The sequence below is a fragment of the Neopsephotus bourkii genome, unplaced genomic scaffold (genome assembly GCF_033783945.1).
Source record: "Neopsephotus bourkii isolate Nb327-2 ecotype Australia unplaced genomic scaffold, CSIRO-AGI_Nbou_v1 NB_1574, whole genome shotgun sequence".
In the NCBI taxonomy this organism is placed as follows: domain Eukaryota; kingdom Metazoa; phylum Chordata; class Aves; order Psittaciformes; family Psittacidae; genus Neopsephotus; species Neopsephotus bourkii.
In genome coordinates this window covers 1,020,820-1,092,908 of record NW_026902050.1, presented here as the reverse complement: position 1 = coordinate 1,092,908, position 72,089 = coordinate 1,020,820, and the positions used below count along the sequence as shown (strand labels likewise).

General features: G+C 38.5%; 1 long non-coding RNA gene across 1 annotated transcript; it reads right to left on the bottom strand.

The window, feature by feature from the left end:
* Nucleotides 1–38,210: 38,210 nt before the first annotated feature.
* Nucleotides 38,211–51,197, bottom strand: LOC133222099 (uncharacterized). The gene is made up of 3 exons (XR_009728194.1): nucleotides 51,104–51,197; nucleotides 39,182–39,255; nucleotides 38,211–39,062 (listed from the first exon to the last, which is right to left on the bottom strand). It is a non-coding gene; the product is annotated as an uncharacterized LOC133222099 (long non-coding RNA).
* Between the last annotated feature and the right edge of the window lie 20,892 nt (nucleotides 51,198–72,089).

Sequence of the window (72,089 nt, the reverse complement as noted above, 5' to 3'; positions counted from 1 at the left end):
ATCCTGATCTCCACACTTTTGGCTCAACCAAGGTGTCCATAGAGTGATCTGTCCATCCCTCAGATACAATACCAGATGCTGTTACCAGGCTAGAGGGACACAAATTGCCTCCAGCCTAAAATGTCATAAGTAGCAAGCCACCAAAAGTGCATGGTTGTGATTAAGGAGCAGCTACAGCCAGGCAAGCGTGGCATCAGTGCAAGCTCGCATCTCTTGGTGCTGGTGGAAATTTTACGTCATTGCTGACACATCGGCTCTCACTGATTAACCTAAGCAAGTTCCATGGCCTATTTTACACAAGAGATGCCCTGAATAGTCTCTTCCGGCTTCATAACCTATGACTCCACAAAACCTGCGCTTTAGGGAGCTACAGTTTGTATCTCTGTATCTGAAAGCAGTACAACATAAAGCTTGCTCTCTGTATTGCAACACTGCACGTGAGTTAAGGGACTGCTTATGAAAAGCACAGCCTCTGCTGTCATTGAGTCCCTTCCATTTCTCACCATGCCATGCAAAGCCCCTCACCAGCACACTCCACCTGGAGGGAGTTACCTCCTCTAGAACAAGGCTTCAAACATGCACTCAGACACAATTCAAATTCACTCCCTCATCTTCTGCTGTCACCTCATCCTCTAGTGCTGTGCACTCAGCCAGTACTGCAATATAGTCTAGTGTGAAACTGGAACAGTCAACTAGAAAACAATTCTTATTTGTAATCACAGCACCATATTTAGATTTGGTACAATGCAAAAATAAAATAAAATTGAATAAATCTAGGCCTGAGTTTGGCTTTCTGTCTGGAACATCTTACAAAAGGATGGTAACAGCTGAATGAAATCAATATATCCCTTAGGCAAATGACTTTCCCTTCCAAGAATAAATCTTAACAAAATAAGATCACGCACAATTATTTAAGGCCCCCCAAAACATCGTGGTCCACAAATACAATAATTATTTGATTGTATATTTAATAAACTCTCTCCCAGCTGATAATGTGCCATTTTAAATCCCTCCCACCTTAAAGTTTGTTACTCATGATACACCCCTATGTTTCCGTGGAATATTTCCTAAGTAGCACATCCATGAAGCTATTACACACACACAGAATTACTGGAACTGGCAGTATAAAGCTGATCTTTGAAGCAGATGAACCTTGCCAATGGAAAGACATCTATAATGCATGACAGTGCATCCATAGAGCACATCTGCATGGAGCATCTTCTGGATGCCTCACCTGTCAGCTCAGTACCTCAGACTGCCACCCTGGGTGTCCCAGGAGAAGAACCTTGAGCCACTGCTCAGGGCCTACATGCAAGATCTGGGCTGTGGTCTCTGCCTAGGAAGCCAGTGTGTTGGTTTGTTTCATCATGGGCTACAAAGTGTAATGTTGGGTATAACTGCAATGCAAGTCTCAGAGTATCTGACAACACATAAATGCCCTGATAGACATAAATATATGATATGCTCTATAGATGAGATATAAATGTCTACATTTGTTCCTGTGTGTAGAAAGGTGTGAGAAGATTTTCAGTATGAATTTACCAATGTGGTTTGGAAATTCTCAGCTAAAAATCTTAGGCTCCATTTTTTAGCATCAATTCATTCCTGCATTTAAATTCATGGAGCATTTTGCACTGTTTCCTGCTGTGGTCATCATCAGGTCTGGCTGCTGGATCATGAGGAAGCAAGTCATGAATGGCAGAAAACCCTGTGGCTGTCTTATCTACAGAATGGCAAACACAGGCTGAGTTCTGTGCAAGTCTGCCAGGCTGTCAAAAGAAAAATTACAAAGGACTCCCCTCTTTCAGTGAAGTAATATATTTCTGACTTTGCAAAAGTCTTTTACTTAGCCACAATTGCATCATATCTGAAATTATTTTATGACCTGGGGCATGCGTAGCAGGCCCATCTGTTCTCTCATATTGGCTCTGAGATGATTGCCACCATTTCATTCAGTGCTTGAAACTGCCAAGAATGAAACAGCTTCCATATTTGTTAATGAGCTTTACCAGAAAAAGAACGCCACCAACAAAAGAGAGCAAAGATAATCTCAATTCGGGTCTTTCCAAGACAACATTTTAAGTTTTCAAATATAATGACACAAACTCATTACAATTGTCACTAGAAAATCAACTGAAATCCAGCAAACAATGGAAGGAAAAGTGGCTGAAGGTTAGGACATATTTGGTAAACTACAACTAGCTTTTACACTTGTGATTTTTAAGAATAAACCTTTAATTTTGAAATTCAGAGTCTCTCCACCATTACAAGTCCCTTCAGGGCAATGATCTATCAAGTTCTGACTGTTTCAAACTGTTTGTGCTAGATTCAGCATCTATCACTCCTCAGACTTGCTGCACATTTAGCCACAGAGCCAAGAAACAATAATTTTCAATTAAGAAACCTGGAGAAGACTTGGGGACTTGATTTATGGTGCATGACTAATTATCAAATAGCTAGCCTAATGAAAATTAAGCTGCTGGTTACTACAAAGATTTAACTTCATTTTCTTTAAAAGATGCTGATATGACCTAGAATATAATTTATTGAAGTTTTATTATATATTTTAAAACAGGCAAAACAGCAGAAATTATCTAATTAAGTTTTTAATTTATTTTTTTTTTATTTTACACTGTAATGGAGATAGCTCATGTAAACTTAGATCTGAATTAAAAGCTTCTTATTGCCTGAAGTTAAAGTGTTTCCTGTTGGATTGTGCTGAAAGAAATAGGAATATGAAGGATGACATGACAGAAATTGCTTTTAAGGGTCAGTGCATTTACAAGCAAGACATTCAACTCACCACAAAGTTGACGCATAAAAACAAGGTTCAACCCCTACAGTATTTTATATAAAAAAATCTGGTAAGAAATTCTATTTTAGAATAAATTTTGGCAATGTCTGGAAAATAATCAGGATACCGCTCTAAGATACTTGTTTATTTTTAACTTTTTGTGCATTTAATTCACAGCTTAAAGAAATCAGTGGACTTTCTACTCCTAGGTATTTGCTGCCTACTTATAGCAGTCTGTTGCAGGGCTATAAGGGTCTGGTTCTGTGGCTATGGGGAACATACACTCATACAAGCAATCTCATTAGAAACCTTAATAAGGGAAGGTGGGGTTTACAATTAGGCAGTAAGAGTGAAGGTAGAGGCCTCTTAATTACTATTTGTGCAGTGACTTGTTGGCTAGAAATTCATAATACTATACATTTAGGGTCTCCAATCATGCAAACATTACATTATTAAGCAGGAAGAATTAGCAGCTCTATAGAGAGCAAACGCAAACAGCTCTGTGTAAGTCAACAGTCACTACCATTTTCACCCTACACATTCACATCAACTTTCACTGGTCTCCACGCATCTATATAGGCAAAGGAAAATGAAACACTAAATTCTCCAGGTCACACTGTTTTGCAGAAGTTAAAAACTCAAAACTGTTTCTCCAAGAAACAAATTTATCTATTCCAATGGAAGAAGCCAATCATAGTTTCATGTCTGACACTGTAAACTCTGCTGTGAGTCCTGCACACAGCACTCATAGGCATTGTTTTGCGCACTTAGGCAAAACAATGAGGAAGGAAATATCAAGGTGAAATGACAAAAGCCCTAGATTAGAGCAGATGGTAACAAGACTGCTCAGGATTGTCACTAAAGATACCAGTCACTGAAAGGGAGAAAAAAAGGCAAGAAAGAAAGGATAACTTGATTTATTCAGGAAATTGCTTATTTCTTCAGAAGGCCTTTATGGGGACCATCACTTTATGTTAAGAGGACAGCTGGTAACCAGAAAGGTTGTGGGGAATAAATTAATTTCCTATCTAACTCTTTAAAGATCTGAGTCCTGTTCAAGTAGATGTACAGATATGGTCTGTGAGTGCAACTGATGTTTTTTCTTCAGTTTCCCAATTGCAAAAACAACCTAAACCACGACTCCACATTTTTAATATTTTCCATACTGAGGCAGCACTAAATCCTCATAAGCTCCAGTTAGAGTAGGAAAACTCTACTTACCCACCCAAATTTCCTTGATGGTTTCAAAACCTTATATGCTTACATGCATGTTTACAGAAATGTCACTTTTTAGTTAGGATGGAGGACTTTCTGGCAAAAGGTGTGCTACAAAATGTGTCTGGGCAAAGGGGCAGAGCCAACCCCAGATACTAAAGCCAAGTAACAATTACTTGCATTTGCCCATGAGGGAAAAATACCTCCTTTTCTCCCCGAAGGTGTTCTCCAGTGCCCCTCTGAATTACTTGGACTGGCGCTGGGAGAGCATGTTGTCTTTGCTCTCCTAAACCCATTGTGTCTTACTGCTATGTGCTGTTAAACAGCTGCCACAATTCATCCCTGGGCTGGCCATACTTCAATAGTGGGTGAAGTGATTCATGTATGTATGGACTGTAAAGTCTGTAAAGCACTTCAGGATTCTTTCACATAAAAGCTGCTACATCGCCGTAATTTATTGGTAGAGCGGGTTAAGTCTTAGTGACAATACCCTTGGAGGTAATGCGGCTCAGACTATTAGTCTGAAACGGTCTTGAAAACTTTACACACAAAACTAAATGTATACTGTAAAAGTGTTCCTCAGCTTACAGTGCCTGTCCACAAAAAAGAATGAAGAATTCCTTGTCATGGTTGTTTCTTTAGATTGTACGTCATTTAGAAGCTGGAAATAAACATACATACGGAGCCCTTCTTACGTTGTACTGCAGTTCAATAGAAGTGGTTGTTGCACTTATTATGAGAATATCGTCTAATTGAAAAAGTGGGGCAGGGAAAATCTCTGCAGTCACACATAGCTCAAACTCTGAACAAAATTACTGAGCACCTCTGTTCAAAACTTTCTTTTGTCTCCTGATTTATCACTGCAGCCAGTTTTTCAAATCAGGCTATGTAATAAATGCCTACTTCAAGTGAACCCACTTCCTGTCAGGAAGAAAAAATATAGGAAAACAGTGACCAAGAAAAAAAGACTGAACTCTGTTTCAGGTCCAGGATGTGGCATTCATATTTCCGTTCTACCTTTGTGGAGCTTTGCATAATTTCAACAGTTTGATCAATGGTAGATAAAATAAAGCACTGTATCCAGGAAGCAAATCCTTACATATATACAGCATGGGTTTTCAGTATCTGTAAGATGTTGGAAATTTATTGCAGGAAGAGAAGGAGGATGATCTGTACAGCAAAGGATATACGGTCCTTCATCATAGAGGCCTCCCAGCTAAAACTGACATATTTCCTTTTTGCTTTCCTACATAAATTTTGCAGCTCTGGCCCCTCTCTATATTCCTTGGGGCTAATGTTTAATGTCTTCTTATTTCAATAACAGATTAATATGCCAAGTAGCAGGTTAACAGACCCTAAGACAAAAGGGAGAATTGCAATAATTTAGTCCGCCTGTATACCTCAAGCCACTGCTGTGGTCCATGGCATTGAATGTCATGGGGAGATGGTTATTTGGGCATCAGGTCTCTCATTGTCACTGCCTTCCAAGGCAGTGTGCCATCCTGGAAATCTTTGGTCCTAGATACGAGACCTGGCATCCAGTCATGTTAAAATCTATACTGTTGAATTGTCATTTGATCCAGAACAGGTCAATGACTGATGCATATATATAATCCCAGGGTCATTACTTCTCTGCTCATAGACTGAGTTTGAATCAAGAGCAGGTTCACTGCTTCACCAAGTTTACACAGTGGTATGGGTTTCTGTGTAAAATCAGCAGGGTACTAAGTGAAATGCAGCAGAGTATTATCAGTAGACTTTTAAACTCCACAAAAACAAAATATGAAATTTGACTCCTTTTTTTTTTTTTTTTTTTTTTTTATCCCATTGCCCTTTTCCTATTGGCATTGAGTTCTGGTATAGGAATCTAATCCAAACTCTGTACGTTTTGGAGCTACTACACCCTAAGAGGCAGAGATGCTGGAGGATTACAAGATGTCTGATGTTAACTGGGACAAGCCCTATGTGGTTTTTCTTTAAAACAGTGGGACAAAACCTCTGGTTCTCCCTGGGTGCTGAAAGAGCAACGTCTTCCCATTTTCTCAACCACTAGAGCTATGCTTAGTAATAATTATTGTACAATGAGAAGAGTTTCCCTGCAGAAACAGAAACAATGAACTACAAGCAAAACAAAGCTTACTTGAGATTTTAATAAATTAGCTGCCATTGGAAGGAAATGGGGCAGATGGTCGGCCAGAGCATCCTAAGACCAGGCAGTCCTACGTGAAGCAGCAGAAAATCAATGAGGCAGCTTGCAGAAGAGGGCCAGCTCAGGCATCCAGGGCTGGAGAGCCCAGCGCTGTCCAACGCTGCGGCAGGCAGGCAGCCCAGAGCCCACCAAAATGAAAACACACAGCCTACAGTAAACTTTCAGGCAGACTGCTAAGAAAAATAACCAGTAAGCCAACTAAGTATCAAGCAGCTGTTCAGGTAAAACAAACTCTTAACTAAGCACCCACAAGATTCACCTCAAAAAGCCAAGAAAGAGAGCATCTTATTTGTCCTTTAATCTCTGTTGGACCAAGAGGCCAGACAAGTTAAGAATCTAGGGCTTGGTATGGTCGTATAGGGTGGAACAGCTGAAAGAAAACAAGTTCAGCAGTATCAGATCATTTCCCAAAGGGCCTCTCATACCACTGCTGGCAAGAGCTGCCTTTCTTCTTGGCAGGCAGAGCTGAGCCAAGGACAGAGTGGGTCTGAAGGTTGCCCACATTTTCCTGGATAATATTTTGTTAGCCCAGAGGACACTGCGGGGATAATGAGGTGGAATTTGTATTTACTGTTACCCAGCCTCAGTTAAGGCAGGACTTCAGCATCCAGGCAGTTGCTTTAACTGCCCCTTTTACAAGCACAAATACAAACAGATTTATTTTTTTTTAACAGGACATGGCTGCATGAAGTATTAAATATGTTTTGAAGTGAGTCTTTATGCCTTACATAGAAAATTCAATGAATGTCATCTTTACCCCTTGCAAGCACAGAGATCATGTTCAAAGAAACTTCATGAGAAGTGTGAAGGCAGATGCTCTTTGTTCAATGACACTTAATATGTTTTAGATCAAAATCCACCAGATAATGCATGTCTCCAGCTAAATAAAACAGGTCATGGACCCAAGAAAACAATTTTAAGTGTGGTTGTAAAAATATAGTGTTTTCACTTTATTTGGCTTTACTTTCTAAAATGCTTAAATTTCAAAAAGAACGTGATAACTCTCTGTTTTTTCTTGACAGTACATTATTATTATATAGGCTTAGACCTGAGCGTATCACTAATTCCAGGTATATTTAAACTTACCAGGTACCGATTCATGTTATAAACAGCATGTTTTCCCACTCTTTAGACTACTGTACAAAGTGTGATTTAGGTAGAAAGTCTGTAAAAAGCTGACATAAGACCAAGTTCAAATGTGACACCTAATATGGACACTGGTGGACTTTCAGCAGATTCTGCCAGAGAAGGTGTCATCAGGGTGTTCCTATAGGGAAGTATGAAACAAAGGAAACCAATAATTATTTTTTTTCTCAGGGAGTTTTTCTCCCTGCTTGTTACTGTTTTCTGTTAGGAGATGTATTAGGTCTCAGATAAAAGTGTTCGTAAGCCTGCATAATCTTTACAGGAAATGTAAAGTCAGCCGGATCTGAAGATCTGGACCGCATAAGGCAAAAGGGATTTATCTGCTTAATGGCCATATATACCTACATCCTTGTATATATGGCTTTTATTCTGTATTTGATTCAAAGAATGAGTTAATTCTGGAAAGCCTGTATTTTCTTTGCAGTAAAAAACAAAAAAAACAAACCAAACTTGCTGAAAACAAAACAATGCAAACAAGTAGAAAAATATCATAATAGTATAACTATAGAAAGCTGAATCATCAACAGTCTTCTATTTGACTGTGATTTTTCAAAGTGCTAAGTTTCTCTATTAAAAAGACATGGAGACCTAGTTTTACAGCATATTTGAAACACACAGAAAAATGTTACATGCTGGGCAATGAAATTGAATATTTTTTTATTCTTGAAAGGGACCTATCCATTTCATTCAGATCTGCCATATTTCAAGTAAAAAAACAATAGGAATCTACAAAAATATTTTGATAAAATTCGTAAATATCTGCAGGGGTTCTGGAACTAAAAGTTATATTTCTTCCAACCTTCATATGAGTAACTCATCTGCTAGCCCTATTTTTATTTAGCTCAAATAAAATAATAAGAAAGAAACACAGCAAACAGTTTCCCTGCTCATACAGTACTTCATGCTTGTTATAGATCCATTACTACAAGCCAGGAAATTTTTATGTTAAAGATTGAAGTAATAGGGCAGCTATGTGTGCTTGTGGCTAAATATTTACAAAGGGCAGTCTTTGTGTTGGAAAAGTTACTGTGTCATTACAAGTAGCTGCGTCCTGAAGAGTACACTTCAGCAAAGTAGGTGAGCCATAGGAAGGCAAAGGGAGGGATAAACAAACCAAAGCAGTACAGTGATTTTAACCCTGGGGCAGCCCCCGGGGAATACAGCCAGGTATCATTAGAATATAACTGGTAAGGTAACTCTCCCACACCTACAAAGATCAACAAACAACATGTTGTACGTACTACAGCTGGGTATTTTTTTAATGAAAAAAATGAAGGACAGTGCTACTTTTTTACAAGGCAGATATTAAACAGTCTGTGCAGAAGTTCCACTGCTAATTAAAACAGAAATGTGGCAGTACAACACAGACTTTAGGTCACTTTTTGCAACTGTGTGTTTCAGGTGTTAAGAAGATGGAAATCGTGGGGTTTAGTGTTGCATCTTGGTTATTTAAAATAAAAGGTGGCTTTACCAACATTTCAGTTTAAAACTTATGTCACCCCCTCATAAACAAAAAATATTTCCAGCTACACTTGCAAAAGCAACCTTGAATATTTTATCTATTATTTTTAGTATTAGTTTTCTCTTTTCACCCAATTTCTTTGAATTAGTCTTCTGTCTTGTTCTGTCTACTTCATACAATTCAGCTGAGACATTTCATGAAGAACTTGCTGATTAGCATAACTTACAATGGATAGGATCAGGCTTTGTAGCTATTAAGAAGAAAAATTTGAAGTGAAGATATCACTACACCTAGGGTAGGCTGTGAAATAGAAAGCCAAAGGTTAAGTGTCCTTCGGTATGGTTACAGTAATGATAATATGCTTTTGCCAAGATGTTTTAGATTGGTTTATTGAACTAAAAAATTAAGAGTGGTTAACCCTCACCACCTCTGCTCCACCCACAATGTAGTGCTAATTAAACAATGTAGTGCAAATTAAATACATAAGCAAATAAATAAATATTTTCTTTGGTTTCCCAAGGTTCCAGTCTCTAGAAAAACTAATACTAGCATACCATCATATGTAAAGACTGCACTATGCTGTGCTAGGTTTTTGTCACATCCCACCTTAGACTGTAAAATGCCTTGCTAATTAATTTTCAACAGGTCAGCTATGGCCAGATCAGGATTTGGCTTTTGCTTCTGAAAATTATATTTGAAGAAAATGCAATACAAATAATGAAAATTTAAAATGTTTAGCATTTGCCAGAATATCCCCAGGTCAATAAAAATCTTGCTACTTTGTGATTAAGGGTCTATTAATGTGCACTGTGGCTATATCATCTTGCTTTCCCGTGGTGACATTATAAGCCTATTAAATTACTAAGGATATACATAAATGTTGGGGGTGGAGGAGAAATGCATTAAAACATAAAGAGGAATCAACTTATTTTCTTTTTTGTTTTTTTGCTGCTGTTTTTAATGACAGTGCCTTTTTAGTTCTCACTGTACCCCATGACCCTCATCCTCCAGCAACTTCTATAGGCAGCCAGAAAAAAAATCCATTGCAATAAGCCTCTTGAAGACTCACCTGTTGGTCTGGCTACACTTTCTGGCCAGAGGACCACTTTCTATCAGGAGCTGGTGGCAGAGGGGAAAGAAGGTCTTCTCTGTGCCTTAGAGTGCCTGAAACTTCTTCCCTTTCTATGTAGCACCACATAGATCTCTTGGATATGTAGATGTTGGATTCTGACCTGCACTTAGATACCCTTGTGCCAGGCATTCCTATTTGCATGTTCTCATACTTATTGTGCATCTTCCAAACTTGGCAGCAAGGCCTCATAAAACTTTCTTCCTGGCTATCTTGGGCAGACTGTCCATACAGCAGGACAGCTGCCAAGAGTGGTAGTACTCTGAGCTCATGGTCTGCCATAATCTTGTCTCAGCCTTGTTGAAATACCCAGTCCACTGTGCACAGACAGGGCCCACCACCTTCTCTAATGCAATAAAAAAATAGAACCAATGGATAGTTCAAACTGGAAGCAACATCAGGAGGTTTCTAGTCTGCCTGCCAGCCCAAAGCAGGGTCAGCTACCAGGCTGCTCAGTGAATTTTCCAGTCACATTTGGAAACCTCCAGGGACCACACCCATAAAGGAAGTTCCATCCATCCTTTCACTGGTTGGTCTGCAATGCAGTACCACCATAATGACACCCTCACCAACCTCTTTTCTCATCCTGACCCTCAGACTCTCACCCAAACTATTGCCCATCCCATAGAGGTTATCAATTCATCTGAAATATTACTTCACTTTAAGGCAAACCCCTGCCCTAATATGAAGCTCCTCTGCCTGCCTCTCCTGAAGAACTTGTGTCCATCCAGCAGCACTCCATGCATGCAACTCCCCCATCTTGCCTCAGCTATTCCAAGAATGTTAGAAGTTCTGTCACTGCACACACCAAACTGCTTCCTCCAGACCTTGAGCTTCAGTAATACACTCTCCATCCATCGAATTTCCACTTCAAAGCACTCCAGTTTGCTACTCATGATTTTCTATAAGGTTTCAGTATATATTCCTTATATATATCAGTTCTACTTATTAAAGAATTGGGATTTCTTGCTATAAGATAGACAATGCAGCAGAGGAGGTATCAGTCAGACTCTTCTTCCTGGTGTCTCTCCAGGAAAGTGACTTTTGTGCCACTACCAAAGCTCAAAGCTCCTGTTCCAAGAAAGAAGCCTGGCAGGGTGGTGCTTGCAAAACAGCCATGCACCTCTTGACCATTTTTGGCCAGTATCTGAGCAGTAGTTTTCTCTGTGTCTCTGGGACAAAGGCAAACTAAGTATGCAAATGGAAACCAGAATAGGAACACTGCTAATTTATGAAATCTGAGTTATTATAAACAATGCACATTTACTATAGAAAGTCTGGTTTGTGTTAGGAAAGCAGAGTAATTCAACAGATTTGACATATAATTTGAACTCCTGTAGGGTTTATCAAATATAATTTTCACAAGTTATTTGGCTGAAGTCATATTTTCTTGTTTTTACTCTCTTACTGGATGACTAAATTATGATATATAGTAAATTAACCCTTAATCACTAAAAGCTGTGTTCAGACACTATGCTACTCCGTCTGGCAAATCCTAGCCAGTAGGGAAGAGCTTTATCCTTATTAGCTGAAACCTTCCAGTGGAAAGCTGCCACTTCCACAAAAATTGCGGAAGAGGCAGCTTTCCTCTAATACCATTCATTTTAGGCAACAAGGGTTTGCCCTCATAGAGCTTTGGGAACACCTAAATACAGCATTGTGCTATGAATCTGCTTGGAACGGAAACCTCAAACTCCCTACTTGGAAATCCTGGCTTCCATCTGTCATATATTGGTAAAGGCAGGCATTTTTCAGGCTCTCCCTTCCGTAACATGGAAAGTATTTATTAGATTTTATATTTATTTAATCCAGCCCAGAGCTGGTTTAATAGTATCATATTCTGCTAATTACACAGTCTTAACATTCGATGTTCCTGGCTGTGAAATCTACCCAGCCTCAACATCTCCATTTGATGGACTTGATGTTTTGGTTGCTGATACTCAGACCCATCTGTTGGAATGGCATTATGCCCACTCATCAATTGGTTGGACCTTTTCATTACAATATAGATGTCTATCACTCATGAGTTTATGATGGTTCTCCAGCTAACATTAGACTCGACAGCCATGTATTGCTTTATGGAAAGCAAACGGTGCATATATTGACAAAAAAAGAAGAGATCTGGTGTCTTTAACAATGAAGATAATACAGTGGAGGGAGATGTGTATTTATAGTATTCATTGTGAACAATTTATCAACTATATTTATCCCTTTTTAATTTTGTTTTGAAAAGAAAACCCTCATGCAGAGGCAATTTTTAATCCAGCCTGTTCTTCACTGAGTCAGCAGTAAATATATAAACTGCATAGCTTTCAAAGTTCAACCTCTAGATATTTGTATATTTTTCATCCTGATTTTTTTAAGTTCGCATTCTGCTGTTTGTGTAGACAAATATCAAGAAAGGAAATTAAAGGTGAATAAATACTGAATGTCTAATAATGAGTAATTGGCTATAAGGCATGATCTTCAGACAAATATGTGAGCATTTGGGCCCTCAGCTAAAGAGTACTTGTTCCTGAATGTTACCTCCTGGAAAATCCCTCCTGAATAAGTGTTCAGAGACAAAAAGAGGAATTAATGTAGTCAAACAACACAGCCACTTGAGACTTTAATTCAAGTTTATGAAATTCATTAAAAATAATTTATGTCATCTGTGGATCTCCTCTGTATTTGTAGAATTCATTTTACTTTATTTAACACTAGTCTTCATTTTTTAAATGGAGGATCAAATTTTTCTATCAGCATCACATACTATGTTAAGTGCTAGCCAAATATAATGGTGATAGCGAATAAACTAATAAAAGTAACCAGACAGAAGATATTATTACTAAGATTATTTTAGATGCTTCCACACTATTTTCAGTGATGACATAATTCAAAAGCCTTTAAATAGCTATTTCTCTCCCTTTTTTTTACCTGTCAAAATAACAGCACCAGGAAAGGCATTTCAGACAAACGGTGTCTGTGCCATATCACAAATTTAACAAAATCATTTCAAGCACTTTTTAAGATAATCGGTCCCACTTAATAATTATTTTTTTTTTGAGGAAACAATAATGCATAGATAAGGAAAGACTATATATAAAATCACAAAATGCAGTAAGAAAAAGACTTCTTAATAGTGATCCAGTTCCTTCCAGGTTTGTCAACCGCAGTGTGTTGTCATTTTGCTAGCTTAGATTTTAGAACCTAGTGCTACTTTTGATGTTCACGAAGAAATCCCGCTTAATGTCCCCCATGACACCAGATAGGTCTGTTTAGTAACCAAGCCTCTAGTCTTATCCTCTCTTCTTTTTTTTTTTTTTCACATAAAACACATGTAACGTATTTTAACCATTCAGCACTTCATTGGGAAGATTTTTATTAAATGCCCCATATACCACATGCTAAGGTGATGGGGTAAAGCTCAGGCATAAACACCCAGTGCTGGGGTAGGCACTGCCACACTCAATGCAAGGTACACCCAGCTCTCCAGCAAGAGAGCGTTGATGTCCGTCCTTACATGGCAAAGTCACACAGGACCCAATCAATGTGCTGTGGGGTACTTGTGATTGCAGCTTGTCAGATACTGTCAGCTGCTATCTCATGCGTGCATGTGTCATGAGCAATGAACACGCTCATTTTGCTCTTTCTCCCCCAGTGCAGACACAAGGAGGATGCAGGCTATTGTTTGCTGTTCCTCCCTAGGATCTATGTCAACATGCTCTGAAACTATTTCATGAATGGTTATAGAGTGATTTTCAGGCTGTGGAAGTGGGGAATTCTTTGGCCAGGGGCATACTTTGTGTACTACAGCCAGAGAATTATTACTCCCCAGATCAGAAGGTTGGTCTTGAGCTGCCACAGAATTCCAGAAATGATGGGTTTGAGAAACAGTCTGAACAGTAACAGTGATGACACCATCTTCTCTGGAAAGTCCCCTCTGCACTGAAATATTATTGAAGAAGGAACACTAATTCCTTACTTACATTTAATCAGACTTGTTGACATTTAGATGGAGAAAAAATAAAAGGCCACACTGAGTACATTAATGGTGTAGAAAAGAAAGATACAGATTACATGGACCCTCTGTAGAAGCAAACCTTGCATGAAATTCCTGTCATTTGATTAATATCTCAAATCAAAAGTCTTACCACATTGCAATCTGGGATTCAAGCCAGCTTAGAAACTAAAACATATATTTTCAGTATAACTGTGTCCATAATGACAGGACCACATGGTCACAGCTTCAAATTAAATAAAATCTTTCTATTACTGTCCTATTTCTAGGACACCAGGCAGTACCTTTAAAAATGAAACAAAGCACATCAGCTTGTGGAAAGAAAAATACTGTCTGAGAGAGCTGATGATGGAGATGCATACAGAGCTATAAGCTGGAATACAGTGAGGACCCTTTGGGATTTTCCACCTGGGGGGGCAGGGAGTGACTTCCATTAATTTTTCACTTTTGTAAACTTTGAATCACCTTTGCTTCACCCTTTTTTTAATGGATATGTGCTAGACTGTCCTACTGGCAAAATATAGTCTCATCCAGTTAACACACACCTGTACAACACTGCACTAATTAATACCCCACCTCTAAGTGCTCACCTGGCTACTTGTTGCTAGGCCTGCAGTTACTACAGAGCTCCTTTCTTGTTGCCTGAAACAAAATCTGACATTACAAGCACTCCTATTTTAGAAAATATTTCTTTACATATCAATCCTTACGCACTTTGGCACAGATAGTAATGATGATCTTATTTAAGCATTACCCTAGGAAAAGAGAAGCGAAGCAGTTGCAAATCTCTACCCCTCTGTCTGTACACCTGCTCCAGCAACAGACACCTCTCCAGCAGCATCATTTCTGGGCAGCCCAGGATCCCCTGTCATATGCTGAAGTTTGTGCTAGGAGCTGTTCAAACACAAAGAGATGATCTTTCTTGCAAAACACTTATCCTGCTCATAATCACAGTATACTCAAAATTTCATTTGTGTTTCCATAATGGTGTTTTATTCTACCAGAAATACAGCAAGGTGCATTTGAAATGCCAAAATCTTGCTCAGAGTTTAAACTACTGTGCAAACATAGGCCTGTGCAGGGAAAAAAACTTTGCTTTAAAATAAACACTGCAAAATGAGAAAAACCTGGACATTATAGGGGTTTGGGGTTTTTTTGCTTATTTAACATTATATAAAGTATGAAAATTAATGTGACATGTGGATAACTTGTTCTCTCCAGAATGTGCTTTACAAGTCATAGATTCTATATGATGTTGCTGTTGCTATAGTAACTCTTTTTTATGGCAGAGCAAAGAGTCATACAAAACCTTTTGAGTTTCAGTAAGAAAATCTGCATTTTCAAAATGTTTACGAGTAAAGTTTATGACCTAAAAATAATAGAGTCATTGTCTTTCCCCTCCCCCATCTCTCTCAGCTAGATATATGCAATTAAAAGTATGCTTCCTTGATCAAAGACTTATTCTGTGATCTAAAAAAGTGAATTCATCTCACAGCTACATTCAGTAACTTGGAGGAAAATCAAATGAGGCTTCCTATGTTAAGTACTGTAGTAGATTATTTTTCTTTCCCCCTTTTTTTTTTTGGAGGGGGGATGGGTTGTTTAAACGTGATTAATTACTCAAATGCAGTGTGAATCATTCACTTAATACATGGTGTGTAAGCTCAGCCCTTTTAATCTTCTCTGTTTTGAGCACCCAACCGGCCAGTTTTACTCCACTGAACTAATGCATGACAAAAAAAAAAAAAAAAAAAAAAAAATCAATGGCACACACTTTGGATAAATACCTCTACACTGTACATTTGCCAAGAGAGCGTCTAAGATCAGCTCTGTAAATGTCATGATCCTTAATGCTATTGTGGTATAACTGAAGAGCGTTCCTTGAGCCCATTTGGCTAGGCTGACTAGCGCACTTTGTTTTCCCAGGAGAAGAAAGCAGAGTAGTAAACCATTTTTGCAGAATGTCATTCTCCCACAACAGTTTATGAAAGAAACATCTGTGACAAGAATCTTTAATGCTTTTCTCAAAGCCAAGCTGACAGTAAAAGAGCATTGCTAAAAGTGGCAAATCAATCCCATTCCACTCCTTCTAGAGCAGGACACCTAATTTGCTATGTATCACATGTATTTTCTTCACATGTGCTGAGAGGCTGTGACATTGATGTGGTGGCTGTCGTCCAAGCTTCTGTTGAATAAACACTTTGGCCATATAGCAGGCAAGCTGGCATGTTTAGCAATGTCTGCTCTCCGGTATGAGTTTACTTCACCTCGGGGAAAGGTTTGTTTAAATTACAGATTGCAGTTTGGGGATATAAACAGTATCTTTGAAGGCTGATTTGAAAACCCCAAATCATGATGTTGAGTGCACTCTCTACTTCTAGGGGGATTTTTTAACTTGGCTTACTTAATATAGTGTGAGGGGTTTTGTACTACCTGGAAAAACAAGACAGATGAGACAGAAGAAAATAACAACAAATGTAGTTCAGCAGCTAAAAACTATTTCATTACTGGGCTTATGCTGATTATGGTGTAAAAATAAGATGATTTAGCTGAAGCCAGCTTCACAAAGTGTAACTGGATCAGAGAGAACAGTTTTTAGTTAGTTAAAACATCTGAAAGCTTTTACTGGCATTGGACAATGAATCAAAGCTCTGGTGAATGGTGTGCTGAGGAAACTGAGAACTCAGCTGTGAATCAGAAGGATTTTTAAGTTGCTGTTATTTTTTAAAAGATGTAACACAACTGAAAGTCGCTTTTATTATCCCCAAATTAAAGTAAATCCTTAAATAAACTTCTGATGCCTGCAACATTGAAATTGATCTATTTTGAAGCTTTTTGCAAAAGAAAATAAGATAGAAAGAGGACCACAACATTTGGCATGGTTCATATACACTATAGCATTCCTTTCATGTAAGGATGTTAAATGTAATGTCTCTCTTGTCTCCCTTCCCAGCATGAGCACATGGGCCAAGCCATGTAGTTTTTCAGCACTATCAGATCTCCCACTGAATCCCATAGGAGTTTTGGCTGAGGATGGAGTACACAGTGTAATGAGATGGATCTAGATAGTGAATTGATAGCTCCAAGGGCCTTTCCTGTCAGAGAGTTAGATATCCACAGCTCTGAAAGCTGAGCAAGATTAAAGGCTGAAACGACATGCACTGCAGTGAAAACAGACATGTACATCGATGGTAGATGGCTTGTACCTCATTCATTGAAAGAACAACAGTAAAAGTCCTGAGACAGAAACTTAGAATTCAAATTTTGCACTTAAAATATGGGAGCCGTATGAAGGGTAGCTGTAAGAATTTCTTCTTAAAAGGGGGTTTCTGAATTCAGGCTGTGGCATTGGGCTGTTTTATATGTTATAGTTGAGAAAGGTCTGAGTTCCAGGGAAAATCTATTTATTCCATTAGTTGCCATGGATAACACTTGTTTTTATACATCTTTAGAACCAAAGGAGTGGAATGCATAAATAGAGGGTCTGGAATTAAGAATACTTTCCAAACATATGTAACTGACATCCACATCGTTTCTCCACAATCTCCAATTAGTGGCACTTGATTGAATAACCAAGCTCATCTCAAGTCCTCCTGAATCCTTCCATGGCTTGTAAATCAGCTCATTGACTTGTGGGTAGAGAAGGCGTGGAGCTAACAACATTTAGAATCATAATCCACAGCTCCCAGTTAACACTACAGAGAGAAGGACAGACTCATTCTGAGGTTGCATGAAGGGAAAGGAAGAGTTGTTTTCAGACCAAAAGGTGGACCTGAAAGATTAACCCCAATGAGAAAAAGCCATCTGTCCCATCACAGGCATTTCCTCCCAGTTTCTCTTTCCACCTGCCTTAGGGAGGGGCAAAGGATTTTATATCTTCAGAAGTCAGGAGATTCAGTGTTCAGGTTTGGTGTTTTTTTTTTTGGAAGAAAGTCCCTCCACACAGTGAGAAATGTCCCTTGCAATTTTTAAGCTCATTTGAACTTGAGAATCTCATCATTTGACTTCAGTGGGACAGCTCTTCAGTAGGACACGCTTGCCTGGGCTGGATACTTAGTGAGAAAATCACTGTTCACAGCCACCTGTCAGCTGCCAGTTCTTTTTGTGAACCTTCAGCTCTTTGAGGAAAGGACCTTATTTTTTGCGTCTGTACAGCTCTGAGCACATTCTGTCCTAGCTAAATTGTGAAGCTCAGGTTACCCAATACAAGCAAAATTTTGGAAACATTGCAATAGCTGCAACAATAAACAGGCAAGCTAACAAATGCCTGCCAGGTTAGCCCTGAGCCCTGAATTTGCCCAGAGTATAACATAAGCAGGTAGTTTGCACACTGATGGGATTTGTAAAGGAAATAAATATGGTGCAATAAATAACAAACTGCTGGCTATATTTTTAGCTTGCTCTTTGATTCCTGTTGTGTGTCCCCTTCCATATAGTAGATATCAAACATCAAAACACAATTTTGTTTTATTTTTCAGAGTTCATTTACTTACACTTGAAGGCTTTTGTCGCAAAGAACAAAGCACATGTGTCTAACAGTTTGACCCTTCCTCCATCCTTCCTTAGGGGCTGCAATTAAACTTTCATTTAAGTAGTCATTTGGTGTGTGGGATACTATGCTAAAATAGTTTGAATTGCTGTTTTTTGTAAGGCCTCCAGCTGCTGTATCTGAAGTGTCCAGTAACACTTCTGATAACACTGGAAAGACATTGCTAACATTGGTTGTCCTTGGGAGTACTGGTTATTTAGATAGAAGAAATGAAAATAAAGGATTCTTTTTAGGGAAAGGCAGTGACTGCAAAGGACAACTGCAGTGTGTACTATGTGCCTATCCATTCCTTGCCCATCATTCTGTTTCTGCCATGTGAATACATCAAAATATTGGCTTCCCATGAAAAAGGCATTTATTCATGACTTAGGACCTTGTAAATTCCACATGTGATTGTGTTAAACTCTCATGCTCATACTAGACTTTTATGACTGCCGGCACGTTCCCCCTGCCCCTCCTCTTATACACGCACAGAAATGGAAAATTGGCTTCCTGACTGGATTTGCACAACACAGTCTGAAAAAGCCTGACTGATAGGGAAAAAGGAAGGGGTCAGAAAGTCCTTTGTTCCCACCTATGCCACCTCTTGCCTCCTTTTCTTTGTCATTCTTTTCCACATTTGGAGAAAAAAAAAAAAACAGTCATATTTATTCCTGAGTGATTTTGGAGTTGTTCCCCTCCCTAACCCTCCTTCCTAACCTTCCCCAGTTTCACTGTTTTTATGCCTCTTCTCATTCATTTCCTTGAAAGCATTCACACCAGAGGAGTTTCATCCACTAGTCTGTGGTTGCCAACCAGATTCCTTTGGAGAAAAGCCTAAAGTCATGCTTCAACACCAAAGTGGCACTTGAGTCATAACTAGGAGAGCTGCACTATCAGCCAGTTTTCCAGTGCACAGCTAACACATTCCTTTCAGAAAGTTATGCATCACATGTGCAGTGGAGACAGTCAACCCAGAGGTCCAAACTCTACTTAATTGAATATAAATCCTGTGAACCACATGAAATGGAGTTGAGAGGAGCCTAAGCACGTATTTGTCCGGTTTACAAGATCTGTTTCTATTGTGCTGAATTGCAGGCTAATGTAGTGTATATAGTATATGTAATGCTTGCCAAGTCTGCAGCCTCCCTTTCAACTGGATCACTAAAAATCTCTGTTCTTTATAAGGCTATTTTCACCAAGTACATAGAAAGTTTGAGACTTTTGTCTTTACAGTTTTGAGACTTCTGTCTCTACAGGTTCACAGTTTCTGGAAGGACAAAAGACCAATATTTTCATACAAGCTGCATTTCCTCAGAAACCTAGCTAAAACTTGTGGCACTCATTGAGATATAAATCCATGCCTGCACAGTGATAACAATAACAGTTCTCCATAATTATGCCAAAATGTTTTTGCATCAAGAAGTTATAGCTGTCAGCTCATATGTTTCCAGTAAATGTGTTTCCTAAGTCTAAACTGAAACTCTGAATTTGGAATTTCTCAAACTTCTGGGGGCAGGGGTAGTCATTTGAATCTTGCATGTGCATATCATGAAGGGCTTAATCAAAACTCAATCAATTCCCACCTCACCAAGTTTAGAAAGGGATTTAAATCCCGTACCAGATTTGGATGTTGGGCCTGGGGGCTCATTTCTGTTATCAATTAGTAGTTACTCTTGCAATGTATCAAAAGGCAATAGCATATAGGCTGTTGTTTAGAGATGTACATAATGTGCTTTAAATTTCATTGGGAAACAAAACAAAACCCCTGGCCTTAGGGCTGCATGTTCAAATACTACAGTCCCATAGTGCATTACACCAGTCAACACTTCTTTTCAAATACCACCCGCATAACAATTAACCTCACTTCAACCTTGAGGTCTCTGATTAGTGATGGCCTATTGTTTAAGTTCCATTAACATAGCCTCTGTGTTGCCCTATTCTCACTCAAATGGACTAATCAAATCAGTCACCAAGGACTTAAGCTCAGAGTTCAACTTCTTCAGTAAGCAGTGATTTTCAATTTAAGTAGAATGGTGGATGTCATCAACACAGTCACAATTAGTACAGCTCTGACATGGAAAACATTCTTAATGATCCCCAATTTGTGAAATATCAAGAGCCTCAGCAACTTGCAATATGAGAATTTCTGCGTATACCAGAAAAATTACAATATCAATAGAGTAGTCAATGCATTATTTTGTACCAGACTCACCTCTGAAAAGATAGAACCTCAATTTGATTCCATTTAATTTCAAGAAACAAATGATATTTTGAACAAGTAGATATAAAAATCATGTTACAGCATTTTTTAAATGTTATTTTTTTTCCCCACACCACATTTATTATGTAAAAAGGAAAGTGTTGTTACAAGGTTGTTATTCTTGACATTCTTTGTACATGGATTGCACAGCCTATGTTTTCATTCACATTAGTTGATACTTTCCGTTTCAATCATTTGCAATTAAAAATGGTCTAGTATTATTTCTTTGGATTATTTTTAACATTGTCTTCTGTTTCTGTCAAGGTAATGGATGATTTGAGCACAAACTTCTGAGAAGATACAGTAGAAGAGTAATGGAAAATACGAGTTGAACTTAACCAGTAGAATTCAGGGCCAAATCTTCAAAGGGGCAATATGCATGTAATGAGAGTTTCTGCCCATTTACCAGCATAGATACCCACTGTGCACAGTCAAGAAATTCTTTTATTTTTGTGCACATGCAGTTATTGCATGAGCAGCATGTACATTTTCCAACCATTCAGTTCTTACTTTCCTTTGAATACACAGCAAAAAGTCAAAGTGGGAAGCCACTGGCCATTGAGCAGGACATTGAGGACACCAAGGATTTTCAAAATGGAGTCTTTGTTGCAGATAAGAATTTGCTGTGATTGTAACTGGTAATTCCTACTTAATGGAAAAGAACCGTTTGGATTTTTTCTTTTTCTCTTGTCATCTTGTTTTCTTGCCAAACTGCATCTGCTTTCTCAATCAAACGCTTTTTCAGACTGCAGCAGAATCATGCCCTCTCATCTCCACAGAATATGATGAAGCTTCTAGATAATGTTCACAAGTAGCTTTTCTTTTATGATCAGCTAGAACATTGTGCACAGAATAAACATTGCCAGATGCATTAAATGCTTTATTTCTCTGCTTCAGAGAATGAAGTTTGGCAGAAATATTCCCTAATTTAAATCCAGCTTTTGTCTGCCTCATTGCTTTACACACCATGTAGTGAAAGAACTGGCTTCACACTGCTCCCACACCACCAGTCCATCTGACTGACAATAGATCCAATCTGCATTACATGGGAGGCCATGCGAGTGGCCCATTCTGCTCCTCCATCTCCACCGACAGCTGGAACTGGACTTGGAGTAAATGCCACGCGAATTTGCATGATAGTCCATTTGGAGCGCATATGCTATAAATTCACCATGGCTGCAAAATGGCAAGCCATAGGCCTCAACTACACAGAAGTTACAAGAATTTAAATTAAAACCAATTTAGTCTAAACCAGAATGAACTTCTGTGTGAACACTTGTAATAGTTTAAAATCATACCACTTCAGTTTATCCACCACGGGTGGTGTTTCCCAACAGACAGTTTACCAAACGTCAGAGAAAGTGGAGACATTACTACCCATTAAAGTCACCTTAAACCCCACCTTTAGCCCTTTTACTGACAGGGGGTCTGCTGAACCAGCTGGGTCTATTTATTCGTACCTGCCATTTAGAATAAGGGCAAATCCTCCTGCAGTCAGTCCTCCTCTTGCTTGCATCACCCACAGCCAGTCATTGCCTGCTCTTTGGAGGACTCCAGAACTGGCATCACACATCACTCACAGTTGGGCCAGGTTTGACCCTTCCAGCCCCTCAGTGAAGGCACTGGGGCAGTAGCTTCTGGAGTGGCAAAAGCTGTTGCACACATTCTCCAGCCATTGTTTTGGTGATGTTATCCCTGGGCACAGACCCCCTGCCTGCACTGCCTCCTGTTGCTCTGTTGTGTAAGAGGAAACTTGTCATTTAAAAGCTGATTATTAGTTTTCTTTTCCCCCCAAGCCCCCCTTTAACTGGATCATCATCAGTTTTAGAAGAGTTGCCCCTTTCTAAGGAAAACAAAACAGAATAAACAACCTCTTCCCAGTCCCTGTCAGAGCTCTCTTCTTTTCACCAACATCCATTTTCTCTCCAGCAAAATGAAAGGCCAGGGAGAAAAAGACAGCTTCTTCCCTCCCTCAACAATGAAACAACAAAGAGCACAAACAAAATTAAAATCAGGCATTTAAGCTGATTTTCACCACTTAACTTTTGACATGTTTTTGCAAATTTCCTTCAAGTCCCCTCTGAAGATTCAGCCAATGAAACCCACTGTATCAAGTGGTGTTTCTAAACCTTTTTGCATAACTTCTGTGAAACAGCCCATGTGTTGTTTGGAGTTGCAAAGGCACTGTTTTGCTAATGTGAAATTTGGAGGCTATGACAGAAAAAAGTACCTGCCCCTTTGGGAGAAATCAAAGATGAAATGAATAATTTTTCAACTTTATGTAACTCTGAAAATATTTTAGGTCTGATACATTCAAATTCACTCTGCAGAAAGATCTCCAGGTGAGTGATTTATTAGAAGTTAAAGACGTTGTCCAAAAGTTCTGGTCTATTTTATGCCCATGTAGCATCAGTTCAGCTTCATTGTCTTGCTTTGAGAAGTAATTGTTTTTCTCCTCAGAAATATATTTTTCTTCCAGTAAGTCTGCATCATATTCATCATCTGGAACGTATTGGGAGTGCTGCACTATGCTCAGCTTGCAGCTGCTCCCAATCATAACCAATGTGCTCAGAGCAGACCTGTAAAATAGTCGGCAGGCAAGGATGGGACTGGCTGCCTCAGCACCGCTCCTTCTTCCCATGGCTGCACCCACACTCCAGAGACTTCACCACTCTCCACTTCATTTCCAGGTGTAATTCAAAATGGCATTTTTGATCCGCAAAGTCATTCATGGTTTAAGAGCTTGTATTTCTTCAATACTGCTTCTCTGTTTCAACATAATGTTTCACCTGGCAGCCAAGGTTGGCTGCAGTTGCATGAGATGAATAGCAATGTTGACTGTGTAAAGCACGAGCTTGCAGAAAGATAGGCCATTCTCAGTGGATATGCTGCAAAGGAGCAATAGAAAGATGGGGAGTATCTCATTTCACAGTGGAGAAAAGAAAGAAGGGCTTCTTTGCGTTTTAAAAAGAAAAACAATATTCTCTATTTTTTGTTAAAATGTCAAGAAATTGAACCACTCCCCTGCAAATGTTCTGGAGTGGAATTGCTAAGAATTATATATATGATTTGTGCCCATATTTGTATTGTGGGTTACATCAGCAGTTACACCCTTAGGTACTTGAATGGTCTCATCTAGATTTGGAAAATCTAGAAGAAAAAAAAATCATATATACATGAAAATCATGAGATGTTACCATGCGAGGAAATCATGTAAATAGAACATTGACTGCTGGAACCACAAAATGTAGAATCTCATTTAATAAGGGAATGAGTTTAATACAACAAACAGAAAGCATACAGTATGTGCTGTAGGCAGGTAACTGCACATTTCTTCACTAAGAACTGCTCCTTATGTCCACAAGAAACCTTCTTTTCTGGTCTATGCAGGTGTCATCAGATGGCAGTATGCTTTCACGGCTTTGCAATCATCCAGCTTCTCTGCTAGGTACAATCAATTACCCCTTTGCCTTTCAAAGGCACCCAGGCCTCTCCATATTCCCTCTTCCCCCTTCCCACACACTCATCTTGAAGTCTCTCACGTTTCTCTGCTGATATAGCAGCCAGCCAAGGATCCTATTTAAACTAGGAGAAAACTATTTTCTCCAATTTAACCAAGTTAACCATGTTGAACTTAAAATAACAGGCTGAGATATAAAACACATAATATTGTCTATGGTTGTGATTTTAATGTAAGTCTAGAAATATTTTGTGGTTTCCTTATAGGTAGAAGATCTTAATCATTCCCTCTTAACATAAAAGGAAACATTTCACAATTATGCCTGTAGTTAGAAGGTTGAGTAGAGAACTTAAGTGCATTTCACAAGCAGAAGGCAAGTGCAAAATTAGTAGCTTTCTCTTATTTAATTTGTTTGGGGATTTTTTTAACAAAAACCCTTTAAAATAAAATTTTATGCTTGATATGATTGCAACAAGCTGTCATAGGACTTCTGTAGGGGCCAAACTGCCCCTAGCCCTGTATAGGCTATGGTCCAACTTCCTGTGTTGCACAATAAGCTGTGCCCATTGCAACACTTTCAGCTGCATTAAACTACCTCAGTAAAGATAACTGAATTGAAAAAACCCACCATTTTAACTCGCTTAGACGAGACTTGAGTGGAAAGGGATAGCAACCCCTCAGCACTACATAGAGCAAGAGGATAGGAAACCATCTGCTCCACCACTGCCAGCTTTTCTGAGCCTAGGGACCTGAGAGATGCCCCAGGCTCCTCAGCAGCAGTTGCTAAGGAAACATTTTAGGGAACCTTTTTCATAAATTCATAGTAATCTCCATTTCTCAAATGTCAAGGCTAATGACTCACCCTTTGATTGCAAATGGGATTTACTACCACAGAATTGCTGGCAGCCTTCAAAGCGAAATTGTATTTGTCAGCATTTGAAGACTTTTAGTACGTTGGTTACCACTGCACCCCTTGAGTGAGCAGAAAATGTAGCTACATGAATATCTGGCAGAATTCCCTCAGAAATATTTCAACCATTTCCTAAATTTCTACATACGAAAGAAGATGGGGACTGGTGTCTGCAGGGATCCTGCAGTAGGGAATCCCCACAGCAGAACCTGCGCCTTCAGGGGTTTCTGGCCCAAGGTATCACCAGGTGCCAACAGTGGGGAGCTGGGATCAGCCTAAAGCTATCTCTGGAGAAGAACAGTGGAGATATACATTCTGCCTTTCCTCCTGGATGTTAGATCTGCTTGAAGGCAGCTGGATATGCCCATGGATTTTGTACAAGTCACACATGAATCAGTGTCCTCAGTTGTCCTCTGATTAATTACTGTGCAAGTCTAATAAAGCAGTTTTACCCCTCACATTTGCGATATCACCTGAAACCAGATCAAGAACCTGATACTACATTGCTTTGTGCCTTCACAAACCTTTTCCTGCCAAGTGCCAAGTTTGCAAATGCACCCTGAGACTTCTTTCTTCAAAGTATTTGACAACGTAACAACAAACCCAGACTTCAAGGATGATATCTATTGCTTTGAAGGCAATACATATTTAGTACAAGGTTTTCTTTCAAAATGGCAGACCTCACTGCAGATGGATCTATTTCCAAGTTAAAAGCTTATAGGCCAGAATACAATTTAAAGAGTGGACACTTGAACTAGTGCATTAAAAATACATAAAAGGGCCTCAAAGAAATAAAACCTAACAGCAAAATGTCTATACTTTTTTTTGTGAACACTTCATATTTATATAAATTCATGTTATATATCCATTTGAACATTGGTTCACACCGCATTTAATAAACTTCTATTTAATACCAAAGTTACAAATATAATGTACTTTAAGTAGATTTATATTATAAATCACTGTAACTCATGGAAAACCTTTCTCCCTGGTATTGCCAGTCACAGCTACATGGAAGATACCACTAATGAGACCAAAAACTTCGCTGTCCATTGCATTACATTGTTAGGTGATGCATTCAACGAGACAAAAGCAGTATACACACATTTAGGAATACGTACTTAAAATATGTAAAAATGCCTGCAGAGGAACACTTGTATGCTATTGTGAAGTATTTCCCAGTCATGTTGAACACTATTGTCAAAAACAGGCAGATGGAGAAAACACTCATCCAACTTCTGCTTGCTCTGCCTAGGGAAAATGTGTCCCTCAACTATATTTTGTACCAGTCTGCCTAGAGACAGGCAATTTTGCTTTCCTGTTGTGTCTGGCTACAGGATTTCACAGTGTAGATTTGCTCATTTTTCAGCTGGTGTATTCAGCCAAATTGCCAGAATATACATGTCCTATCCCAGGCCCAGGTGCTGGGAAAAGAATTGCCTAGACTACAAAAAGAGGAATCACTGCCCCTGAGATGTTAACACTGGTATTTCTAATGCCATTTTTATTTCTCCTCTGACTGGCTTCTAATTCTATAATCTTTCATAGAATTTTGCTTTTACTTATACTGCAAAATGAAGTACCGCAAATGTAGAGGCGGTTTTAAGCAGTTCCCCCCTTCCTCAGTTTCCATCTGGCCCTACCTAAAATAATAGTTAAAAAATACACTTAATTCAGAAAATAAGTCTCCAAAACTTGACTGAAAACATGTGGCCCCAAAATGTAGATGAAAAATGAACAAACATCTGTATTATCGTACTGTTTACCAAATGCTGAAATCCAAGCCCAGGCTATGCAGTATTTCCTCTTTCCGTAACCAAAACATTTACTTAGTTATAACACAATTCAGCAAAAACTTGATAGCACGTTTAGACCAAAAAAAAACCAAAAAACAAAAAACTCCTAATCTGACTATGAGAATATGACTTCTCTTAGTTCTTATTTCCTGTGAAGTAAACAGCCACGTGTCCTGTACCATGTACCACCTCATACCATAGTAGCTCTGAAACACTCAGGCTGATCCTTAATTTGTAAATACCAAGTTGATACCTGCACACTTAGAAACAATTGCATAGTTGCATGGGGCTACAGGGCAAGTGACTGTGGTTTAACCTTTAAAAAGAATTAGGGTTTTGGTTCTATTAGAAAATGAAGATATTGTCTCTGGGAGGTTATGACCAATTTTATTCCCATAAGGTAGATGTGAAATCCACAGGACTTTGAAGCATTCTGTAATTCAAACAAAGTTGTATTGTTTCCTGAAACAACCATTAGGAAATAATCTAGGTAAATTAACACCTTGTTGTCTTGCTTCTTAGACCATATCTACCAGCACAGTAGATGTTCCTAATGCTCTCTGTTCAGCTCAAGTACGGAATTTCCTCTAATTTTGGCAAATGATATGCTCAGAGAAATGTTACTAAACTCACTACATAGCCATAAATCTGCTCTGTAAATCTTGCACTTTTTTGGAGGCTTACTGCTAAAAGTTTTGCTTCAGAAGCATATTTAAGGGGTTTAAATTTAATAAGGTTAAAAACCATCTGAGCTTTTTGAGACTACAAAGAAATAATATATCTGTAGTGTCCCTTGCGATAGATTAGAGGCAGGACTTGGTTGCGGTAATGAATATAAATGGGATTCTTTATTAAAGCCACTGGACACAGGCAGGACTGCAGCTCTGTTCTCCAGCTCCCAGGCTAAGTGCACACAACCTATGCTTTCTAATAGCACAGCGCAGGTCTGTTCTAAATCCTGGCCTAGATTCAGCAGTTTTGGAAGGGATTACCAACCTCCATAAAACCTATCTGGTTAAATTGTTCAGCAGAGGGAACAACTTCCAGAGCATTGCCTGCCAAGGCTTGCACAATCCCTACATTTGCATGCACGTGAATTAAACAATGAAAAGACTGGAGATCCTACAACTGGGAACAGAAATATTCTCCATGCAAAAATCATAATTTCTGTTGCAAGTTTGAGGATAAAAAGAGATCAGGGACTTGGAAGCCTAGCTATTTAGGTTTTTTTTAATATTATTTTAATTATAAAGCTAACTTGAACAATAAATGTAAATATACAGAACAGAGAGACAGTCACCTCTCCATATGCTTTAACCAGCATTACAGTGTTCCTCCAGGTGCTTTTGTTTCTTCATGAATGCTGGTCAAGGGAGTTAATGAACATTTATGGTCTTTGTATTGAGTCCAGAACAGGCTCAAGGCATAGACAAAGTAGATAGTGTCTGATCATCTCCTCTACTTAGGACAGGAGAGAAAGGAACTGGCTCCTGAACCTGAAAAGCTCATGCTTATGGATGCAAGCCTTTGCTCTTTCTCTTGCTGCCAGGCCAAGGTGAGTTAAGGACTTGCAGCCCACCGCCCAGCAGGCAGGAGGAACAGAAATGCCTCTGTCCTCCTCCACAGTCTGGTTGCCCTCATCCATCCAGCCCAAGGTGCACAGAGGTACATGCAGGGGCTGCAGCATAGAGCAGAGACAGCCCCACAATAGAAGGGAGATAGTGGAAGAGGATGGACGATGTTGGTCCAGTTGGGAAAGGGATGGGTTGAGGGTAAATGACCCAGGCTTGTGGGGGAGAACCTCTCTCTCCCCTATCGCCTCTTCCTCAAGCTTCATTTACTCCTCCTGACCTTCCTGCTCCCTCTCTGCAGCCCCCAATCTGCTGCAAAGACACGTCCTGCCTTCACTGCCTGCCTGCCTTACAGCAAGCCCGTCCTGGCCCAAAGCATCTGGCCTCGAGCAGAGATTGCCCATACTCCTGTTTTGGTTTCATAAATGCAGCCTTACACTCCTCACACCTTCAGGAGCTTGGCCGCTCTTGAGACGTTACTTAAAGATGTGTTCCTGATGCTGTTATCAGACCTTACCATTAAGGGCACTTTTAACCAAGGAGCAGCAAACATGGTGCCTTTTCCTCATTTTCCAAGCAGCGAGAGAGAACACTCCTGGCTCTCACTTGCAAATTCAGACCAGCCACCTAGGTCCTGGCCTGAGGAGTATCTGCCAGAAACACCACAGAAAATAGACTGCTAAAGTCAAACACGTTCAGCTCAGCTTTAGAAACTTCTCCCAAAAGAGTTGTGGCAGATTTTTAGACTGTGGCACAATTTCTCTCAAAGGGATTATATCCTCCCTTTTGCCTGCACACATACAAACAGCCACACACCTTCCTGGGACAGACCTCCAGACCCCTCCTCAGCAAGGGACTCACCTGAATGAACAGGAGAGTGCCCTGTAGGTGTGGAATCTCAGAATATTAAGAGGTGAAAGGGTGATACTGTTTTCTAATTTGAAGAGCTAACTTAAGGAAAGCCTATGATCACATCAGTGGGCCACATGTACCAAGTGGTGTTGCACATGTCAGTATATTAAACATATGTGGTTCTTATTTCCTATGTTAAAGGAATACAGTTTGCAAGCATCAGGGTGCGTCATTGTTTCAAATGCATGGTAAACGCACATTAAGGACGCTTCAAAATTCCCATGGTCTGATGACTACAAATACCTGCAACATCCAACTTTGTTATTAAAGTTTCTCCCACCTTTAAAATGTCTGCCTTGCAACATTGGTGCAGGACCTGGGTTCATTTTAAAGGCTCATGGAAATGGCGAAGGCAACAGGAACAATAACAGCACCCTTTTAGGAAAATACAGGAAATCTTTTCAGCCAGATGTACTGCAGCACTGGGGCCACCATGAAAGTCTTACAGTTAAAGAAACCTCACAACAGCTTCTAGGCAAAAGCCAAAGGGAATCATCACGTCTTCTAACACTTCGTCTTGCATTAGAAATAATTCTTGCTCAAGAAAGAAAAAAGAACCAATAAAATGTTCAAACTTCATTCCTTTTTTAGCTTTTTGTTGCCTTATGTTATCAATAAGAATTTACAACCTTATTTACAATGTAAAGTTTTAGCACAGAGTATGCTTGTGTATAATTTGAATTTTTTAAATCCTTGGGGCATCACAAATTTAACAAAGCCCTTTAAGAATATTATTCATAGAATCATAGAATAGTTATTAATAGAGTTTTATCTGGGGTCAGATTTTTAAATAACTCTCTAAATTGGACCTTCATATTTTTGTGTGAGAGGAAGTAGAATCTCCTGGACACCTTATGACGGGGGAATTGTATATGAAAATGTGGGATTTGCACGTTGCAAACACTGCTTATGACAGGGTGCAGGTGCAGAACGAAGGGCCAGCTTCAGCCTGCAGCCACATTGAAGCAGACTTCCTGATTTGCAGGCTCTTTGAATGCACTTTTAAATTCCAATTCAATGGGTGAGGGGACTGTAGGAACACTTTGGGGGGTTAATATAACAAAATAATGACATAATCACGTTCTTACTTATCTGACAGAGAGACAAAGACTACAGCATTTAGAAACCTTCTCTTGAACAGTATAGACTACTGGTACAGTTATGCTATAAAACTAAAACAAACCAAAACAAACAAACAAACAAACAAATACACAAGCAGCCAAAATCTGAGGCTCCTGAATTAGAGAATACACATTTAAATGTTGGCCAGAAGCTTCTGATTTGTATATTCCCATCTCCCCCTTCCTCCCTCTCTCTCTTTCTTCTCTAATACTAGTGCTGTATTGAGTTGGAAATGTATAAATGTAACGTGTAAGATGCAGCCTTACTGTTGCATCTTTATTCAACATCAACTTCCAGATGGGAACTATTTTTCATGGTTCATAAAGCCAAATCCAGCTGCTACATTTGGACCTACATAAGGAATCCAGATTTTATTGCCTTAGCAGTGCATATAAAACAATTGCTGTTGTTTCTTTAGTACTAGTGCACCTCACATTTCTCAATACATTTTAGATATTTAATTTTTTAAAACTATATTTTATAGTCACTCATTTAGCTGTGCACCATAACGAGATCCTGCTTTTACAACATTTTCCAGATATCTAATATAACCAAAAGAAAAATTATCTTGGACAAATGGTACTCAATATAACAGCCATATATTCAGTTACTTACTAAGAGTGTTCAGACAATTTCCTATGTAAACCACAATAATATTAAATACTTCTGGAATCTCAGCTTTATTAAGACACAGGAAGTGCAAACTCAGGAGCCTTTCCCCTCCCCCTCAGCTAATCTGACTCTTTGATAGTCATGTGTTAGGAATAACCATGGAGTTTCTCCTAATGCAAAATATTCCCACAGCTAAGAGAAAATTAACCCTTGTGAAACCTCAAAAGACAGAGTGGAGACCATGTGTTCTCAGAGAGAGAAAAATAACAACCATTAGGAGGAAGGTGATACCAGTCCCAGGTCCACACAAGACTGCCAGCTATTATATGCAAGCATAATTCATTTGCATTTTAGATGGTATTGTCAAAGAAAGCACAGCACATCCGTTGCAGAGGAGAATTATCCAGCCTGGCAAAATTAGCCATCTTTGTGCCTCTCACTCGTCATAGAGCAAAACGCTCTGCCATTGCTCAGTCATGTTGCGTGCTGGGGATTTTTCTCCTCCACTCCTGACTAGCAGATGTCAGGCTGATTGCTAGAAAGCAAACAAATCCCCACAAAAAGCACCGAGGTGGGACAGAGAGAGTTAACGCACGAGTATGACAGGGAAGCAAGTTTGCTGTGAATTGGGAAGCACAAACTATAGTAATCCCCACCCTGCTGAGTGGCTTCCCCAGAGGTCTGATACAGTGCCAAAGCCTCTTACGCATACTGAGACAAAGCTTATTTCAAGCCGAATTCAGCTCCTGAAGCCACCATACTGCTTCCTGACAGCCTCCAATTGCACTGCCTCTGTATTTGTGTTTCCTGCTGTTTATATTTACTTGTTCCCAGAGCCACAACAGCTACAAAAACAAATAGTCCCTGTTTGCAGGGCTCTGTATCAACACAGGTAAAGTGCTTTGCTTCTCTTTTAGTTTTACAAAGATTGTGCAAATAGGCTTTTAATACCTCAGAGAGATTAATTTGGTAATTATAAACCAGTTTAGGAACACATGTTAAACAATTGGTCATATAATCAGTATCCTTGTTTCAGAGTATTAGTGTGGCTGAGACTAAAGGTTTTAAACTATAGGGGCTACACAAACACTCCTTGGATTATTTTGCTATTATTTTCACATTCCACTGAGGCACAAGCTTGAAATATTACTTTTTTGTCTGTCAAGTCCCTGTGGATACTCTCCGATCTGTGCTCCTGTCTCTTTGGCATCTGTACAGCTATTGTGATAGTGTCTGATTTGGGTAATGGAGATCTTGTTTGATATACTTAAAGGATCGGCTTAAGGAAGCCTAAGAGCCATCAATTCTCTTAATTAACTGCAGAGAAATGATTAATGCTATAAATATGGAATTGATGAGGAAAAAATTATAGTACATAGGATTTAATGAGTTGTTCAACCAATATTTAAGATATTAAATACAATAAATCTGGCCCTGAGTAAAATGTTCATAACTATCCAAGTGATTTATGAACCTCAGAAAATTCCCGCCACAAGACACCAGGGCTGTTAGGTTTCTAACTGGAGCTGGGCAGTGCTTTTCAGGTAGAAAAAGTTGCTTTTTCAAAATAAAAAAACCTCCTCAAGGAATAAGTCTATTTCAGCAGCACTGTGCTTTCTAAACCAAACACAGCAGAAAAGTTTCAAAGCATTTTGTTCCAGGCTTATCTGAAAACAACATTTTCATTTCAAAACAGTTCCATTTAAAATTCATTTTGTTTCACATGCATTGATGTTGCCTTAAATAATGCAGAAGTTTCATTTATCAGTTTTTTAAAAATACAGATTATTTTGGTACAGGCCAGAAGATGGGCCTCCAAGCCTTTCATCTCAGAAACACCCATGCCAAATATTTCCCCCTGCTAAAGAAATAGCAAAGAAAATTAAAATATCAGGCAAATGGCAATTAAGCCTGTTGCCATGCCCCACACACACACACACACTTCTCTCTTGAAAACTACACTTCACAGAGGATGTGTGTGGTCAAGAACACACCCACACACCTTCTGAATCTCAGACATGCTGCTGCTATTGCCGTTGCACCTCCTAAAATGTCTGCTTTTTACTTCTTGACTGTCAATCAAAATGCAGTATGGGTGTAAGTGGGGAGCAGCTAACCTGTGTGCCCGGCTTTTGCGATTTCCATTTGTCACCCCAAACCACATCTAAAGAGCTTCATGGTATGGCAGCCCTCCCTGATGAGCTACAGTCACGCTGACATTGTGCAAAAATACTTAGTTTGCATTTTTCATGACGGCTGGCACTACCCACAGGGGCTGTGAGAGACAGGGAAGAAGGCAGGTGGAGATTATGGACTGGTGGTAGAAGTTGCTGGAGTTGTCCCCCAGTACTTCTATGTTTTTCACAGCACTATTGAATTAAAAACTGAGGCAACAAATCCAGTAACACAGTAATGCCACTGACTTTTGTAGAAGTCTAGAAACCAGTACTTTTAGAGCTCAAGCATGCAGCATCCAAGAAAGCAGGTGTTTTTTACTTTTTATGATAGTTAGCCTCACAATTCTTCCCGTCCCTTCTTCCCCCAATCCCTAAGCATGAGTGTTATGGAAATAACACCTCCTAAGACCTTTTCCCAAGTACTCTGTGCCTTGGACCACAAGAAAATGCAATACCAGATCCACCCACATCCAGTGAGCAAGACATCCTGGAGCACAGTTTTTAGAGAAGATGTCAGAGAAACAGAAATGTCACTACATTCATGTACAGAGCATGTATCCACATGCAGAGGGCTAACCTCCATTCCCCAGGGAACCTGCCTGACTGCCCAGCCTCAGCTTCCCATCTGCTTTTCCCTCAGGATTAGTCACCAGCCTACATGAGGTGGGAAGACCTGTCAGCGGTCAGCCTCCCTCTTGACAGCTACATGTATTTTGGTGGCTCTTAGGGCCTGTCCATGACCGGCTCATCCACTGCTGCAGACTCAGCACAGGCAGGACAGGCACCAGGAAATATCACTGCTTGGCTGCCTCTGGGATTGAGGCACAACAGGCTGAGCCTCTGACTCTGCTTGAGGCTGCTACTTGTGTACAGCACACAAGAGGTAGAAGGGACCAACAACAGTTGTGTCCAACAGCTTCAGACAATGGCATCCCCTCACTAACTGGCAGGAAGCAAAAGTAACGAAATCTGAGAAATGTTCCCATCTCAGCCTGTAATGGGGCAGATCTCCCCAGAGCTTGGGGAAGGCATGCATGCTGGGTGGTGGCGTGAGCCACAGATGAATTTGAAGAGAGGACTTGAAAGTGGGAAGTAGCTGAGCACACAAGGGAAACTACAAACCCTCAGCTCACCTGAGCTCCTAGAAGGGGCATACGATGATTATAAGTGGATGGTGTGTTAGAATGTACCATGAGCTAGACGTTGCTGTATCATTAAACACTCAAAATCCATCTAAACTTCACGCTTAAATAATCTGAATACAAGCTCTCAAGAGAGGAAGCCTTTGGAAAACTGCAGAACTTAAGGCTCCCAGTGCTCACCAGCAACTCAGCAGCCAACACACTCTGAGCAGAAAGCCATCCATTTGGGACTGCTCCCTATCAGTGTGTCCCTGTCCCTGTGACCCCCATACTGTGGGAGAAGGGACATCCAGAGGGGATGAGCAATGGCAGCAGAGTGCCACAGGGGTAGTGGTATGATGCATTTTAGTGCCCCCAGAAATCGAGGTGCTCAAGATTTGATTTTTCCATTGGATCCTCAGGCTTGTTGTAATTTCAGGGATGAGACCAATTCAATTTTTATAGAGATGTGTAATCCGCCATTTCAACACACTAATTGAAATAGGCTGACATGCAGCTATATGCCCTACGAGTCTTCCAAAGCACATATCTTGGCACTTTCCACTAGAGGCTAAATGACATGACTAGAAACTGTACCAGATCCTCTGTTTTTACAGGGCTCTGCTTCTGCATTATTATTTTGATTGCTGGCTTTAACAACAAACATCCAAGTGGCAGAATCCACTTGGAGAACATAAAGCAAAGCTGAAAAAATAAAGAGGTCAAAAATCAACTGTACCTATGCTATTTTTGACAGATGCTTATTTAACTGGGTTTTAAAGTCCTTCAGCAGTGGAAATGCACACATTTTCCCAATACAATCTGATCTGTTCTTTAATTATGACTTTTATAATGGCTAAACTAAATTTTTTTGGAGTAATTTAAGTCTGTATTTTCTTACCAATTCAGAGAAAAAGTGTTAAAGAACTAGTTACTTTCCTCTCTGCAACAACTTTCTACATGTTTGAAAATGGCTCTGGTCCCTTTTGTACACTGAACAGAGCCCCCATCCTTCCAGTTTCCCTGTCAGCTGTTCTGACCACTTGGTTCAGGATCTGCTCCACATTGTTTTTGGAAAGTAAGCCCAAAACTTGTCAGTACTGAGCAAGTTAGAAGGACACATACACCTGCCTTCCAGATAAAGCTCATATAAAAACATCATCCTTTTGTTGAAGGTTTAAGTACAGGTTGAACCCATCATAACTTCTCTATTATTTTCTTCAGAATCAAGTATTTTGTTCTTCATTCTGCATTTCTACACCTGAATATTCCTCTGTATATATAGCAAGTACCTTTTACTTTCTCCTCCCAAAGAATAATATTTTTTTCCAGTAATTCCTCCACTAATCAGTGAGACCAAACTGCAGCACAGGATCTTGCTTGGTGAAGACTTCCATTTGTTCTGTGTTTCACTGATAATTGATCTCCAGATATGGTTTCCAACTGGGAAAATAAATACCTATCTCAGGCAAGTTTCATCAAGACTGTGCTTCTTCAGCTTTGCTTACAAGTTTATCAAGAGAGTTATCCAGAGAGAGAAGTTAAACAGAATTTGAGGTATTCACCATTTTTACTAGAAGACATTTAATGTCATGATAAAGCATATTTGAATAATGAATCAGTTTCAGAAGTCTTACTTAAAGCTAAATTATTTGACCACTGGACCAGTACAGCTGCTAAGAATATCAAAGTGACTGCAAGTGACATATAAGTACAGTCTGTACAGATCCTACAGAGCCTGTTGCAGACACACACACAAGAAAAAAAGCAATGAAGCGGGACAGAGTTGTCACCCATTTAAAAGATGGAGGGATAGAAAAATAGAGCCCATGCAGCAGAACTTACACTTGCAACTTGCTTTGTTCCGTTCCACCTTTTCTCTTATTATTAATCTTGCAAACTCAAACTTCACTCCTCAGGATGTGAACTTTGTCACTAATACTGTGACATGAATCTTCAGGTGGATTCCAACACCACATTCCTCCTGTTTTTATTCCACCTTTCAGGAAAACCCAGCAGACTAAAATATGACCCAAACAATAATCTTCAAGATATTTTTACAGAGACTTTGCATCTGATTGGAGATTCATAACACTACTAAAAGCATGAATAGATTCATAATCTTTGATTAACATTGAGATATATCTTTTTTAAAAGGGAACTACCTGTCCATGTATGGGGTTGACAATAATTATAAATCATGCTTCTCAGAAAGCCAGCATTTGACAAACCATTGAGCTTATGTTTATAAAGATATAAGCTAAAATGCATACATTGGGAAATGGATTAGAATTCAGTAATTAATGTGAATTGTACAATCTTGTTTCACTCAATGGGAGAAATTACCATCAAAAATTTTGATTCACATTTAAAATACTATCAATTTAACAGGCCTTTAAAACATCTATTTTGGTTGCTAGTTAAATTATCTTTTCAGCTGACGGAGTCATTCATTTCACAAATTAAAAAAGAAGAGTTTATGTAAGGAAAGCACAGGAGCATATTAGCTGAATTTTTTGGGTTGAGCCTCAGTCAACAAATTTCAATTCATTGCTCAAGATGCCAACTTCACAAATTTCAGATATGGTATCCTAGTTTTAGTTATTGTCTTTCTGAGGAGCCAGTCATGAACTTCAGATCCACATGTTAATTTGATTTCTGTAAGACCAGACTACATAGTACTCCCATTCAGGCTGAAAGCCATGCAAAGAGAATTGCTTTTATATCACAGACAGGAAAAAAAAGAATCTTCCTCAGCTCCTTGTTCAGGACATCAGCTATATCCTTCCAGCTCCCAGTTCATTCTTTTGGAGTTTTAAGAGAAGAAAACAGTCTTTTCAGAAAGAATCAATATCACACTTGCTCCTGTTTTGCAGCCTTTTATCATACAACTTTTTTTATCTTCTGTTTTAATCCACCCTTCCATTAAGTCCTCATTTACCTTGCCTGCTTAGAGACACCACCACAACTTGTCTCAAGTTCCTCCATATTTTCAGGGTGGCACACGTTTTTTCAAAAATCAATCTGATGGTAAGTGCAAGATATTATTGGTTATATCTTGTCAATTTGATATGTGCTAGTACCTGGGAAAGGGTCTCTATGAATTCACAGAAAATGAGAGCAAGTAAAACACCATCTGCATAATAGCTCCATGAATGGAAATAAAGGCCTTATTTTACCATAATGGTCCTTTAACCCTGCTTTCATCCGTGATTTTAATTTCATTCGAGTTCTTCAATATATCTCGCATTCCTACACGTCTCTCACACTGTCAAGAAAGCTGCCTTTGCAAAGAGAAGTGTATGCCTGAAATGTTCTTTCCCCCCACTGGGGATCCACCAAAGTACATTCATTACCTTAAATTAAAAGGAAACACTCAAAAATAATGTATTCAGGGATGTGTCTGCAGCAATTCAGGGTGGCAGATCGATTTTAACCCGAGTGTGCAATATTTCTATATGTGAAAGATGTTATGGTCCAGTGGAGCAAGCAGCCTGCTGAAAGCATGAGGCACATTATGTGTCAGCTATGCACAGAGCTCACGTTTGTGTCAATGAGAGCCACTTGCATGCCGGGGTGCGTGTAACTTGAACCAGGACTTGCCAGCTCTTTCCTTTGCCTCCCATTGCAGAAGGCACAGCATGCACACCAGAGCATGCAGGAAGAGGAGGGAGGGAAAGGAGAGATATTCAGACCATCTAAAACAGGAGGAATTACTTAGTACTTATCTACTAGCCATAGCCACTGTGATGTACTGAAATAAACATTGCTAGACTTCCTGAAAAAGTGCAGAGCCAGATGAATGCAAAATGCCATAGAATAAAAGCTAGAAGCAGAAGTGAAAGGCATGATACGGTCAAAATCAAAGTGAGTGACACAAAAAATATTTTTTAATTACATCAGTTTGTAGTTTCGGACTTCGCACTTCATTTCTCTGAGCATTTCAGCTAAGAGGGACTGCAGTGAGCCATAAAGTGAGGATCAAACACCTGGCTGTATGGGAAAGTGTGCATCGGTGCAAAGAATGCCCAAAATGAAAACAGGTTTCTCTGCTTAAATAAAAGTCCAATTGTCATGCCATTCGTTGAATTAACAGCATAAACAAATTGCCTACAAGAGCCCTCCCTCTTCTGCTTTGAAAGAAATAAGGAACCATCTTTAGGAAGCTTCTGCGGAAAGAGACAGGGAGGGCAGAACAGCTTCCCTCTGGCTCCTCTGACTGATGTCACCATTCCTGTGGCCAAAACATGTTTGTTGCTAAGCAACTATGTATATATTACACTCTTCTGCTTCCATTTGGGATTTAACATATGCATTTTCACTTTCATCTCTGATGCATAGTTACATTTGTTTGCAGTGGGTGCCAGAGTGAATGGAAGCTGTCCAGTATGGGATATGCATAAGAACTGAAAGGCGCACACGGTGATTTACCAATGTGCATCATTGTTTCGCAGCATAGTTCAATGGGAAACCTACTGAGTGCCATTCACCAGTGGTTGGGCCAATTTTTTCATTCAGGATTGATGCTGGTTGCTATATAGCGGCTATTGGTTCAAGAAGTGCAGCAGTTCTCCTATGTCACGAAGTAACAGTGTGTGGATCGTCTGACTGGTAATTATTGCAGATGGATTCTTTCTACTATGATAAAAGAGGTCCATTCTTTCATCTGGAGTTTTGCGTTTTATGCATAAATCCACTTTTTCCTACACCTCTCCTACTTACTTGGCAGGCAATAAAAAAAAAATAAAAATCACCTTTTCTTTTTGAATTGCATGCAGATGACCCAAATCAGTGGCACACATCACACGCATTTTCCTATGAATCAAATCTAAAAAGAAATGAAAAAAGGGTAAGGAGGAAAAGAAAGCAGGATGTGAGAGTTCATTTATATTATAAACACTCTGTAACAGAAAATAAAAAAAAAAAATCAGTTTTAAAAACCACATGTCCATTACCCTGTAATGAAATTATAAGAGAACGCTATTAGTCATGTCTGTACGTTTATTCACATTGTGAGATCAACAATTAAATTAGAAGATCTGACATGGAGTTTACTAAACAAATATTCAAGCTATAACAAAAAAGAAAAAGAACAGGATATTGCTAGCTTCCTTTTGGGTTTAGTATTGTCTCTATTAATAAGCGTTAAAGAATAAAAAATGAGGAATTCTTGCAGTCTAGATGATTTGGGTTTTGTTATGCTTTTCAGTTTCGCTTAATTTCCCACTGGAAGCTTCTCTCTAAGTGCAGGCCCAGGATTATCATCACATAAGGGAAAAAAAAAAAAAAGGAATATTAAGCTATTAAGCTCAGTTTCAGTTTGCTGGTTTTTTTTATTCTCTCTTCCCTGGAAGCTGGGACAGGAGAGGGAGCACAGAAAAGAGGCAAGGCAGCCCTTACACAGACCATAGTTGTTATACAACTTTGAGGAAGAGTGAAATTCTTTTCTTTTTCCTGAAGCTCAAGAAAAATACACTTATGAAAAGGTATATTGTATGAAAGTAACTTGTTTGCGCATTCTCATATGCATTGATTCAGGGTTATCGCAGCTGGAAGAAAAACTTTGCTCTGGGTGTGTACTGGTACAAGGAGTTATGGTCTAGGAGCTCTCTGCTGCAGCCTCCTCTTCCACAGAAGACAGATAATAAGTCAGTCAATGTTATTTTATGTGCTGGCCCCTTTTGGTCTATGAATTTTCTGCACCCTGTGTCTGCACAAGCCTCCAACCGGAGCACTGATGGCAAATCCACACCAGGGGGGAGTGCCCATTATGCTGCTGGAGCGGAGAAAACAGGCTGTACTGCAAGCAAGAACCAGGCCTATCAGTTAAAAAAACAAAATTTGCTTTATAACACTGGTTATTTAAAAACACCCCACTACCCTACACCTTTAAACTGTCCCCAGTTCGGAACCAGCTGCTGTTCAAAAGCTGCCTTGATGCAGAACTGTATGCATTTAGCACTTTACCACTAGTCTCAGTGCCACAAACACAGCTTTTCAGGTAACAGAGTTTGTGACACAAATGGTTCACCTTGAGCTAAGACTTGCACAATTTAAACTGTTATCAACAGCCGCTATAGACACACTCTCCAAAATTTGAAATTCACTGCACAGCTGAAGGACTGACAGCAGCTTCTACATTTAACTTTTGATCTCTGGATACTTTTCCATGCTTCAAAAAAACACTGCTTTCCTAATTCACATCCCTGTTGCATTTGCATCTACCCAATACTAAAAGAGAGTGTGGCTTAGAGAATGGTATGATAATATATATGTACATCTATTTTTCTGCCACAGTCTCCAAGAGAATAATTAGAAGTCCATCTTTATTTCTGATCTCACAAAATATTTTCTTTAAAATGTAATAAACTAGGAGCAACTTCAATCCATGTTGATATTTTTTAATCAACTGAGCAGCATCTTAGAAAGCCATGTAAGCTGGTATCCACAGTGGCACGACCACGTCACAGGAACGGTATCTTTGGTCAGCAGCTAAAGCAGAGCTACACTGGAGTTATTCTGGAGACACATCTAAAACTACCATCCATGCCTAGCAAGCATATCCCTCTCTTCTCCAAAATAGCATCTCACATACTAATAATACATAACGGTAATATTTAGAGCACTGCTAGAGAGTACTATTTCTTCCATTTCAGAAGTCATCTTGAAATGTCCAGCTGAATAAATTATTTTTCATTGTTTTCCCCCAGAGCCTACATTTGGAGAATATTACTAAAAGCTGAAGCTAACACAGATGCACACATTCCAGGGATTCATGTAAAGTCCTGCCACTGCAAGTCCAACTGAGATGATGAACCTTTGTGGACCTTCCAGGAAGCTTGTGAATTTTGTTACCAAGCTCCAACAGCTCTAAAATACATAAGGAAATGAGATCCCATGGTATTTATACAAATTCCCATGCCAGACATAAATGACTACCTTTGTCTACTGTTCAACAAAAAAAACAAACTTGCATGAATCTTTCCCAAATGTAGAAGCGGCTATACCATTACAGTGCTAAATCTGGCAAAAGGTACATGAAGTATACATATTGAGACCAGGCTGGGGGTTTTGAGAGTGTAGAGGATGTTACTGTTACACTGCATTTTTTTAAATCTGTTCTATCTGCTGTTACCTTCTTTTTAATATATATCTAGATATATATCTCTAAGATATAGTCACATAAAAATCAATCACATACTACTCTAATATTAGTTGTAACTCAGCAGATATGCAGAAGAGAATGTTTTTTGTTGCTTCTTGTGCTTAACTTAAAAAAAAAAATCCAACTATTCATCCTGCCTTTAGGAAAATATTCATGAAGCAAAACTGGCAATAGAAAAATAATTATTTGAAAAACATTATATGAGGTGAGTTGTTGCTTCCCTACTGGATGCCAGTTTAAATTGAGCTAATTTGTTTTACCAGTAGCTTAAGAAAACCCCAGCACAGCAGCATGACAATTATATCCAGGTGCAAGGACTTAATTCAACAAATTCTAGGTGGATCCTTCCAGTCGGCTCAGTGGGCCCCATCCTCAGCTGTGTCTAAGAACAGATGCCCTTGAAAAAAAACCTGTGTAATCATGATGCATTCAGTCCTTGAATAGTGAAGCTGAAATGTGTCCAGGAAAAAAAAATAATAATGTAAATGATATTTCTGTGTCCAGAGCATCAATTGACCCATGATTGAGAAACAAAAACATTTCAGGTAAGACATAAATCTGAAACACTTAGATACTTTCTTATGCTATTGTTACATTACACACATAAAAACAATAGCTCATCTGCAAAATATAAGTGTATGGTTCACAGTTCTCAATGTTTTAGAAGTGACACCTGAAAACTCAAAATCATAAATCCAGCTTTCTTAATTTGAGGAATATTTTAATTATATTAAATTTAATATAATATTTAATTATATTATTTTTTATCAAATTGCAGAGCTTTCTGGTTTAATTGGTCTATGTCTTGACATAATAAAAGTTAAAACATTTTTAAAGACAAGAATGTAGGGAAGAATTCAAGATAAACAAGCATTACATAGATATAGTTCATAATACCCAAAAAAATTAGATTTGTAGAGTGGCCTGATCTTTTCAAAGCAATAATGGCACAAGTATAATAATTTTCAAGCTTCATTTTTTGACAATCTGCAGTAACATGCTAATGGTCTGGTTCTGACTCAGGAAAAACTTGCATATCATTTATTTCAATGGGTTAGGACTAAGAAATAATTTATATCTAAAACAAGTGTCACATGTTTATTTGACAATTTCTGAAATACTCCTAGACATGTACATGTTTTACTGATTTGTACACAATGTAGAGTTAGAGTCAATTATTAGATTAGCAGGGACAAGAATTAAAGTTCATAAACGCATTTGGATCTACACACATTGAATACATGAATGCATGCCTAAATGCATAAAGACTAGTTTTCTTGGCTTCTTTCAAGAACTTAGCTTTATTTTGATACATAGTGGTGCTGTCATCATAATTCATGTATTCTAATTTTTAATAACATTTCAAAATATCTTTTCCCTTTTACAATTTTGCATTCAGGAGTTTACTAAATATATCCCCAAAATGCAGCATTTTGTGTTATTATGAATTTCAACTTTAACTAACACTAATTAGAGGTGTACCAGATGACTCTGATTAAACTAGTGGGTAGTGCTTATTCAGATTTAATGTGAGCAATCTGGACATTTTGAAAAACAGCCAAGCTGGCCTCAAATAAAAACCTGCCAAAAATCCAAACTCCAAATTCAGCCAGGCATGGTTCTCATGAACATTACAAATAAAATTAAAATCAGTCTTGGAAGTCTTCGTTCCCTTCAAACAAGAGAACATCCTTCCCATGCCCTCAAGAAATATTTCTGCTTACTACATACTGCCCTATCATAGCCACCTCACAGCACCCAGAACAAAACAGGGAAGACAAACCAAAGAGGTTTTTGCATTTCTTGAAAATGTCAGCTCCGACATCACTGCATACTTGTTTGGTGAGGGTGGAGCAAAATAGGAGGAGGGCAGCTTCCAGTTGAAACACATTTTCCAAGACTGGCATCCAGAAATCGAGAGACATGTTTTTCACTAGCTCTTAATTTAAAACACACTTTATAGAGACATATCTTATTCATCTGAACCTTTGAACATCTGATGTAAGGTGAGATTAAGGAGTCAAATATAAAGGGCTGAGTTTTCTGCTGGTGTAAGATGACATAACCACTTCACATAATAGACTTGTGGCTGCTTATAGCCACATTTGGGTTTTATAGATTACACCCCATCGTCACCACCCCCCATATTGTTCACTTACAGTGCATGTTTTCTATTTACACTGGTGTTAACTTGGAAAGAAAAATCAGAGTAGAACCCACTGTGAGATAGTGTACCTTAACAAGAGCTCAAGTAGAGCTAAATCCATCAATTTGGGTAAATTTAAGCAACATGAAGGTCTCAGGTCAAAATTCAATGGTAGTCATCTCTTTCTTTACACATACCTCCAAAATTCATGGTTTCAAAGACAGAAACATCTAAGATTTAAAGAAAGAGCTACTTTTAGACTGTCACTCTCTGTACAGTACAAAGTACCGAACTCCTCCAAATGAATTTATTTTCAAATGCTGTATTTCCTTAAACCAAGATGTCTAGAGACGGTTAAGTATAGTACAGATGATAACCCAAACTACCCTGTGCATATTAAGGTTTGTTAGAGTGAAAACGTGCTTTGTAAGGCCATAGGGTCAAATATTTAAGATGTTAAAGATGTCTATCGCCTATTAGAGAGCCAATTTATTGGGTTTCAACAAGACCTTCCCTGAATTACACTGTTTAAAAAAAAAAAAAAATGCTGTCAATGAATTTTGGTTTTTTAAATTATTATTGGACTTTATTCTCTATTTTCAATAATAAATTGCTTTCCTAAATAAAATTTAAGGCCTTGCTTTATTAAATGTGAATTAAAGAAAAACACCTTTCCATGTATGTTTTATGCTTATCTAGAATAGCAGAACATATTACTTTATTGGAAACTCACCCCCATTAAACTTTTGGTTCTGTCTGCAAATATCTGTACAAAGTTATACAGATGTGGGAAAAGCTTTTTTTCATCTGCGATGTTTTGTTTCACAAAACGAAATTGCCCAAAAAGTAGTCTGTGGTAGAGAGTCTCAAAATTCATGCTTGCATGAAATTAAATACAAATTTTAATCCTGGTTTAAGAATTCATCTGTAAAATGAAAACATTTAACAATAAACTAATATTCCTAAAGTAGGTTTCATCAAAAATAAACTTAGCTTGTGTAGAGCTAGGATTTTTACTCAGAGTATCAGACTGTTGAAATGTTTTGGAAACAAAAAAATAATCAAAAATTACTAACATTAGCAGTTGATTAGGAAAAAAACTTTCTATATGTTTTTCTGATCAACTGTTAAAAGAATTTTAGCATTGTTTCACCATACACTTTCAGTGCAGTTTATTTTTGCTGCCAACACTGTTTCTGATATCTATTTTAGCCTATATTTCACAATGGATGATTACATCCTTAATCATTACTGGTCATTGGTCATTAATTTATTTCAGAGTACATACCTCTGTGGGCAGTAATTACTGCACAGCCTTCAAAAAGATACCATTAACAAAATGAGAAGATAGAAAATGTTAATTGCTGTAAATGTTCTACTAGCTTCTCTCTGAAAAGAGTATGCCTGGAGACTAAGATCACATTAATTTTTTTCCTAGAAATTGTCACATAGCATAAAAAGATAAGAAATAAAAAGAAAGAATGTTAGAAGCCCAGGAAGAAGGACTTTCCCTGCACTCACAAATTTCCTTTTAAAAACGTTACAATAATTTTCATGAATGAAAATGGGTTAATTTTGTATTTTTAAATTTGATCCTGTGTGTTTATGCACACTCTGCAGCTACTGAATCCATCCATGTATAATTTCATCTCTAACAACTGATAGTGGGCTGAATCATTGACTGTTATAGGGCTTAGTAGCATGTTTTATATAGGTAGAGGTCTTTGTCTGCTCTGTAAATAGATGGCTTCCACCAGTGAAAAACCTGTTCGCCCAAACTCAGTGAAAACAATTTCTAGACCCAGCTTTCCAGCAAGCACTAAGACCTGATGCAAAGCATCGTTTGAATCTGCTATGTGAATCTTTACTGTCACATACCTTGTAGTTTAGAGCAGGCTGTTTTCAGAAGGTTCAGAGCAGGTTTTTGTTGGTGGTGTTTCATTTTGTTTTAAAAAAAGGCTCATTACACTTCTTGACTCATTTTTTCTTAAATGTAAAACACGTATCCACAAACTATAACCTAAACAGGCTTTTTCCTGCAAGAGCAATGCCTCCAGTGTCCTATGCATGACCTCAACTCATAGCTTGGCACACAGACTTACATATTCATGATTATGAGGCAAACCACAACCTATTGGGTGTGTGGATGTGCATGGTGTGAGTGCTGAAAGAAAACAACATTGCCAGAGATTCAACTCAAAATCTGGTCATCACCCTGATCATAAAACTTTCCATTCTTCCCAAAGAAGATTTTACTTTTGATTGCTGGGTAAGCAGGAAGGGGGATGATCTTTTGCACATGGTCAGGAGCATATCAGCAAAGACAGGAAGGTAGAGGGTGACTGCATCTACAAGAACACCCAACCAAATACTACAGCCATTCTAGACTGACATCACTGGGACTATACAGAAACTGGATGCGTGAATGCCTGTGGAAAAGAAAGCAAACAGAAAGCCTCATGATTGCTTACATGATTGTGTAGAATTCATCTGAACCAACATTTGCCAATGTGGTTTTTGAAATATTTACCCAGCTCAGTGTGAGACACCAGAGTGAATAAGTTAAACTGAGAAAACAGTTTCCCATACAGCAAAAGTAAACACTCCATGAACATCCAATTAGAAAATGGCACAGAATAGTGTTTTGCAGGCCATTGTGACTCCCTTAATGCCCTTAAATACATAAATTGGCTAGTTAACTAACCAAGATACATCAAAAACTTCACTGGACACTGAAGAGTATCCAACTTCCCTTAAAAACTGAGCAGATTAAGCACCATTCACTGGTGTCTTTTCTGACAGCTCCACACTTCAGTGGATCGTCCTGACTAAACATCACAGGCTAGACAAATTCTTATCTTTTGAAATAACTCCAACTCAGTTTTTAAGCTGACACAGCATTCAAAACTTTAATATGATTTACAGTTAAATTAAACATAAAAACGTCATCATTAAAATAACTGTGATAAGGTTAAGACCTAATGCCACATATACTTTCTAAAGGTAGCCAAAGATATAAACACTTTGGTCTGTGGTGTCCCATCAGACCAGAAACATACCCATCTACACTGTGCTTATGCAGTGTGTACGAGTTGCAGGCTTTCAATATTTTATAAAATATTCCCTCTACTCAACTTGACTCCCTTTTTACCACATTCACTATTATTCATGCACCTTGTCTGTTGATGTTTTATTTTAAATTATAAAGCCCTAGTAATTTCTCTGCCATTTCTAGAAGTATGATTACAAGAAAGATCACCATTAGCATCCTTTCCAACCCTAAATATTCTGTGATTCTATGATTTTGAAAGTATTGTATATCCAATAAACTCAACCTATTTAGTGAGTGCCAACACAATACTGTTTGCAAAAAAAAAAAAAAGGTTTTGTACTTAAAAGAAAAAAAAATCAAGTATTTCCAACAAACATTTCTTCCAAATGTTTAGCAAAATGTGAATGGAGGACATTATATTCCTCTAGATTCATGCCTCAACAGCCACCTCGTATATGATCAAGGCATCCGGTAGTATAAGCTAGATAATTCAGATACAGTTTTAGTAGTCTGAAATCCTTTTAAAAATACTTAGGTGGCCTTACAGATACTTAAATCTCCTCTCAGAAAGAAAAAGTACTCAAACAAAAAGCATGAGTCTCGAATACACACTTACTGTCCCAGACCAATCTTTCACTATCTCAACAATACCTTGGCTTATGTCATATGCATCTGGTGAAAATATGTTTTTTCTCCAGTTATACTTTGTCAAAAAGTCCAGTTCTTTGTATATCATTATTAAGGAGGAATTACCAGACTTAATAAATTGCTTCTTTCTTCCTTATACCTCAAATCTCTATTTTCAGTAGGTAAAGTGGAGCATCCTGGAATGCTTATGGATGTTATCAGCTGAAAAAAGTTGTCATAATAATAAAATACTAACTTCTTGCAAGCTTTTTTCATCAAAGTATTTTGCAGGTGGTTTCATCATTCCTATTTCCTCTAATAAAGGAACCAAGATGCGGATGATAAAGATGACATGCTTACAGGTCTACACCAGTATACACTAGCCGAGAAATGATACTCTAACTTTCCTAACTAAAAACATAAGTGGGAATCATCAGATGAGGGTGAGTGCTGAGACAATCTCCACATAGACAAGATTTGAACCAAGCATCACAAAGGAAACTAAGGCAAACCTTTCCTGGAAAAAGCAAAGACAGGAAGAGAGAGTATCTCTTACGGGGCTCTTTTAATGAGCACTAAAGATGAGGACCACTTCTAATCTACCCTCAGGCATGAAGAAGACAGATGGCAACTTGCTATCACTCCTTCAAAAACTGTCAGATGTTTTCTGCCCTCTTTCAGTAGTGCCCAGCTCATTGGATGGACTTTCTAAAAATCTATGTCTTTTCTTACCAGATCATATTTTGCAGGTCTCTTCAGATTTCCACAGCTTAACCAAAGCATCGAACTTTTCAGCAGCAATATCATCACAGTAATGCTTAAGAATCCCACACAATGAGGCACTATTTTAGTGTGCTGCATTTTTATACTCATTTCTGTCCTTTGGAAGAATTGGAAAATACCTGAAAAATTATTCTGAATCTGCTTCCTTCCTGATGAAACCGAGAGGTATCACATTATCCTTCCCCACTTCTTAGTATACAAATTCCCCTTCAAGTTCCTTCAATGGCTTCCCCTTTAACTTTTGTATCATATTCTAGTATTTCATCTTTACTTCAAGGCACCACACTACCAGTCTTTCCTGTGTGTCAGCCCTCCTTTCCTCATAGTAAATCTCCTACTGGCTGTGCTCTTCTCACACAGCTCTTCCTAACACTTCTTCAGAGCCTTCTCATGATTTTTCTTAAATACTGCCTCTTTTACACAGAAAACCGATTCAAGCTCTTGATTATCAACTACTCTTTTCCACTGAATTATTTCTATAACAAAATGTCTCTTCAAAGCCTAGAGAGGAAAAAAAAATGCATACTGTAGAGAGATACTTTGGGGGTTTTTCTGTTTGTAAAAACCAGACTTGATATACAGCTTAAAACAACTGTAAAAAATCACTGAACTTACAGAATATTCTGAAAATGAAAACCAAAGAATAAATATCAAGATAATACTTCAGAAAAGACTAATAATTAAGAAAGCTGCAGATTAAGGTAAATTAATGTATGTTGGGAGAAACAGAGCTTGCTCCATGTATAAAATGTCATTGTCTCTGAGCTAGTCATTATCACTCAGACATGAAGTCTTGGGATTATAACAGTGCCATGAAAATATCACACAAGTACTTGGTAATAGTTAAAAAGGTCATTTACTTTTTAGAAGGAATGAAGAATGAAACAAAAAAAATAGAAGACATCTAATCTTTCACTGTATAAACCCATGCTTCTCCTATACTTTGTAAGGTATGTTTACTTATAAGCCCTGTGCATGGTAAATGTGCAGAGAAGCAATGAAGATGATGAAAACTATGGAGGTCCACAAAATTATTGAGCACCCATGAGATAGAGAGATGGATCGCTCATTGCCTCTTTCAATACAGAAAACATCAGCCAAAGGAAGCTAGTTGATCCCAGTTCAAAACAAGCAAGCAGTTCTCCATTCATGTGTAGCAGAATTATATAAATTCTTGCCAAAAGATGTGGCAGAAGCAAAACTTCACTGGGTTCAAGGGCAGGATTAATAAATACTTGGAAAAGAGATCTGGAGAGTAAATAGACAAGCCACAGAGGTCTTAAAGTCCCTGAGCCAGAATAGTTAGAAGCCAGAAGAACACTCAGTGGACAGATTTTATATATTTGCCTTGTGCATGCTGTATAATCTTCCCCTGATGCCCAATTTTGGCCACTGTTACAAAAAGAATAATGCTAGACAAGCATTCCACCTGAACTACTGCAGTTTCTTTTATGAAGTTATTTCTGAACATTATAACAAAAATACTCAGGACACATTCCATGCTTCTGAGCAGTGCCATGTCTTGAAAAAGCATTATCACAAACGGAAAGGGGATGAGGGTAATGCTTCGTTGGGCTATGCTATAATCCAAGGGCAACAAAGATTTTAATAGCAGGAGGCAAACTCAGAATATAAATCATTTTAGAGATAATCTCACATGTACAAAACTACTTATCTAAACCATTCCTGTATGTTAGATCCAATTTAGGATTTACACACTTTAACGCTGACTGGTGCTCTCAATTTTCTAATGGATTATGCCTGGTATCATTCAGTAACACACTGAATCTAGGTGAACAATCCTTTGGCTCTGAGAATCTGTTACCCTGGATCCTCAAACATAACCAGGAGACTGCAGTGTAATATGCAGTGCAATAAGGTGCTGTCAGTGACCTTTCTGAAAATCTCCTCCAATAACAAAACAGGTGGCCACCAACAGCTATGTCAGTTCTCAATGTTCTGTTCACCACTTAAATGAACGAGGACCGTATTCTTTCTTGTCTCATACATCAGCAGGGCACCCTGACAAGGATTAATAAACAATAATCCAGCAATAAATTACAGCCAAAGAATCTGGAACAGATTCCATGGGATGATGAGACTTTGGCTAGCATACAGCACTCACAACATTTGGAACATCTCCTGTGTCAACGATTAACACCTCACTGAGTATTCTGAATACACAGGGTATTTCACACACAATAACTGACCTTAATGAGGGCAAAAGATAAGTTACCTTTTCAAATCTTAGGGGGAAATGGGCTGAAAAGCTTTCAACCATGACAATATCTTGAGTCAACACATCTCTGAAGAAGCAGGTCTTCCTACAAAAACCCCTTGTGAAAGATTTCAGAATATCCAGCTTTTATATTCCTTCTTGACAAACTACCAATACTTAGAAAAGTTCTGGAGCGTGCATATTGCTGTGGGACAATGAACACATTTAGGCCTTTGCTCCAATAACTTCTAGGAGCATGCCTGTAAAGCTAAGGGAAGTGCTATTTGGAAGCTGTTCAAATTACAAAGTCTTGTAGAACACAGGTGAGATTCATGACTCTTCCCTAGGCTTGCACAAAGCATCCCAGAGACCCTTGTTAGTTACATGAGGAGTGTATAACTGCTAGAATCAGGTGGTAGACAAGAATGGCATTGTTTTAACCGTGAGCAATCCTTCCTCAAACACAACACACTGTTTAGATGCACACTGCTGAAGGAAGCCTGTGATATCCCCTTTGTATTCATATTTCAACTACAGCAGAGTTACTGGCAGAAGAGGAATAAATAATAATAAACACTAGCTGACAAGTGCAGACCATTTCTAAAGTACAGCAGAAACAGAATATGTAACAACTCAACATACTGTAATGTTCAAAACAAGGTGTTGTTTGGTTTTAGTACCTTACCTTATTGTAGAACTTCTTACCCTGAACAAACCCAGTTTCCTCACGTAAATTATCATGCTTAAACATGGAAAACCTTGAAGCAGATAGAAGCAATACCTAAAGGTAAGGGAGGAAAAAAAAAAAAAAAAACAAACATGTTGAGGCTCAAATCAATGCAATCTAAGCTAGTTGTTAAAGAAGGTACTAAAACACATTGCTGTCCCTCTAGAAAAAGTTGTAGGTTATTGACAATACTCTGATTCAGAGATAAAGTGAAAGGAAATCCACCCCGAGAGTAAGTTGGGCACTCGTAAGCCGGGTTTACCAGTGTAATGAAAAGCATTCAAGTGTCCAGAAAAAGTAAGCAATCCTTCTACTGCATTTAACTTAATAGCAAGCCAAGAGGCACACTGTAGAGCTGAAAACCAAGACTCCTTAAGATCTCACCCTCTTGAACGTACAGATATGAAGACTTCCTCTGGTATCACACATCTATTCCCAAATCCTATCCAAACCCATGCACCCATCTTCATATACTGCACTTGGCTGAGGCTTTCCACTGATCTCCCTTCAATCTAGGCTTTCATGCTACCCTGACTTTCGATTCAGGCAAAAATGTCACAAAGGCTTCATTAAGTTACAAAAAATAAAGAAAACAAAAAAATGGGAAAAACACCCTTTTTCTTCACAGAAGTGTAGAAAAAAAAAAATTAAAAAAAACCTTTGCTTTCCTCTCCTGACATTCAGAAGGAAACAAGAACATTAAGTATTTACTCAGCTACTCATTCCCACTTACACCTTCTCACAGCTGTAATACCCACCCCAAATTACCTCCTCCTCCCTGAATCACAACAGGATTTAGTCACCCTGTAGTACCCCACCCACCCCCCCTTTATAGACTGGTGAGAGAATCAATTAAATCCCCACAGCTGGCTACCCCGAAAATCCCTGCACTCAGTTCAGGCAGCTGTGGCCCTTCCTCTAGCAAAAGGGAGATTATTAACTCCTTCCCAACCATTCCTGGACATAGGTTTTATAACCCATTTCATACACCACCATCACAAATCAAGCACTCAAAACCCTTAAAGCCTGAATAAAATACAAGCTGGAAAATGCCCAAACCTGATTTTCTTTTCTTTTTTTTTTTTTTTTTTTTACTGCAGAGACCTAGTCTATTAATTTCCATTAAGAAACTAAATTTGATAAATAGATAACATTATAAAAAGAAAATGTAATTAGCATGTAGCCTTGGTAGATGTAAACTTACTGGTACCCAGGAGTAATAGCAGTTTATGTGAAAACTAGAATGTTAACATAATTATGAAAATGAATGTATAATTTATGCACAGAAGATGGAAAATATGCAAGGTGTGTAGAGCATACAATTATATTGTATTTTCTCATTTCTATTGATAGATTATAAATCTTTAGAATATGTTGAAACCATGCATAAGTCTGCATGATTTTTGGATGGCCATGATTTCTGATAAAGTTTTTTTTTCTTTTGTTTTTAATTAAACTCCATTTTACAACAGCAGCCCTTCCCCTGCTTTATTATGCCAAAGAAGCATATGGAAATATAAACTCTGAGATGTTACTGATTTATTTTGATGTTGGAGCATTTTGCTCTTGTGTAAACATTTCTTGTGACATGAATATGGATAGTTTCAAATCTTAGAAGAGTTCATTACTAAAGGTAGCATATGTTTTTGACTCCTGAACCATGAGGGAAATGAGAACACCCAGCTTGCCAAACAGTAAATTGTAAACAGTTGGTACACCCCTAAGCAAAAGACTGAAATAATTACTGTATCTGTGGTTTAGAGTAGCCAGCTCATTTTTATGTCTCTTTTTTGTTTGGGGTCTTTTTTTCATTTTGCTGATTTAATGTTTTTCTGCAAGGTTTGTAGATGCAGTCTAAATATATACTTTGGGCCTGCAGCATCATGATTCTAAGTGTGCAGATGTCACTGTGGATTCATGGATTTCCAGATATCCTACGATCATGTAGAAAAGCTTGTGTTGAAAGAAGCAGTTAGCTGTTTCACTTCCAGACCTACTCATATAATATGTATTTTTTTTAACCTAGGCTCCATCTTCCAAGGTACCAGACTTCTCTAGCCCATCAAGTTCTGAATACTTTCACTGCTTTGAATATCATGAGAAACTATAGCCAGTAACTATTCTGGCATACTTACACACAGAACATGGCTAGAGCTGAAAGACATGAATGGTTCTTTTGTGTATCATCTGTAAATTCTTACTGTGATTTTCCAAGGAGTCTGGCATTCCCGTGTCCTTGCCTTTCATGGAGCTTCCTCTCCAAATGGTTCAGCTCATGATGGAAGTGTTCCCTGCTGTTGTAGCATCAGGGTCCAAGACTGTTCTCTGCTGTGTCTTGGAGCACCTCCACACACACAGATACTGCCTTGGAGAGTGTCCTGAGGTGGCAAAAAGCAGGAAGCTAGGATCCACATATAGTTCTTCAGGGACGCATAAGACATTGCATTTAACTGTGTGCTGCCTTTCTCTTCCGTAGTGACAGTTTTCATTGCTTCTGCTGAAAATTAGGCACCCAGCCTTGCCCCTCAGAGCAAGGGAGACCAAGGAAGGAGCTGGGTGGGGAGTTGCACACACCAGGCTGGAGTGCAGAGGCTAACAGATGGGGTTTTAATATATTCATTCTGTCCTGGTGCCTTCTTGGACTCTTGGCCATAAATGCATATCTGAGGTGAGGTTAGCATGCTTGCTTTTCCTTCTCTACTACAATTCCCAAAAAAAAGTGAAAGACATTTTACAGAGTATCTGGTAATTTACTGGTTTGGACACTTAGCTGGGATCGGGCTGATTCCCTAACAACCAAATGACCCAGGCAAAATCTCTTTGTCTTCCTCCACATTCCCTAAATCTGTGTCTTACACATACTCTGAAAAAAGCTACACCCTTGAACTCCAGGGCTTCCAGGCCACCAACCATAGACTAGTTTTTCCATTTTTTTTTTCCATGCATTATCTAAGTATTGTGGATGTGGACGAAGAACAGATACAACTTTAAAAGTAGGAGAGAAAACTACCCAGGCACGCAGATGCAACCTCATCACAGGGCTGCTTATGAGTTGCAAGAAGCACTCAGATAAATCTGTCCTGGACGTCAGTATTTAAAGACCTTAGGTGCTTATCTATCTTTGGTAATCTGGGTCAAGTGATTTGCCTAGATCTCATGCAGCATGTTGGGTTGACAGCATAGCTAGGATTAGGAATCCTGGGCCTTGAGTCACAGATTGTTGCTCTCTTCAGTGCATGCCACTTTAGCACATAAACCAAACATACCACATTCACAGCAAATACTGGCTACAGACAGGACTTGAATTCAGGGAGCCACTACACTGTACATAGTCTCATAAGCATGTATGGGTACATACAGTTAAAAAGAACAAAACTTCCAAAAGCAAGACATTACTTTATGCATGCCCTTCTCCTGGGGAAGAAGAGAGAAAGAACAGTATGGTACAGATGTGATTGATGTTGTTTAACGTATTAATGGACTGTCTTGTCAGACACTATGGTGAAGTGCATATCAGAAGAGGGATGAAGCCACACAGCCTTGTCTGGCCTCTATCTCCCCATCAGTACCACTGTTTCACTCAGTCCTCAAGAACCCATAGAATCAAGCAGCTTCAAGTCACAGGCACCCACTGAGTATTCCTCCTGACATGCAGATATGTGGATTTACCCAACTTTGTGTTACACTGCAAATATTCAGAGAACTACTTTCCAAGAGCAAGCAAGGATTTATACATCCTCCGCACAAGCATAACCAAATCACATTTTCTTGAAATTAGGCTTGATGGTTCAACACCTGGGCCTGGTTTCACATTAAGTACTTTTGAAGAAAGGCAAATAGGCTCCAACATTCAGATTTGTAGCAATATACTAAATCTGGCATGTATCATAAACCTTTCACACAGCTCTAGAAAGAATTCCTTTTGTCCCTGCAAGAGTTATATATTTGGCAAATTCATCTCTTGTGTAACGTTATTGTCTTCGAGTGTAGTAACATGAAGGATGAATTAATCCTGTTACCAAATGATTTTTTACAAACAAATAATTGAGGCTTACTGAATGAGAAATAAATAGACTCTGCTATTTAAAAGCCAAAGCAAGACAAAAACTGCTTCCCATATTAACTCCTTTAAATCTCTGCAAAAGAAAAAGTGTCAAAGGTCAGGAAATATAACACAACCCTGAACTGCAACGTTGCATGCTCTTTCAGTAAAAGGAGGAACTCAAGTGCTAGTGAAGGACAAGGAATTGATCAAGCAGCAACAAGTTCATTCTTCTGACATATAAAGAGTAGAACATTGCTCCTTTGTTCCACATTTGTTCCATGCAGTTATCAACCAGAATTTACTTAGGCTTTCATTCAAGTGTCATTGTGCAGACTTATTCAAAGAGTATGGATGGAGACATAGCACAGAGATAACTGCCCCATTTCTCTCTCTCTCATCTCCACATTTAATGGATTCCATTAAATGTGATCCATCTTGAGTTTTTAGGTAAAATAAAATGTAAAGTAGAAGAGGAAAGATATATTTGAAGAGAAATAAGATGAGTGTAAAAGGCCACAAAGTGTAGAGTAGAAAGTTAGGAAAGTCCTCAGAAAAGGTTCAACTGCTTGTGAATTATATTACTTCAGTACAGCAGATTTTATGGTACTAGGTAACATTTGGGTGACAGGCTAAAATGTATGCTGAATAGGTACAGCACAACTACAGCTTAAGGAGTGATCATAAGATTCGTCTTCCCTGAATGCTTGGTGATATTTGTTTCTTTGGTCACAGAGCCTTTATTATTCTGATTTAGCTCTTCTGCTCTAGCTGCTCTTTTTGAAAGTTTCAGTAACACCTCAGTACATTTTAAAATCTCACAGCAGAAAGCCATTTCATTTGGTTCATTTTACTTGCTGAATATGTGGCATAGATTACACTGCTATTTAGTAAACCACAGAGATATATCACACATCAGTATTCCCAAGGTAGCTGGCAGGGTCCTGTGCAAGCACCATCAGGTGGGGCAGGACTGCCCTCTGAGCACTCCAGCAAGAGAGGTGGGAAAAATCACCTCAAGGGAGAACTGCAGAAGAACCAGTCATTGCTTCCCATTTTTTCCTCATCCTTTGCTTCTTCTGACAGGAGGAACAAAATTTCTGGCTGTCTCAGGTATGCGCATCCCCAGTTTCACCCTCCTGAGTTTAGCCAACACTGACCAATCTGTGGGGCACTTCCCTTACAAAACTTTTCTATGGAAGATTTTCTTTCCCTTTGGATATGCATTGTGGTTAAAGATAGAAAAAGCTGGCATAAAGCAAGGCTACATTTGGCTCAGTGTTTCTGGTATGCTTTTCATCCAGTTACAACAAAAGTTATCTATCCAGCTCCCTTGTTTCTGTCTTGAAGGAAATTTTTATCTTCATTAAAATTCATTGCTCCCTACTCTCCCTCCAGGGCTTCTTCTTGTTAATTCCATCTTTGCTATCACTATATCTACTATAAATATCCCAGCTTTGCGTGCCTTTACCTCTGCCCTCTGTTGCCAGGGTCACAGCCTCTTCCTAGTACTTTCATTTTGCTACAAAATTATTAGCTTTAAAGTGCACGTATTTGTATCTCACCAGGGAAGATCAACAGGTCTGTGGCCATATCTTACTTTTATTGACCTCTATTCACAGTCCCTTCAAGCCTTTTCCCTCAGAAGGCTCTCGCATTCAGACCCTCATGCCTCATAACCTAACATTCTGTTTTCCATTTTTACAGGTAATAAAGTCCAGAGGGACAAAAAGCACCCGGACAGCTGTACCCAGGTTTTCCAAATCTTTGGTTGACTGACTAGAAACTAAGCCACTCTTCTTTCCTCTGTGATCTCCTACACTGCATGGATGTTCTTCTTTTTTTGCCTTGCTGCCTCACCTCCCTCTCCCAGAAACATTTTTGTTCTTAAATCTCATCTGAAAAATTTTCCAATTCCCTTTTGCTTTTTTGTTGTTATACAACTTATTTCCTTTCCCTTCTCTTTTCCCTTCTTCTTTGGCCCCTAAACTCAACCTAGGTTTCAAAAATAATTCTGCTGCTATTTCTTCTTTATTTCTGATTTTCCTGTGTTCATGGTACTCTATCCCCAGAGATTTTCATTTTTGCCTCCTTGAGAGTCACTGCAGCAATCTGTGTAAAACATTCCTTCTTTTTCTTTATGTCTCTCTGCAAAGTGCTTTGCACTACTTTTTATGGAGCATGCTTTATACAAATAAATTAGATTCTGATTTTATGGGAAATGAAAAGACTATAGTAAGCAAGCTCAGAGGACACTAGAAGCATTGTAAGTAGCAATACTTATTCTTTATCCAGCTTTATTTAAAACCAAAAACAAAACATAAAGAAAACCCCACAAAGGTAACACACTTGAAAATTTTGGTACACAAAATATAATTTGTGTGTCCTCATAATAATTAGTGTAAATTCAATTTTGTACTAGGTAGCCCATTTTGGGACATTGCTCAAAGCAAGTTCTAAAACAAAGAAAGTCAGAGAGAAAGGGAGAAGGAGAGGGAGAGAGAAAGATTTATCTGTAGTTAAAATCAATGTCTGCACTTTCAGAAAATGTAGTGGCTTTCCTCATACTCACACTCATTTTAACTTCCATGTCGTGGCTCATTATATCCTGTCTTTAATACATAAGCTTTTAGGCATAGATTCTCTTTTGCTTCAGTGTCACCAATAGGAAAAGAAAATAGTACTTAAATCTGTAACAGCTGCATATGCTTCCCGCTAAACCAAATGCACTGTAGATGTGCGAGCCTTCACTTCTAAATATTTTCAGCTGCTTATGTAATGTATACATGTGGCAAGTCAGCAAAGTGTTAGCTTGCAATGCTTCCAGCCAGTCATATATCTTTTTTTCTCCATGTGTTGTTGTCTTCTATCTTACACATACCAATATAATCTTTACTACCTATCTCCACTTTTTACAATGAACCTAAGATAAATCTACCTGAATGTTTGCACAACACAGAAAAGTATATACCTCAATGTGGAGATTTAGACAATTAAACTGAGAAATCCATTTTATGTAATTTCATCAGTCTCTAGTGTAAAAAGGTATATAGGCTCTACTTGTTTTTGGAAAAAAATGGGGATTTTAGTTTCTCATCCTGCATTCTGATATTTCAGAAATAAAATGGTCCTGTCGGCCCTCACACACAAAAATACTCCTATTAGAGTCCTCTGGATCCTAAAAGGTACTCACTCTGGCTGCAACACCTCAAACAAGCTAGGGTAATGGGCTGCTGGGGTCTGGGCTTGTTCACCACTTGGGTACGCCTTGCCTCATGTTCCTCTCTGCAGCACACGTCAGGTCTGCTACTGAGCAGTGTCACTTGGAGCCACTAGCATGCCTGTTTTGCACACTTTCTAATCATTGCACACCAATGTAAACTCCAAAGAAAACAGAGCTTGTTCTTGTCAGAAACTGGTAACCCTCACCTGAGAAACACAAATGTAATTTCTGTCATTCTCCTTGCAACCCACCCTTTCAGCTCTACGATGCCTAACAGCAGCACTGTGGGTTCACCTGATAACTAAAGGATACAAAGAAAGAAAAATGAGGGCAGAAATTCTCTTCTTGTCAATCCAGCACAGCAGTTGATTAAGGCAGACAAATCCCTGGCCCACAAGACTTCAAAAGTTCCTACAGAAGTGAACACCCCATGTTTTTCCTGATGCTCTTGCTTAGTCTAATAGAACAATGATACTTCTTTCTACAAACCTGGTCTCAATAATTTATTGCATTTCAACATAGAAAAAGCTTCTTTCACCATCATCCCCCATATGCTAAGATACCTCAGAAATTATCACAGTGGTTTGGTGCAGGCAGTGAGCGACTGGGGACTTTCACTTGGGGCCAGTCTGCTCACACAGACCTGATGACACGGATGCATCAGCCTGCCCTATTGCTTCATGCCTATTAGCACTCACAGAACTGATTGTTTCCTGTCACAGTTCAGCTATTATCAAGTTCTGCTCCTCATATGTGGACCACAGTGAATTTGAACCAACTCCAGCAAAACATAAAAAGAGATACTTTGGATTCCCATATGCGATGAGATACTATTTGACCTGTGTGGCCCACAGCTCATACGCCTTAATCATGAAAATCCCTTGTGATGTGAAGCTGTGGGTAGACTTGTTAGGATTTTATTCCACTAGCCAATCAGACACTGCCTTCAAATAACTGAAGTACAGGGTGTCCTATAGATATCCACTCGTATTATTTCATATGTGACTATAGCCAGAAAACAATACATCTCCCTGTGAGAAGACCCTGCGTTGGTCAGAGCTTTGAGGTCACCTTTGCTAGACCTATTGCTTATACTGAGCTCTCCAAATAAGACAAGTTTTTAAATACAAAAGCAAGATTTTATTACAATATAAATTAGAATACTTGACTTTTCAAACAAAAAAACCATGCAAATAAAACAAACACTATTATCAATGTCTCCAGTATTAAGGCTATTACATCCAAATTTAGGCTTCTAAATAAAATTGCTTTATTACTCACAGGCAGTTCCCAACTGAAAGCTCTGACTTCAGCAGAGAATTATGAGTATTGGGTATATAGCCATGCATAATTAGGAAACTTAATATCAGTTTAGGACTAAATTTTAACCCTAGACATTTGAAAATTTCAGTCAACATGTGTGAACGTGCTAGCTGTACATGTAAGCTTTTGCTCCAGTGCATCCAGATACACATCGCCAGCAATTCTGTAAAAATGTAAATTCAGCCAGCTCTCCCCAGTGGCTTACCACGTTTCTCTTGTTAATAACTAACAGTTTTACAGAGTTATCCATATGTTTTTTGTCAGTCTTCAGCTTTCTAGGATTACCTGTGTACCGCATCTTGAATGACAGAAATATCATGATCTCATAATTTATACATTGAGTCACTATATATTGTGCCCATGTGAAGCACCTTAAAAACTGATATTTATGTATTAAATCAAAGCATATCTGACTTATGCCTTTCTCCAGATGTAGAGGTATGAAGGGAGATGGCAGTATTAGTACAGCTCTGTGGCAAAACAGCAAGGCTGCTTGGGCAGAGAAAGTCACATTTGTACCCCTCAGGCGCAGCTCACTTCCAGGTTACTCTGCTTGCCTCCAAGCACATCTGTACTGCAACCATGCAGAATGGATTTTCCGTGGGCTTTTTCTTAGGTACTGGTGGTTCTTATCACTTAAATTTGCAGATTCAATAAAACCAAAAAAGCATCAGAGATAGTGTTGAGATAACATTTACCTTTCTCCCCAATAATTCAGTTAACCTTTTCTTGTTGACTTCAAAGAGAAAAAGATGTAGTCATAAATGTAAAATTAATATGCATTTCAGGATTCATGTAAGCAGACTGCTTCATATTTTAGTCACAAGGGTGGTCTCATTTTACCCAGTTTTCTCATTTTACTCATTTTACCCATTTACTCTTAACTAATTTCTTCATTTGTTTCCAAAAGGTCCTTAGTTCTGTGACATACGTTAGTAGACATTGATAATGTGCAATGTCAAATAACAATGAGATTGCCCAGCAGTGAAAAGGTGACGTAAACATTGCTATCACTTATACGGTAAGAAAAAAGATTCTACAGAGGTATCTAAATTCATATAATGATCCAGATGTATGTCATATTCTGTCAGCATTCATGGTAAACTTAGGCCAATGTTTTAAAAAGTGAATAGTGCTTATGAGTGAATTTGTACCAACGGAGAGGGCTCAAAAAGTGCCTGTTCCCAAATTCTTTGAATGGACCTTAATCTTGGTCACCACAAAACTTCAGGATCCTGAAACTAACCCCTCTTTGCAATTTTGGGAAAAGTCACATGACTGCAAGCCAGTTCTGACATTTTGAACTGTATTCAACTCTTAGCTCCAGTGCTAGGAGATTTGCATGTGGGATATGGTCTGCACACAGCAGACTTACACTTATTGTCACCTCTCTGTGAGAAGAGACCTAATTCACACATCTTTACCCCACGACTGACTAATATCTTTTTGAAGAGGTGGAGATCAGTGAGTAATTATACAAGAATTTTCACATGTATTTTTAAAACACCACAAATATAATTTTTGAAACATTTGGATTTTAGATAAGTCTTACAGATATTTGCAGAAACTGCCAATATCAAAACAGGATTAAAATAACTCCCAAATAATATTGGGCCAGTCTAGCATTATTTGCAATTGAATTGTGCTTTGCTTTGAAAATATTTTCATCTGATATCACTAGAAATAATTATTAGTCTTCTCAGCTGCAGTCAGGATCGAGGTTTCATTGTGCAAAGTGCTGAATATTGAGAAGAGACAGTCTCTGCTCCAAGCAGGCTGCTAGTTTAAGAGACAAGAAAAAAAACAGAATCCAGATGGGGAAATGTGATATAACATACAAGCACAGTGGTTAAGGTGATGATAGCTTCACATCTTAGCCAAAAGCCTGCAAACTGCACAGAACTGGTTGATATCCACACCCATACAGTAACCCATTGATTCCAGTGAGGCTCTGACAGACAGCTAGAGCTTCCTTGAAAGCACTGATACTGAAACAGGGGTGTATTAATTCCTCCTCTAGGGCTTTTTCCCTTTTCTATTTCATTAATTCTATTTGGGGGTTTCTTACTTTTTGCTACTTTCATTTTTATCCTTTACCTATATTTTTAATTGGCCTAAGCTGCTTCTGTTTTCATATAGAAAACTGTCTGATGTAACCTCTGGTTCTTTTTATTTAAAAAAATTATATTTATTGTTTTAATTTTCAGATATTTTTCATTCTTTCAATTAATCCCTCCTCAGCTAGTTATACCTTTTGCAGTCTTCTCCTTTTACTGTTTAATTCCATCCCTTCCTACTCCTCAAATCTCAGGGTTACTTTAAACTTTCAGTTTTTGCTCTCCCCCTCACCAAATTTTCAGAGAATCAGATTACTTCTTCTACAGTCAGCATAATGTCCTGATTATCATTACATTGTCTAATTTAATCTTTAGTAACCCATTCACTAATATGAATTCTGAAATAAAGTACTATATGAAAAATAGTGTGAAAATAAACTATCTAGTAATGATTAGAACTCCTGCTGATTGCCTGGCTTTACGCAAAATGATGGCAATCACATGTTCAAAGCATGCCAACTGAAGTGTGGCTACCATACTTAGCAGTTCTGTTTCTTATGTGTCACTATTATGAAATACAGCAAAGAACCTTTCTATGGCTGTACAATATTACATGGTGCTTAATAAGAAAGCTGTGTCAGAACTTGCAGTGAAGATGGATCTTTCTATATAAAAGCAGGTAAGCTAGGAAAAGTTAGAGGATAAGGTTTTTGTGGTGGAAAAAGAAGAAAAAAACAAACCCAAGCTGTGTGCTTCTATAAGGAAGTTTGCCATTGAATAAGGACCAGTTAAACTATAGTGTTCCAGGATTGTTGCGTATCAGCCCTAGACAAGAAGGGTCAGATTTTTTTGTTGATGAATTAATAGAATACAAATTGAATAAATTAAATGACTGTGTGTTTAAAAGGTGAATACACCTGTATCAGTTTGACCACAGATACCGCAAATACAATAGTGGGGTTTTGGGTGTCTGCAGCATTATCTTAGGTCCTCTGTATAAATCTTGCTGCAACCCTTCTTACACCATTCGAGGAGCAATGAGTGGTGCAGACTGGAGGATGAATCATGGCAGCTGTTTCCTGTGTTCCATGTCTTCCTCGTCCACAGGGAAAGAGCTGTCTGAAGTGCAGGATTTGGGGTTGACAACTTTTGCTTTCCTCTGGTTTAAAAATTACAAATATGCAGTGTTAAGTTTTTATGGCAACAAAGACTACATATGAGATGCATCTTGTTCTTGGAAGGGGAGATAAGTTTTGAGATGCTTCTTACTTCCAGTAGAAGCTCTCAGGAAAGCTGTTTAGCTGCTGTATCTCTATCAAACAGGAGTTGTAATTTTGGTGGTATTACAAGGGCTAACATTCCTACTGCCAAAAAATGTCCTTTTGTCAGCATAGTTTTCCACTTAGGAAACTAGCAAAAACTATGCTGACAAAAGCACATTTTTGCTGGTATACACTGAATCTACCTGAGGAAGGTCTGCTGATACAGCTACTCCAACAAACATTGTACAGGTAGGCAAAGCCTTGAGCTGACTCTCAAGAAATTTCTGCCTTCTGCAGTGATGAGTTTCTTCTGCTAGTAGATACTTCTGTTTCTCCTCAGGAGCCACTGTGGATACAACTTCCATCACAAAGATTAAAATGAGCAGAGCTGAACTCTGCATTTGAATTGATGACAAAATTTCTAATGAGTAAGTGGACTTCAAAGTTTGTGTAGTATAGTCAGGAATCAAGAAACAGAAAAAAACCTTATATGACACAGGTGATTGCAAGGTGTCTCCATATTGACACTGAAGTACCATATACCTGGGTTGGTATATATTTAAGGCTCAGAAGCTGCCATTTTTGCACATAGTGAAGCCCAATGAAATTCTCCAGGAGCCACTTTCCCAGCAGTTGACAATTCAGTGAACCACAGGATCACAGCCCAAAAATACCAGGAGGAATATGTTTTACAATGTGGTTTATAGCTGCTACCAGGTAAATCACTGATAAATGTTTGCAAAACAAATATAATTGTCATGGTAGGAAATAAGTGGAAATTGTCATAAGGTGTACACTGTATTGAAAGATTATTTGAACCTCCTACAATGTGACTTTATTTGTTGGTATAAAATACATTTTTGACCATTGGCTTACACCCTCCTTTAATTTTGTAGCTTCTGTATTAGAGGACTACATCTTGCTTATGGGTTTGGAAAAACACAGTATCTATCCGGTCACTTCTAACTTACAACTTTCTAAGCCAATGCCCTCATTGCTAGCATAATTCTTGGTTCCACACAAAGATCCTGAGGAGCAGACTAGGCTTTAGTCATGCAACTCTCATTAAAAACAGCTGGGAGAGTAAATCCTCGTGTGACTGAAATGCGGGGAAATGAGTTTGCTAGTAATATGCTTCTCAGTCTATGTGACTAATCAGTCTCATATGCGATAGCATGATACAGGTAACTATGAGGGACATACTTTCATTTTACTATAATTCATTAAGCTGTAAATCAATCACCTTTTTTGGAAAGTGACACTATCACATTGGCATATGACTATGCTACCTCAAATGCCCCCAAGGAGACACATTACAACCCTATTTCTTACAGTGCACGAGAAGATTATTACTTCTCCTCAAGTTCATAGATGGCCTTAACCATCCTAGGGCTCTTCCTACACTCAAAGAATGAACAACAAAAAAAAGTGATATGACAATTACTGGAAATTGCTATTCAAGCTAGAATTTCTGCACACTTTCAAAAGTTTGACAAGCACATGTTCCTTTGCAAAATTAAGTGAAGGTTTACACTGCAGTTATATAAATCCTCCAGTAAATAGTACAAATTGTCAATTTTCAAAGTTATTTAGGTGTTTTTATTTAGTAAGGAAGCTAGGAATTTAGGTATGCTTAAAAACCTTTCCTGAATTCTAGCATATAACTGCATATGAGTTCATTCATTCATTTGAAATATGCACACAGCCCACTTTTCTACCAGGGCAGGATTTGGGATTGACTGCAACAGGGATTACATGTTCAAATGTTCTGTAAGTCTTCATGTCAACATTTTTTGCTGAGGTTATTGTACTATTTTTTTTTCACACATGTAATAATCCTGCCATTGGACAGTCATATAACTTTCTGTATCCTCTGCTGGCCCTTTTCCTAGAAGTGTACATTTATAACCCAAGGTTATAAATAATTAGTGCAACTTAATTTTCAATACTATGCAAAAGGATACTCTCGCTGTATCGTTAGTAAAGTAAGTTAACACAGAACGAACTTGTGAGCTTTGACTGAACAGAAGGTTGATATAACCTGTGATATTTTCCAAATGTCAAAAAAAAAAAAATACTGGTTGGCTAGTTAGTGTTGTATAATGTAGTTATTAATTTCAATGGGATTATGCTGCAATAGCATCCTCTCAGTAATTTTAAATACATTTGCACAAAATGACCCCAGCAGCTGAAAGAATGAATCATATTTTTTTCCTACAAACTCTACTCCAAAATTAATTTCTGTGCATAATTTATTGTACTCATCAAAATTCTGAATTTAGATGTATAGCTATAAATATTTAAATATAAGTTTCCTTTTGTAATTTCCAGTGTTTTATTATAAAACATCATAAAGTCAAATATCCAAACCTATGAATGATATAGTTTGGTTAGTTCCACCAAGATCAATAGTTAATGCTGATTAACACCAGCTGAGGATCTGTCCCAGTAAATATCTAAGTACATAATAAGCAGAATAAGCCACTCTGTTATTAATTACAAAAGGAGCTAATGAACACTTGAACCGAATACTGGGGTTTGCAGAGGGTGTTCCAAAGCACGTAGGCAGTTGTGGGCAATTTGGGAACGGATCAATGTGTCAAGTTGTGGAGTTCCCACATTTCTCTGTTCTCAGCTGTAAACCCTTTGCATATTTTGAGAGTAAAGGAGGAGTCTACATTTTTTGCAGATGCTGGCAATGTGCCGAATCCTCCTATTACAAATACTTCTACTTACTGCCAAATGCTCCCATTGGGAATACTCCTTGTATCCCCATAACTACTGGTTTTGCTCAGCCTATCACTCAATAAAACTAGCCACTAGTCCAGCTGGAATAATCTGGTCAGAGATCGAGGCCACGAGAAATTCAGATACGTCTAGCTGAAGAAACTGGGCTGTTAATAAATCCAGCATGCTGAGATTTATTACATGATTTTTACGTTAAAAGAAAATAGAAAGTACTGCCTCACAAGCGCAAATATGTTTTACTGAGGATCATGTAATGACATGACTTGAAATGATAACAGTATTTAAAAGTATGATGTGAGAGAAATGGTCTAGTGATAATAGCTGTAAATTTCTCTTAGACCTGTATTTTCCACTCATTCATCTATCACTGACTTCAGTGGGGCCAAAAGTTCAACACTGATGTCCTAATAATTTAGGAAAATTTGAAAGTATATTAGCTTTAAATTTTTTTCTTTTTTACATATAAGCAGTACTTGAGATCAAGTGTGTTTTCCCTGGTGAATCTGAAAAGAAGAGAATTCATGTATTTGCTACCTTCTAGTTTCTACATGCAATTTTTCTATTTTCTTATCATTCTGTAACAATGAAAGATGCGACATTAGTGCATAGAGCCTTAATTTTAACCTGTCAGATGCATTCATTCCTTTCACTATAAAAAATTGCATTTCACATTTTCTGTCCTGAGACCCTAAATTTGCAAACACTTAAGCATGTACTTAATGTTGGTACAGAATGGGAAAGCAATGAACTGCACTTAAGAGACATCAGTGCTCTACAGAAATATCTTATAGCTGTTTTTCTAAACTACATTTAATTATTTTAATACCAATTTGAACTGTTTCATCTCATCTCAGATATACCACAGAAATCTTGAAGCTACTCTTTAGGCTTCTTTGGGCCTGGTGAATATTTTCTCGTTTTGCAAATTTATTTCAAACAACCCAGTGATTTAATTGCACCTCTTTTTCCTCTAGCCTAGCAACTAAGCCAGAGCCACGCCACATTAAAGGCAATGAGAATAGACTAGACTGATTTACAATGAAAATATTTATATTTAATATTAGTGTTTCTATAATAGGTCACTAAAGAAATAATAAAAATGGTAGGCTGTTGTTACTGCCTTAAAAAAAGAATTTTTATTTAAGTAAATCATGTTAGTATCCGAAGCCTACTGGATTATCTTCTAACATATGGTAAGTATTGGTTATGTGGTGTGCTGGCTTGCATTTCATTGTTGGAAAAGCATAGAAAACTGATTTTAGTATGCCTTTGCTCTTAGCAGCAGGGTATAATCATTTTTAAAAGAAATTATGGAATCAAGCATTAGCATACTGTGTAAATTTAGGATTTATGTAAGGATGTCATATATCACACACATATATTGCTTTGGGATGCTTAGAAAACCTTCAGTACCACATGTCACTGTTTTGTAGTTGTCTAAAATGGTAACTAAGCACATGCAAAAAGATAGCAATGCTAAGATAGTCTTCTAAAAAATTACATTGTTAAGTATTTCATAAACATATTGAAACATTAATACATTACCTGTTTTACAGCCACTGAACATTAAAGAATTTCCTCCTGTGATACATCAGTTATCCCCAAGGGTATTAGTGAAGCCCCAGGTACTGGGCACATTGCAGCCTTGTGCTTTTTACAGGATTTGGTTCAGGTGCCTGGAGGTGGGAAGATGAGTTTGAGTGGAAGTGGAAACTCTTCATGTTTCATGTCTTCACAATCCCTCACCTTAGGCAAACTCTTTTCTCCATGTGAGAGGAATGAGAGCTGTGTCAGCAGGTGATGCTGGCTGGCCACCCCTATGCATTTCCAACAGGCACAGGATGAACACACAAGGCTTCTACCAAGCAGAACACTGGGAGATGTGCCCCAATCTGACACAAGTAGGTGTCTGCCAGATCTTCTGAAACAACAACCTACACATAGTCACTCCAACCAGGAAGCTGAAACTGCAATTGTAAGGTGAGAGAAAACTACACATTGGGTACTTGCTGGCTCACGCTTACTACTGATGATAGGCTCGAATTTACCCTTCACTTCAGCTTTCAGCAGCTTAATTAATCTACTAATGTCAAAAGGAAAATAATCGTTCCTAGCATTCATTCCAAAGACTCAGTGCTTTGAAACTTCATTTCAAAGTTGGTCTCTTCTCTATCAAAATGAATGTAAAACTCAGAGGTGAGAAGAATCCTGTTCTGTGACCCTCCATCACTGTCACTTTTGTTTCACCAGACCTCTATAATGTGTCACCTCCTGTTTCATCGCTACATTTATTTTGGACTGTGCCTAAATAAGGCTGTATGTTGTTTATCCACGCAGTGGGAGCCAAACCACAGAACCCCAAAATTAAGGGGATTTAAAGGTATCGGCTGTTACAGGCTTGTACTTCTAGGTTAAGGCTATATGGAGCGAAGCCACTGCAGTGGCAAGTTTTGGCAGCAGACGATGAAGAGGCCAGAAAGTCAGAGTATCCCCCTCCTTTCATGGTCCATGCTGTAGGAATGACACCAGGCTGCCTGTCTTAGACATCAAGCAGTTGGCTGGCCAAAGTCCTCCAAGCTATGGAGTTAACACAGCTCTTTAGTTGTCAAGTGCCAGGTAGAAGACAGTGCTGCGTAAATAAAGAACACTAAAAATGCCTGGAGACAAACACAGGGGATGCGAGGAGACAGAAGGGGGTTTGGACTGCTACATTTAGAGACAAATAAGACAATAATGGGAGGAGTGCTATTGATGCAAAAGATGGTTAACAGTCATTTAGGAGAGACCATGTTGCGTCCATGTAAAACTGCTCAAAGGTGATTGCTTAAGAATAAGACATCTTGACATTTCCCTAGGAGCCAGTCCTAGTCCTGCTCTCAGCTAGGTGCTTGCTTGATGCAAGATAGAAAAGTAAAGCAGGAATCAAAATTCTTACATATTGGATCTCTTTAAGCTTTAAACTGCTAGCTGCTCATGGAAAAGAACGGGCACAGCCAGAAGTGCTATCAGTTAGTTTAAATTATAACATGCAATGCCAGAGTCAGCAATCACACCAGCAACTTGTCTGAGCTGCTTCAAAGGAGCAGGGGTACACACTGAAGCACGGGTGTCTCACCCCATGCAACTAGCTCACTGCATTGACAGTGACTATAACTCACATTTGCAGATAAGTGTTGAGCAACCCTGACATAGCCTGTCACCTATCACATAGAAATGTCCCTGCAAAAAAAAAAAAAAAAGTTAACAACCTAGAGAAATCCCAGCTCTTGCTATTGCACCATGGCCCAGCATCTAACTGTGCCCCATACATGTCCCTTGGGCAGCCAGCCACTCCAGATACAGCACTTCAATGGACCATGAGATATGTTGGTTCTATGCGAGAAAGGGGCCCCTGGGTGAAGCTGCAGGAAAGCCACCTATAGAGTCAGATGTGAGCCTCCAAGGTCTGCTGTGCCTAGTAAGAGGTTTCACTTCTTGTTTCCCTGTTCTGACTCCTAGCTCCTCACTGGAGTTTTGCAAAGCCTGGGGACCTTGAGGTGAGTGGACTACCTCTGCCCAGGTGTCCAGGTGGGCCGTGCCAGAAAACGGCTCTCCAATCCACTAAATGATTTTGAAAATAAAATTATATTTAATTAGTGTTTAGCACTGGATGTCATGAGTGTTTACATTGGTTTGTCTCCATGACCTGAGAGTTCTGAGTTATTTATTACTGCTGATATATTATGCTCTGCTTTGACAGTCACCTTATGTTCTGACAGTTTTAGGGTTTTTGTCAATTACCCTGATTTCATATATGATTCCTGGTTTTTATCTACACATTCTTTTCACTGCATCCTCCCAAGACAGGAGTTTGCCCTTGTTGCCAGAAGGATTGCAAAGGCTGGACCGTAGAATAGCTGCACAAGGAGTAAGGGATTTATTTATAAACAGCTTGACAAGGTAAGTTTGCCCAAACACACAAGCCATCCAAATTTTGTGTAAAACAGACTTCTGGCATTGAAGGAGAGTAAAGAAAAGCTGTGGCTCATGGCTGGGTTTATATTTGCATTTTCCATCAAGGAGTTGTTTAATCCTCTCTGGAGGGAGCATTTGAAATATGGGTCTCAGCCACAAAATGTAAATTCCATTTCACTCTCTCCAAAAGTTTGGGGCATTTCAGAACTCCCAAGTTCTGATCCTCCTCCATGCCAAACAGTCCATGGAACAAGAGCTACTTTCCTTCACATTTCAGCTGTCTTTGTAATATACACTCCTCTCTTTCACTGTTAATTATGTCCCAGCCTCTTGCTCACATGTGACAATGTCAGTTGGAGCATATGCAACAAATTAATAATTCGAAATTACTTGGCTCTGCAACAAGATAATCTTAAGGAACAACTGCAAATTAAATATCGTAATACAATATTCACATATAGGTTACCCGATAATGTACACTGTGATTTAAATCCTACTACTGTCAAATTCTTTGAATCATTAAACACATGATACTCAGTGGACAGTTTGTTCATTATAGAAATGTTTTGACATTTTGTATCAAAACAGTTTTTAGCATGGTTAGCTAACATAGCAATTGTTTTCTGGTGTGCTGCATAAACTAAAAACACTCAGTTATGGTCAATTATTTCTAACTCAGGATTACAGAAGTATATAAAAATTCACATATTTAACAGTGGAAGTTATTTAGAAAATAACAACCTTTGCAACTCATTAAGGACTAAAGGCTATTGTGTCTTGACATTGTGGAATGCTGAGATATTAAGAATGCTTGCTTCTACCAAAAAGTTGTGGGTGTTTTTTTTCTTTACATTAGAATTAAGCTTAAAAACTTATATTTTACTTCCAAAAGTTGACTGGGATACCACCCAGGTTGCTGTGTGGTAAAATGCAAGCTTTTACTAACATTAGTTCATGCAGTTGCATTCTGTTACAAAAGCAATATTTTAAGGGTGAACAGCAACACATTTTCAATTTCCTTGTAGATGCTGAGTATAGAGTCAGAATCTAGAGTGTAACACATTTAGTAGTGTATTCAGTTCATCTTGCTTATTTTCCTGAAGCTCTAGTAACAGTTTGGTTTTACTTTTTTATATCCTTACCTAGGAATGGTTATTCAACTGCTGTTATATCATCTACAGTGAACACTTCAAAGAGACAAGGAGAGGAGGGGTGTGTAAAAACAAAGCAGTTTTATCACAGTCAGATAGCTACAAACTCTGCTATCAAGTATTTTGTTTTATCCTTATTTATTAAAACATGCTAATGGTTCAGACGTGCACTGAACCATATGTGTAGAGTTTACAACAACCTTCCAACAAAGCTATTTTTGTTTAAACATACATACTCCTGGGGTCAGCTGTGGCCTGAGTGCCAAACTCCACTCCTGTCCACTTTCAAATGGGGCCAACCACACTGGGTTGTGCCTTGCTGCCTTTGGAGACGAATGAGAGCTACCACAGATGTATGCAGAAGCAGAACTGGCTTCCCTGGGAAACACCAGGAGGAATCTGGGGCTCCTGCACAGCAGGAGCTGACATCTGGCACCAACAAGGAGGGACAGGAATATGAGAGGTAGACTCTGATTTCAACCTTACCCTCCTAAGGTCCAACAGTCTTTTGCCAAACAGTCTTCAACCTCCTTTTGTACAGAGAGATACTTCTCTACATATAGACTGAAAGACTAAAGATTGTATTAAACACTGTTTTGCATTAAAAAAAAAAAAGTCAATGCTGATGATGTTTTCCAGGATTCCATTTTCCCATAGGTATTAACGCTATGTCTCACATTTCAGTGACTTTTATTCAAGCTTACTACAGCTGAGTTGCAAAATGTTGTCTTTGTCCTTAAGACCATGACAGAGAACTTTATCTGCATTCAGATGCCTACTGGTTTGTGGTATTTCAATAATAAAACAGCAGGATTGAAGGCTCATGATGAGAAATCTGACTAATTACCTGTTAGATGATAGATGGTTGTAACTCGGCAGTGCCAGTCACTGAAAACAAAACACTTCTAGATATCAATCAGCTTCCTGACAAATTCAATTTCCATCACATTCGGTGGACAATAAAAGTGAATTTTACCTCAGGAGCTATATAGCTTTGACTTTTAACTTTCCAACATGCATAATGATACTTTAATAAAGTGGAGATTTTTTTAAGTAAATTGGTATTTAAATACCTGACATATTCATATTTCAGGCTTAAAGTTGGTGGAAATAATTAATGTTGTAAATCTGTCTTGTGTTCTACTGTAGACAGCAAAGGTGTATTTAATAACAGTTTTTTTGTT